Here is a 56,177-nt window from a genome sequence, read left to right on the forward strand (position 1 = left end):
TAGTAATGATATTGACCTCTAAACAAAAAAATATTATGATATGACATTGCTTGATTAGTTGCTTTACTTTTTTATTAAAAGTTTGTGGGGACAACCAATTCATGACATCGAATAATTATAAATCAAGTTATAGAGGAATTTAGGAGGGGAAAATTATAAGGGGTAAGAAGAAATTTCTTTATTATTAAGTGGCTATTATTATTACACAATAATACTTTAATTTTTCTATTACTTCGTCCATTTCAATTCTCATATACACCAAACACTATAACTGAAATTCATAATAATTATATTATTGGTTACCAAACAATAGAATTTAAATTATATTTTATTTTCACCTCATTATTTTTTTAGAAATTACAATTCATATACTTCCTACTTGCAACCAAATGGCCGGTAAAGGGGTGATCCAGAGGGTGTAACATTACTCTGGTATCTAATGATTGCAAGTCAATCAAATTCATTATTTGAACAAGATGTCAGATTAAGTTTTCAAGTTTTCATACAGGAGAAGGTTCAAACCAGGTTATAATGAAATTTACTCACTAATTACAAATTTTTTCTTTATATATTAAAAAGAATAATTTCCCCACCCCATTTGAGTGATTTGACCGGCAACCACTCCATAAACTAAAAATCAAAGTCTACCACTTCTCTATCATACCAAACCAAATCAAAAATAGACCGTTCATCTTCCTTCCTCAATATAATACCAGGATAGATTATCCAGGCAGAAAAAGCCTCATCTTCCATATCCATTCTTGATTATTCCTCTGTTTCATCATATCATCTCATATCTAATCGCAGCAATGGACAAGGAACAAGACGAGATTCAGTTTCTAGGCTTCTTCAGCATATTCAAAGAATCATTCAGCCTGGTTTCCACATGGAAGAATATTTTCTCCCAGATTACCGCCGCCATGATCGTCCCTCTCTCCTTCATCTACCTCGCGCACATCGAGATCTCCGACATCCTCTTCACCGACATCCTCCGCGACGAGTACATCCTCGACAGGATCCAGCGGGGCACGCAAACGTACGACAAGATCTCCGACGTTCTCTCCTCGGAATGGACCGCCTTCTGGCTCTTCAAGATCGCCTACTTCATCTTCTTCCTCGTCCTCGCCCTCCTCTCCACCGCCGCCGTCGTCTACACCATCGCCAGCATCTACACCGCCAAGGAGATCGCCTTCCGGCGGGTCATGTCGGTGGTCCCAAAAGTCTGGAAGCGCCTCATGGTCACTTTCCTCTGGAGCTTCGCGATTCTCTTCGCCTACAATATCCTCACCTTCTCCATCCTCATCCTCTGGGTTATGGTGGTGGGGCCCAGGGGGCTAGGGTTGCTCGTGGCGGCGGCGATAATTGTGGGGTACATGGTAGGGTTCGTGTACATCACCGTAATATATCACCTCGCCACCGTGGTGTCCGTACTGGAAGACGTGAAAGGCCTGAACGCCCTACTTAAAAGCAGGCGTCTGATCAGGGGCAAAATGGGGATTTCCGCGGTCATCTTCCTGCTTTTGAACCTGGTTTTCTTTGGGGTTCAGACCGGGTTCGAGTACTTCGTGGTGCTCGGCTATGGCGGCGGGGTTGCAGGGAGGGTAGGGTATGGGATTCTGTGCGTGGGGTTGCTGGCGATTCTCATACTCTTTGGACTCACCACCCAAACCATCATTTACTTCATCTGCAAGTCATATCACCATGAGAATATCGACAAGTCTACGTTGTCGGATCATCTGGAAGATTACCTCGGAGAATATGTTCCCTTGAAGTCTAAGGATGTACAGCTCGAGTCATTCCACGTTTAATGTGCATTATATTTTTTTTTTCTTGGTTTTTGTCAAAGAATTGTTGATGATGTTCTTTGATATGTATACGAGGATATATCATATATATGAATGTTTTTGCAGAAATCTTTGATTAATGGAGAGTAGTCCGTAGTTCATTGTATAATCTAACCTGAACTCTGTTCAGAGAGAATGTATATGTGGAGTGCTTGATTTTCTCTGTTATATGGTTCTTGGTATAATTGGAATCCATAACACCTGATTCTATTGGTATGGTTTATTTCGTTTGTATTTTTGTTTGATAATAACTGATTTTCATTGTTATCCTTAAAATATACTATTAGCTCTGTTATAATCTTTCTCAGCCTATTAAATACAAAAAGTCAATGTTCTAGGGATTTGAACTTATGACTTTCTATTTGAATAACCACAGTTATACTACTTGATCACAAAATTTTTGACATGATAGCCAAGCTTAGTTCCCCTAATAGAGTGTTTTTACTAAATGATCAGTTTGTTTAACTTTCTATGATTATTTGTCGGCTAAAGTCATATGATGAACTTCGCCTAGAGCGCACATTCATGAGCGTTTAGGTTTTTTTTTTTTTTTTTTTTTTAATTATAAAATATTTGTAAATCAAATGAAATATAAGGGGAGTGTTAGCTTGTTTGGCAAATGACTGATAGCTAATAGCTAATTGGGTTAGCTAATTTGATTAGCGGGTTGTAAACAAATGTTTAGTAAATTAGTTATTTACTTATAGTTGATTGTATGTAAACTGACATGTAAGGGCATAGACATATTGACCATGTTTGGTAAAAAGTTAGCTTGTCAGATAATTTTAACTTATTTGATCGATATTAGCTGTTTGACTGAGTTAAATAATCAATATTAGTGTTTGATTAATTAGCTTTTTTTTAACAACTTATTGCTCCAAAATGTTAAAATTTTAAAAGATGCTCAAAGTAGTTTTTTTGATCAACTTTTTGAGAAAATCATTTTGCATGTAATCAGCTATCAGCTAATTTACCAAACATTTTTTTACAATCAGCTAATGCTATCAACTAGTCAAACCTAGTAACCCAATCAGCTAATATATATTTACCAAACACCCTATTATGCTAATTTATTAGCTCTTAAATTACTTTTACAAGCCAAACACCTTGTGCTCAGATGACATATAATGATTATTCTATATGAGAGGTCATGAGATCAAGCCTAGCTCAATGGAGGTGTTGTAGTATTTGGTATCTGGGTTGGACTTCCAAATGGAAGGTTGTGAGTTTGAGCCTTAGTGGTGGTGTTATTGGCTTTTTGTGTTTTAGTAGGTTGCGGAAGTATATGAGCAGATATTACATTGTATCAAACATCTAACTAAAAATGCTATTCTTCTTAGCTTTTTAAAATTTTGACTTATTGTCTAAGTAAAGTAATATAATAAACCATTTTATCAAATACTTAAATGACAGATTGACCAGTTAAAGGAACCAAAATTGAATTATACCAAACAAGGCAAAATTGACTTTTTAAGCAAATAGGTATGCCTGTTGGACCAATTATAAGGAGGAATGTTTTAGTAATTGTGTTTTTTTATTTTGTTTTGTTGTGTGTTTTAATTAACACTTTTTAATTTCTTCATTGTACTCCATTCTCATTTGTGATTTGACTAGCATAGGACAACCAATTTTAATATTCTTTAATTAAAATCGATATTTATTTGCGTTGTAAGTGAATCACGTGTACAACCCACTAGATAATTAAAGGACCAAATTCGTTAATCTTATACTTAATTGATTAACTTTTAACATGCAAAATATTTAAATGACCAAAATGCAAATTTCCCTTATATTGTGTTATTTTTGTATGAAAAAAAAATATGCATAGCAAAATCACAATGCAACTAAAAAAAAAAAAAAAAGGACTGACATTGGGGTAGTGGGCCTTCAAATTTTAAATGGATTTAAAGCATGGAGAAAATCGGAATAAACATTTTTACTAAGTTTGTACAAATATAAACTAATCTAAAAAGAGTATGTATTTTAAAAATATTTTATAAAGACAATCCCGTTACATGTATAGAACAAATCTCATCCGTTGACAAAAGCTATATATAAGAGTGAATGAGACAAACCAAAGGCACTTTAACTTATTTATAATCAATTGATTGGAACGTGACTCAACAGTGATGCCATCACACATGCCCTCAAGGTATTTAGCTAAATGTTTATTTAGTTGCTAATAAAAATACTTTTAAAAAAATATACTATGCACAATTATACAAATACAATCTTAAAAATATATACAAATGGCAGACTATATTGTCATTTGTGTGCTCAACAAATTAGAGACAAAAATGGTATTGCTGCATGGCCTGAAGCATGAAATTGAATACAGAGGTAGAAACAATGATATATAGTTTCATTGGAGTTGTTGCTAAATGGAATACAGTGATATAGATATCAAAGGCCTGGATTAAACAAATTAGAGATGTTGCACATAGAATATCAAAGTACACATCATTGGAGTTGTTGCTAAATGGAAGACAGTGATATAGATATCAAGGCCTATATTAAACAAGTTAGAGATGTTGCATATAGGACATCAAAGTACATATCAATAGCATGATGCAGTTAGCACTCTTATCATTATCGTATTTTGTTACAAACAAGTCTTAAATACCAAGTCATATTTACGAGATAGCAAATTACGATTCTATTGGAATAGTCCGTATGGGCAACTCAACTAGTCATAGAGGTAAGAATTGAAAAGAATAACCAAGGATAGCATACAGTGAAAAGAGTAAAATAAAAAAGGTAACTATGATTAATATATATATATATATATATATATATATATATATATATTTGGTAGGGGTAACTATGATTAATATTGATTACTAATTAAAATATATTATAAAGTAAAAAAGCAAGACCTACAAAGATGCTATTTTTTAATCGAATTAATGAAATTAATAAATATTTTAATCAAATATGCAACACGGACAACATCACTAAGTCTACACAAAAAAAAAAAAAAAAAAAAAAAAAAAATCAAACATAAACTAGTAAGTACCTTTTTAATTGATTTTAGTAAAGTCTTAAACCAATTAAATCGTTTGAAACAGAAAAAATAACAAAAGAAAAATGTAAATGGATAAAAATATCCTTACTAAAAATAGAAAAAGTCATAAAAAGGTCTAAAAGTGCCTAAAAAATAAAAGTCTTGGACGTCAAATGACAAAAATGATAGTCTAGGACTAAATTTGGAATTGTCATAAAAAACAAGGAACCTCTGGTAGAATTAACTCTATAATAAATATTAATCTAATCCTTAGAATCGCACTCAGGTGCGAATGCTTCGCCCAGGCGCGAAATATGAATCGATTCTGTTCGTCCACGTGTCCAGATCTAATGGATGAGAAACACCGATTATGCTTCGCCCAGGCGCGAAATATGAATGGATTCTGTTCGTCCACGTGTCCATATCTAATGGATGAGAAACACTGATTTAAAAAAAAACGCGGTGACATTTTCGTAAATAATTGAACATCGAAGTGCAAGTAAAATGTATTACAAGTGCATGTAAAATGTATTATAGGTGCAAGTAAAAATTTACACTGAGTGCACCAATAGTTCTAAATAGTTGCACATATAGTTCTAAGTAGTTGCACAAATAGTTCTAAGTAGTTGCACATATAGTTCTAAGTAGTTGCACCTAGGTGCATGAATGTTTACGGGTGGTTTTCATGGGTATTACTACGCGCTGAACTCAGATCAATGAATATTAACAAGACAAAATTACATGCACTTATAGGTGAAAATATGTGCACCTATAGTTATAAGTAGTTGCACCTATAGTTATAAATAGTTGCACCTATAGTTATAAATAGGTGCATGAACGTTTGCGGGAAGTGAATGTTAACAAGACAAAATTACACGCACTTATAGGTGAAAGTAAGTGCACTTGTAAGCGATTTTACTTGCACTTCGATGTTCAATTATTTACGAAACTGTCACCGCGTTTTATTTAAGCTATTAGATTTGGACACGTGTCGCGTACGGATTCGTTCGCATATTCCTTCCTGGGCACTTATTTGCACCTGAGTGCATCCCTAATTCAAATTTTCAATGCAAGTAGAGTACAAGTGTGAATAAACCATACCCATTTATTTGAGAGATATAATTGGTAAAAAATAAGAAAAAAATATAAAAAATATGATACTGTTTTCGTAATTAGTATTACAAATTTCGTACGTGTATTACACCATATTTGAGAATGCATAATTAATAGTGTACTCAAATCAATTTGAGTGTAGTTTTACCAATATTGAATGTTTGTTAGTTATCTAATGCATTCACAAGATTTTCTTAATGCATATCCAAAAATGTTAACAACATTTTTTTCTTCATTATTTGCAGCTATTTATTTATTTTATTATTATATATTTATAAAGCTCAAGCCAAAATAACACTTGGGCTGCACATACTCAAAGTTGGTGAAAGTGTGAAACCCTATAAAAAGGAGATTTTATTTTTAGAAGCCCTACCCGCAGGCCGCAGCAAGAAGGCCAAGCCGATCATACGCACGCCCTTGTTTTATTCACCCTTACACTCTTTCACCACTCACCGTTTCTCTCTTTCAACACAGACGGCCGGCACGCCACCGGAGTAGCCCTCTTTAATAGGTACCGCCATAACCACTATTTGCTTGCTTATATTGAGTTATCATAGAACACTGTTTGGCTAAATTGTATTAATTTTTTTATTTTGATTTATAAACAGTGGAATGTATCAAATAATCATTATCCCTTTCGTTGTTGTTTTCCATTTCGCTTAGTTTTTAATGTTTTTATTTCGTTTTCTGTGGCTTTTTAGAAGCAAGCATGTCAAATTCATGGAGTAATAAGCAGAAATGCTTGGTGACTTGAATACTTATATGGTGCATTTTTGTGTGTGCAGGGGTTAGAGATGGCTGGAAAATCGAACAAAGGGAAGAATCGGAAAGGGCAAAATGCCACCAGTGCTACTGAGCATAAAGTGCCATCTGATGCTCCTATGAGTGATTGTGTAAGTTCAGAAGCTAATGGAAATGCAGAATTGAGTGTATCCGCTGATATGAAGACTGAAATGAAAGAGTCTTCGAATGGGGCTCCAGGGGACCAGCCGAAGGAAGGTGGAGTTATTGTTTGCCTCTTCTTTCCTTGCCTCTTGCACTAATAGTCCTGTCTGTAACTTTAGAATTCATAAAATTGTCACTACTGGTAAAGAACTAAGGAACTTATACACCGCTATGTATCCCAGTCCAGGACCTTTAATTTGCTTTTACTGCTTGTTCATTACTTTATGTTTAGATGTATTCTAAACGTTTAGTCTGCAGCTGTCTGTTTCTAGCTTCAAATGGTTTATTTTTGTGTCTACACATATTTTTAATTTGTTTGTGCAAGCTCAGAGATATTATTTTCCCATTTTCCTCTACCAGGCTTACCACAACATTGTTTTTGCTTCAGTTTGATAGAAGTTGATGGATCTTTTACATGGACTATTATTTAGAATATGGATTGAAACATTGTGGGTCAACTTAATGCCTATTTCTCTCCACACATAATTCCTTCCCCTAGGATGACCACAGATGTATAAGCAAATGTGGTTCCATGTTAATATTTGCATACATAATTTATTGTAGGAATGGAAAGCGTAATTGTTACTGGAGGTGAAATATCTTACTTAAAGAAATGAAGAATGACAGTGCCTTGTTGCTATACTACCCTTGTTCTTATGATATTCTTCAACAACTACACTATATCTAATTTGTTTATCTCTGATGATTTAGTTTGTCGTAACCCTCTTTTGAAACTTAAGTGTTTACAACATTAATGAGACATGGCTCACTTTCCCCTTATTATGTCCCCGTTATTTAATTCAGATACATATTATGTTAATCTTCAATTACTTTGGATTGTTTTCGGAAACAATATAATTTATATCTGACAATAGGTCTTCTGTATCAGGTGGTATCCATCTATATCCAGTTACTGTTAAAACTCAAGGGGGTGAAAAACTAGAGCTTCAAGTAAGACAAAGATTACCATTAAATTTGAAATCTGTCATTAGCTTGTTTATATCCTATTTCCTATGCCCATACCCTGCAGCGTGAAATTTTATATGTATTTCTTCCGATCTCTTTGAAATTATTTGTAAATCCTACTTACATAGTGTATATTAAAAGTCACTGAATATACCCTATACCATGAAATGGTTCAATCTTCTATGCTGGTCAGAAAACTGAGTTCCTTTAACAGAATAAGATATAAATTATTTTGTTCAAGTGATTCAACATTGGTGTTTGTGAATGTTTTGATGGTATTATGATTGCAGCTGAGTCCTGGGGATTCTGTTATGGATGTGAAGCAGTTTCTTCTTGATGCTCCAGAGACATGTTTCTTTACTTGTTATGACCTGTTATTGCACACAAAGGATGGATCAAATTATCATCTAGAGGATTATAATGAAATTTCTGAGGTAGCTGATATCACCTCTGGAAGCTGCTCCCTAGAGATGGTTCCTGGTATGTCTGTCTTATGCTTGGCCTGCATTAGTGCTAGAATTTGCAGGCTAAATAACATTGTTGTTATTGCTTGTTTGCTTGCAGCATTATATGATGATCGATCTATTAGGGCTCATGTTCACCGTACTCGAGAATTGTTATCTCTTTCCAGTTTGCATTCCTCTCTCTCAACATCACTTGCACTACAGCATGAATCAGGGCAACCAACAGCTGCCAAATCTGGAGGTTTGTTATTCAAGTCAAGCTTTCCTTCATTCTCCTTTTTAGATTTTCTCCTTTCCTTTTTAGTGGTTTCTTTATTCATCATATTTAAAATGTACTGTATGATTCTGGTAACAATATTTTTTTGGATATTTATCGTATAGAGCCAATCAAAGCTGATATACCAGAACTCGATAATATGGGTTTTGTGGACAATATTTCCAGTTCCCTCTCCAATTTGTTATCAACAATTTTCAAGGAGGTGAAATGTGTGGAGAGTATTGTGTTCTCTTCATTTAATCCTCCTCCCAGCTACAGAAGGTATTATTATTATATTCAAGTAATATGTGTAATCATATCCAATATTTTTCTTGTTGAATGTTATCAATAACATTGTGAGTGCTGTTTTTATTGCATTCAGGCTTGCTGGAGATTTGATTTATTTGGATGTAGTAACCCTTGAGGGAAACAAATATTCTATTACAGGAACAACTAAAAACTTCTATGTTAATTCAAGCACTGCAAATGTGCTTGATCCAAGACCAAGTAAAACTGCCTCCGAAGCAACAACTCTAATTGGACTTTTGCAAAAGATTAGCTCAAAGTTTAAGAAAGGTATCAAATACATGTTTAGAAGTAGTCATTGTTTATTTGGGCTTCTGAATATACTGAAAACCATATGTAATTATAAACCACTCTCTTTTCTTTATTAAAGCCTTTCGAGAAATATTGGAGCAGAAGGCCTCTGCACATCCTTTTGAAAATGTTCAATCTCTACTGTCCCCAAATTCATGGCTTGGCTCCTATCCCATTCCTGGTAAGTGCTTTTCATTAGCTATTATGATGCTAGCTTATAAATTTATTTTTCGTCCACATTTGAAATGGGATGTTCAAGGTCATTGAGACACTTAAGTCTGAATGCTTTGCTTGAGTTTACCAGCCACTAATCATATCTATATTGGTTTTAACTGCTTGCTTCCTTCCCACTTTAAAACATTTTGATCCGTAAAGTTTTATCTGATTAAGATATTAGGTGCTCTTTGTATCCTCGCAGAAACTCTGGTTTTGCTCTATTTGTGGTCCATAATCAATGTTGAATTGTCTATGCCTGTGGCACTTGCTTCTCCAATCCTTCTGATTAATTGTGTTTGATTGATTTATTTTTTTGGTTGCATATGGAAGAAGTGCGCACACTATATTTATCAGTGTGGTATTAACTTGTATTTCTTGCTTCAGATCACACACGTGATGCAGCTAGGGCAGAAAATGCTTTGACACTCTCCTTTGGAAGTGAGCTGATTGGGATGCAAAGAGATTGGAATGAAGAGTTGCAATCCTGTCGGGAATTTCCGCATGGGACACCACAGGAAAGGTGCATGCTACCTCTTTAGCTGCCATTGTAGTTTGTCTCTCTGTGAATGTGAATGTACTCTATTAAGCTTTATTATTATTCTTATTTATTATTATTATTATTATTATTATTATTATTATTATTATTATTATTATTATTATTATTATTATTATTGCTGTTGCCATTATTACGAATGATGGTATTTATGGTGCTTTTAACTTTCTTATATCACTCATAACAATTATTTCCAGGATCTTGCGAGATAGGGCCCTTTACAAAGTCACTTCTGACTTTGTAGATGCTGCAACTAGTGGTGCTATTGGAGTCATCAGCAGATGTATACCACCAATCAACCCAACCGATCCAGAGTGCTTTCATATGTCAGTCACTTTTACACAACTCCATGCAATTGCTGTATTCTATGCATTACAGTGTGCTTTGCCCCTTTATTTAATTATTTTTGATCTTTTATTCCTGATATCAGTATTACAGTGTCAGTGCTCCTGTAAAACCATACCATTAAAATTTTCTTTTGGTGGTTCCTACGTTTGTAGTGTTCATTAGTTTTCCATATCTGTGTGTGCCCTCTAAACCTCAAGCTATACACTCTTGGCCACCCATTATTCATATGCCTAATATGAGGAATAAAGATGACATGTTGTATGTATTTTATGTATATGTCTTTATTTGATTAAACGCCTCCTCACCTTTTTTAAAAATCTAAAATTATTGGCAAGCATCAGTTTGGTAATATAATTGCCTTAAATCTTTGTAAAGTTACATCAACTGTTCCTCATTTGTTTTCATGTTTTCCAGGTATGTCCACAATAACATATTCTTCAGCTTTGCTGTTGATGCGGACCTTGAACAATTGTCCAAGAGGAAGACCTCTGACTCTCTTTCAGAAGTTGAGATCACAAGCCCAATTCAATTATCATCTGAGAAGATCCCCAACAATTTACCACATGGAGCTTCTGAAATTTCAAATGGGGAGAAACCCACTGCTTCTAGTGCTGAACATGTAAATGGCATGTTGGATTCAGCCGTTGGAGGACCTGCTGAGAATCAGTTGGCTGAAAGTGAGCAAGCCACACATGCAAGTGCAAACAATGACCTGAAAGGCACAAAGGCATATCAAGAAGCTGATGTCCCTGGGCTATACAATCTTGCAATGGCCATAATTGATTACAGAGGTCACAGGGTCGTTGCACAGGTGTCTAATAAACTTGTGGTCTATTCTCTTTAAGTGCAATATGCTGATGAATATTAGTGCCTCATTGATAATCAAGTCTTTGGACTTGGAGTTTGTAAGGTCAATTTGTAAGACTAGATTACCTAACTATGAACCTTTCCCACTGCCAACCTGAAAAGATAAAAGCAATGAATTTCTAATTAAATGTCACATTTCAGCCTCCCATGTTGCAAATTTTCAGTTGCTAGAGAAGATTGGTTTTGCATCATCTTTGTTACACACTAAATCTTTGTATTTTCTATTCTCATTAAGTGTATTTACATAATGAGCTCAAAATCTTCAGGAACAACACTAGACACTTATTTGAATTTTAGATTGTTGATTACACTTGTCACTTGTGTGTTTCTTCCATTGTATGTATCGCAGTTGGTACTTTGTGTCATTATAATCATTATTATTCTGTTACTTGCTTACAGAGTGTTTTACCTGGCATCCTTCAAGGTGATAAATCAGACTCCCTTCTGTATGGTTCTGTTGATAATGGGAAGAAAATATGCTGGAATGAAAAATTTCACTCCAAGGTTGGTTTTCTTTGGTGTGATTTCAATTCTTTTTTGGTTGTGACATTTTCTATTTACTAAGAAGCAGCAATGCCCATCCATTGTGAAAAGTGTTTCTTTTATTGTACTGTATGAAAGAAACCTATAATACAATCAATTCTATTTCCTGTAATTTAACATGGTTTATGAAAGAAGATGATTGACACTGTGTATGTCCAGCGGATTTCACTGTTATCGTGCATGCAATCTTCCTATGTAAAAAAATGAATGCTGAAGTGAGTTTGCTTAGCTACTTATATTATGTTATTCTGGTTTTGTAATTTGATAAGCAAGATGGTTTACAAAATGAATTTCTTGATTCCAACTTTCCAAGGCTTCCAGCTTCTTCTGTCTGGTTTTGGATCTATATTGTCAAGTCAAAAAATTATTTTTCTCAGCTTTATTGCGATAATATCTTTAAATTTTGAGATATTGCAATAATGTCTTAAATATTGAGATATTCTTCTCTACTATACAGACTACCTGTTTCTTGGTTCAATCAATATTTTTAATCCTTTGGCTATCAATAGGTAGTTGAAGCTGCAAAGCGTCTCCACTTGAAGTTACATGCTGTCTATGATGGATCTGGAAATATTTTTGAGTTGGCTGCACCAGTGGAGTGCAAGGGTATTGTTGGCAGTGATGACAGGTATGAGATAGTTTGTTTGGGCAACAATAACTTTTTGAGTTTAGACATTAACTTTTCTAACACTGGCAACCAGGCATTATATATTGGACCTGATGAGAGTCACACCTCGTGATGCCAATTATAGCGGTCCAGGTTCCAGATTTTGTATTTTGAGGCCTGAGTTGATAACTGCATTTTGCCAAGTTAGTAGTCCATTTTTCAGCAATTGTTCCTTTTAATTATTTTTGATTTTTTCATTCTTATTCTCTTATTTATTTATTTATTTCTTGATGTATGTATTTATTTGTTATTTTTTTACTTAAACAGGTTGAAGCTACAGATAGGTCAAAATCAAAGTGCAAGGCTGAGGGAGAGGTTCAAGAGACTAGTGATTCTTCAGATGCAAATAATGCTGATGAAATTCCTAGAACTGAGGATAATGTCCCGAGCCAGGTTGACAAAGAGGTAATTTTTTTCCTTCTAAAGTATTTAAGCAAGGATTTTGGACTTGGTGCTGCTGTATATATTACACTGTGTTTACTATAAGCAGAGCATCATTCTTTAATGTGTTTTGAGCTGTTTGTGTGTATGTCTAAATTTGTGATATATCTCTGTATGGATTACATCTTGGGATATGCCTGCACGTACTTTGTGCACTTGTCATAGTTATCAGATAATAATATTGTCTTTGATTTGAAAGTTGGGAAAACAGTTTGAAAAGTTTTCTGCATTTGGGATCCCTTTTAGCTTAACTTGGTGCTGCTTCTTGTGCTCAGTCAGTGATGCTATTCTGGATTTAGCTTCTTTTTTAAATATAAAATGGTGATGTATCAATTTGTTGTTTTTTACCATGCTACAAACATAGGAAGCATTGTACGCCAAGTTTTTTAGTTGTTCTGCTTTGCAACGACATATGCCTTACTTTTGTGTGGCTTTTGCTTGTGCTAATGTTGTATTTGGATCTGATTCTGTACAGGAAAAATTAAGCGAAAGTAATGATGCTAAAGAATGCTGTTCTCAGTCAGGGAGCAAAGATGATATCCCTGAGGAGATACTTTTTAATCCTAATGCTTTCACCGACTTCAAGTTGGCTGGGAATAAAGAGGCATGGATTTTGCATATTTTTATGTCCTTCAGTCAGATAATAATTGTGTGATTCCTAATTCATTGTGCCCTACACTAACTTGACCAGGACATAGCTGCTGATGAAGAACTTGTGAAGAAAGTTAGTTTGTATCTTAAAGATGTTGTGCTTCCAAAGTTTGTACATGACCTCTGCGCACTTGAAGTCTCACCCATGGATGGGCAGACTTTAACTGAAGCACTTCATGCCCATGGGATTAATTTACGTTATCTTGGAAAAGTAAGAAGCTCTTTATGATTTTTTTTTTTTTTTGACAATTTTCTGATTAATAATAATCTCATGTGTTTTTTTTGTTAAGTATGAAGCCCCTGTAATTGATTATTATTATTATTATTATTGTTATTACTGATACAACTATATCACTAATTCACTACCACTAATTTATTCAAGATGTTTTAATCTCCTCCAGGTTGCTGAGGGAACTAGGCATTTCCCTCATTTGTGGGATCTTTGTTCTAATGAAGTTGTTGTTAGGTCAGCTAAACACATTTTCAAGGTGATCTGCATCTGCTAGTGTTTTGACATATCATTGCCATTTTCACGTTTTTTTGATTTCTCGTTTAAATCTCTATTTTGTTAGCCTGCTGTAAGGTTACATTGCAACTTATTTTCATTTTGAACCCTGGAGAACTGTGTTATTCGAATTATTTGTTTAGCGTTTCTAATAAAATATACTAATAGTAGAACTATGGAATGATCTTTTTTTTTTCTTCCTTGCTGTTTGTATATCATCATTTGTTCTTATTTCTTTTGTTCTGTTGGTTCAATATCAGTTATTAACAGATCTGTTGGACTTGCAGGATGTCATGAGAGATTCAGAAGACCATGACCTTGCAAATGCCATCTCACATTTTTTTAACTGTTTCTTTGGAAACATCCAAACTACATCTAACAAAGTTGGCACAAATTCTGTGCATTCTAGAAATCAAAAGAAGGTAAACAATGCGATACTCAGGTCATTTGTCATTTGTGTTATCTAAGACAATGTGATACAATATTATCTTGGGCTGTTTGTCTGATAGGGGGGTATACATTCTATTATGCTTTAATAATATCCCTTTTCTGGTATGTGCAAGTATGGAAATGCTGGAAACCTTTGTGAGTTTTATCTTAATCGGGTTATCAAATCTCTGGTGTAGTGTTTTGCTTTAAGCTGTACTAAGACTAAACATATTCTCCAGGATCATCATTCTTCAGGGAAGTTTTCCAAGGGACAGGCAAAGAAGAAAAGTGCAGTGTCTGCAGTAAAGAAGCAATCTTCATATATGAATGTCACATCTGATAGTTTGTGGTCTGACATCAAAGAATTTTCAAAACAAAAGTATCAGGTATCAAGTAATTAAAAATTTCCACAGGTTCTTGTCTATTACTCTCATTTGTAACCAGATTCTAATTGATAATTTTTCAGTTTGAATTGCCTGACGATGCAAGATTACGGGTAAAGAAAATTCCAGTTTTACGCAATCTTTGCCTGAAGGTACCTCATGATTTCATCTGAATTTTGTTTCTTATTGCTATTCAATGTTGCACTTCTATCAATGGATAAGACAACCGTGGTTAATATTTTATACTGCTTATGCTTCTAATGACTATGGTATTCTTTGACAGGTTGGAGTAACCGTTGCAGCTCGAAAATATGATCTTGATGCTGTCACACCTTTTCAAGCAACTGATATTTTGAATCTTCAACCGGTGGTGAAGCATTCTATCCCAATCAGTTCAGAAGCAAAGGATCTGGTGGAAACAGGAAAGGCTCAATTAGCTGAGGTATAAACAGTTCTAGGCAACATTATGTAGTGTGACTTCCATGTTTGGAAAGGAAATGAAATGCATGTGACTTGTAGGAATGAGTGAAGATTAATAATATTATATTCTTAGGATCTTTGTTATTTATTTTCAGGGTTTGCTTAATGAGGCCTATTTATTGTTTTCTGAAGCATTCACAATACTTCAGCAGGTATAGTTGTTAACTGATTGACTATTGTGATTAAATTCATTATCGATTAGCACAAGTTAGCCTGGTTTCTACACAATGTGCAGGTTACTGGTCCAATGCATAGGGAAGTTGCCAACTGTTGTCGGTAATTGTTATTTGATTTACCAACTCATTTCTCTAGCATTACAAATATTTTTTTTTATTTACCTCAGTTAGTTTGTGTCTTTACAAATTTTTTCTTTATCTTACCCCCAACAATTTTGAATTACAGATATCTAGCTATGGTTCTGTACCACGCCGGTGATATGGCAGGTGCAATAGCGCAACAGCACAAGGAACTTATCATTAATGAACGCTGCCTTGGACTGGATCACCCGGACACTGCTCATAGGCAGGAGCTCTTTTCCTCTGAACTTCTATTTGATTCATGTTACCTGTTGGGACACAATGTGTTGTCCATTAAGATGCTTCCTTTGAAGGCCACAGCATTTATATACCTTGACTGATCATTATGTTACTGTTCTTGACTACAGCTATGGAAATATGGCTCTTTTCTACCATGGGCTCAGCCAAACGGAACTTGCATTGCGGCACATGTCAAGGGCTTTACTTCTACTTGGGTTGTCTTCTGGTCCCGATCATCCTGATGTTGCTGCAACTTTTATAAATGTTGCGATGATGTACCAAGATATTGGAAAGATGGATACTGCTCTTCGATACCTGCAAGAAGCCTTGAAAAAGAATGAGAGACTCCTAGGAGAAGATCATATTCAAACTGCTGTCTGCTATCACGCACTGGCAATCGCCTTTAATTGTATAAGTGGTTATAAGGTGTCCCGCCAGGTATATTTTTGAGTGTTTTAATTTTTCCCCGTATTTCAGAAATACTTGTGGATTATAACGAATCTTGGAAAACAAAAAAATCCATTTTATCAACAGCATGAGCAGAAGACATATGATATTTTAGTGAAACAACTTGGAGAGGACGATCCAAGGACAAAGGATTCTCTGAATTGGTTGAACACATTTAAGATGCGTGAGTTACAGGTATTGCTACCATTCACTTATAAAATACCTTCATTTAGAATTTGTGGGTCTGTTGTCTTCAAACATTTGTTCATCCATGGTGTTAAAATGCATTTTTCACAGTTGAATGCTCAAAAGCAGAGGGGTCAAGCTTTAAATGAGACTTCAGCTCACAAGGCTTATGACATTTTGAAGGTATGTTTCATTTTTATGAAAATGTTTCACGCTTGAGTTTTCCCTATGTTGGTTTAGTCCTCGGTATAATATTGGACTATCTAGTATGATTCTTTCATTTTGTTCATTCTGAATTTTTAGCTCCAAACTTCTGAATTGATTTACAGGCCAATCCTAGTATATTACAAGCTTTTCAAGCTGCCACTGGTGGTGCTGGGTTAGCTGGTGTGAATCAATCTCTAAATGCTGCCATGCTTGGTGAAGCCTTACCCCGAGGAAGAGGAGTCGATGAAAGAGCTGCCCGTGCAGCTGCAGAAGTACGGAAGAAAGCTGCTGCGAAGGGTCTTCTATTACGGCCTAATGCTGGTGCCGTGCAGGGTTTGCCCCCACTTTCTCAGATACTAAACGTATTAAACCCCGGGGTAACACCTGACCCTGTAAATAGGGTTGAAACTGATGGAGCAAATAAAGAAGCAAACGGGGACTCCACAGATACACCTGCCGATGCCCAAGGGGACAACTCCAAACCCGAGCAACCAGATGAGGCACCAGTCGGATTAGGCAGCGGTTTGGCATCACTCAATGCCAAGAAGCAGAAGTCTAAACCCAAGGTCACATCCTGAAACTTACTTCAGAATATTCTAGCAGTAGCTACAATTGATTGGTATCACCACACATGAAACTTAGTATACTTTCCATTCATCCTGCACCCTGGTATTAGAGATGCAGCCCCAATAAGCGGTGCAAAAGTTTGCATCTTGTGCGTTTAACTTGAGGAATTGTATTTTTGAGTCGAAAATATGCACTAGTCAGGTGGTGCAGCTTCTTTCTTTTTGGGGGAAAGTGTTGGTTGGAGGGGATGGGGTGGGTGGGTTGTTTCAATTTCTCTGCATTTTGATGTCTTAAAAATTTTGATGCCCTCCCCTTGGAGTTCAATTTAACTTTGTGGCTTGTTTCTTATTTCCATTCTTTAAATTTTACCTGTAATAAATTTTGCCGCATATTCACTAATTATTTTTAGTGTATATGTAATCTCATGAGTATTCTGTTGCTCAAAAGTCTGTGTACTGGTTTAGCTTAGTGGTTTAGTAAGCAGTATTTGGGAGAAGAAATTGACAGATTTTGAATCTTGGAATTGGCAAAACTAGTTTGGCAAATGCGAGTAGGGGTTTTTCGGTTTTAAAAAAATTAAACCATTTGGTTTAACATTAGTGTTCAGTTTGGATTTAATTCTGTTTGCTGTTTGGTTCGGTTTAATATCCTCAAATTTCTTAATTTTCCGAACATACTACCAAATAATATATATTCACATAATCCATATCTAAAATCTAAACATTATATTACTAGTTCAGTTTTTCTGTATATTTTTAGTTTGGTATCGTTCGGATAAACCGAACTGAATTGCCCACCCCTAAATGTGAGTTCGTCTCACAAAGGTGTCTGTATTGCGTTTTTGAAATGCAAGCCTATATTGTGTTTCTTAAAGGCGTGTGTGTATTGCGTTTTTTAAATGTGAGCCTGTATTGCGTTCCTCAAATGCGTCTGTATCGTGTTTCTCAAATGCGTGTTTGTATCACATTCACATTTCTCAAATGCGTGTTTGTATCACATATTCACATTTCTCAAATGCGTTTGACATGCGATATGCGTATTTGCGATATATATTTCTGACCTATTCAAATGCACTTTCCAAATTAGTTTTATTTTTGTGATTCAAAATCTATCTATTTTCATCCCGTAGGTTTCAATTATACCTATTTCTGGTTATGAGTTTTGGTGTAGATAAGCTTAGACGGGTTGAAGTTTTACTTTGAATTGATTGATATGCCAGCAATGCTTGTGCGGGCATGGATGGATCTTTGTCTTTAGATGGCAATGCAAAGATTCATGGACAAGACCTTATTATGGTAATGGATTGACGTTGTCATTGATGTTGATTAAAGTGGTGACAGGTTCTTGCGTTGCCAGTAATTATTCATATTTAACATTTAGGAGTTGGTTGGTTCACGGAATGTTAAATTACTTAGAGAATGTTAGACTGTTGAGAATATTAAATTCCCGTATTTTGTTAAAATTGATGTATGTAATATAATCTTGTTTGGTTTAGGGTTATTTTTATGCTCCGCCCATCCTCCGTTAAGGAATTTGATATTCATCGGGTTTTCTGCGGGTCACTATTTGCATGTGTGTATTAAATTAATTATAGTACCTTGTAATCTAAGTTGGCAAACTTAGGTTGTTTATAGCTAATCGAATCAAATAAAGAAGGCCAATACGTTGCTCCTATTGGAAGAATTTGTAATCTTGTGGTTATCAAGTCAACAATTGATCAACTTTTTTTTTTTTTTTGGAAAGTAAAGTTGAGCTTGTATTAAAACATATCAGAAATAGAGTCTGGTGGGACGGTGTCCCAGTACAAAATAAGAGCTTGAGTAATGGCTGAGCTAGCTAAAGTGTGAGCTTTAATGCTATTTGATCTAGGAACGAAGTGAATAAAGCGATCAACAAAAGAGACATAGTAGTTCTGCAATCATAACTAAACCAACATATGATAAGACCGATGTCCGTGAAGATAGCAAGCTCTGAAGCTCCGAACAATCAGTGTAAAGGTCTATCGCTGGAAGGCCACGGTCCTTGAGCTATGACATAGCCTCTGCAATGAGAGGTGAGGTACACGACGCCAACGGGCCGCAACAAGCTGCCAAGAAGCTTGATGAAGTCGAGAGCAAGACTGCTCCGAACACTGCCTTCCTAGTCGACTGATGGTAAGAGGCGTTAATGAAACATTTTGGCCTTGCATCTGTTGTAGGCTTGTAGCAGCTGTAAGGGTGTGATAGCTTGTGGTGACGCTGCAATGGGAGCATGCACATGTCGCCATGCATGAAGCGTGACAATAGCTCCAATGGTGCATTTCGGCAGCGGCACATATCTCCTCCAAACAGCAGAATTTCGAGCTCTCCAAACCTGGTACAAAACAGCCACTATCAACCCCAAATCATCCTCATGACACACGTCCATAATATGAGCAAACCAGGCATCAAAAGTGTCGGCAGAGAAGGAATGCAAAGACAAAAAAAGAAGAATTCCACAACAATTTGATCAACTTGACTCTTCAGTTTCGGCGAAATTTTCATCTCAAAATGAGAGGTAAGGCACATGGCAGGCCTTCAAAGCTTGCAGACAAATTATATTGTGCACCTTGAGATTCATCTTATAATATGAACCTTGAGGGATGTTTATTTTTTGTATATTACAAGTTTATTTTTAAAAAGCTTATTATATTTTGACGCATGTTAATTTTTGTGCATTGCAAGTTAAAATAAACATATATTACACTGTAAATGGACATACATCATATTAAAAATAAATTTGTATGAGGAATCCATGTACTCGAAGCCATGGTGATAAACAATCCAAGTGCTTCTTTTAATGGCTTATTTTAAATTATAAAAAAAGAAGAAGTATATATTTGGGATTGAAGCACAAAACTAGAGTCAATGCCTCCATTGAGATTCAAACTTATGACCTCTCATATAGGAATGTCAAAATCATGACGCTTAACCACATGATCTTTAACATTAAAGCTTTTATATGTATATAAAAAAAAATTATAACTTTAATTATTTTTTTAATGAATAATTATGTTATTTCACAAAAATAACATTTCCTCTTTCATTAAAAACTATTATTTCTTCTTGCATTATTTACATTGAAAAATCATCTCAATTGTTTTTTTTTTTTTTTTTTTTTTTTTAATGTTCTCAAATGAAATAACATTGTTTTCTTTTAAAGATCAAAATATGTAAAGCATATTTATAGTTTTTTTTTTTGTTGCTATATATAATGAATAAAACTAAAAGTCATATATAGTAGCTATTTTAAAATGACATATTATCAATTACAAATTATTTTTAAAAAAACTACAAAAATTTATTTATTTATTTTCTCAAAATATAAGATAAGGCATATTCATTCATCAATGCCCATGGGTTGTCAATTTTTTTTTTTTTTTTTTTTTTTTTTGAGTAGTATTGACCCTGTTACATATAATAATAATAATATATCAATATCACCTCAGTTCGAACCCGTGACCTCCCACTTGGGAGAGTCACTTCATGCCACTTGACCACAAGGTCTTTGGCAATTGTCAATATATTCTTTTTAATCGGCAAGATAAGATATTCAGTTGCATTGGGTTTAAGGCGGGGTATCGACCGAAGATCATGGAAGACCAATTCAAAGCCTAGGGCGATATAAACGACAAATTATATCATGCACAGTGGATCTTGGTCCAATACATAAAATTTGACTTCATAATGTACAAAATTTATGTTTATAATACACATACACATAAACACGATATAGTGAATATCTATATAATACACATAATTCATGTTCATTATATAGTGTTTACGTGTATGTGTATTATGAACATGAATTATGTGTATTAGACTAGAGTCCATAATATAACGATTGGATATAAACTTATCTCAAATTGTTTGAAATAAATAAATAAATAAGATCTGATTATGAATCTATGAAGAATAAAGGAATTCATTGTATACGTAAATGATTATACAAATATTTACTATTTATACATGAATAAACTATTAACCTAATGGGCTCATTCCTAAAAGGGCTAGGGTTTCAACACTCTCTCTCAAGCTGGAGAGTATAAATCGGCAAATTATATTATGCACCGCGGTGCATAATCGATTATGCACCGCGCGTCTTTTTTTTTTAAATGAAAATTAACAGTGTTTATTTTCGTCGTTTCGCACCCTTTTGCAAAAAGTAACTCTGTTATTCAGTGTCATTTTGTATACACTGCAGTTTCAGTTGAACACAACTACAGTTTCATTTCGATATAACTATAGTTTCATTCGATATTTATAGACTCAAATATGTGAAAATGTTATTTAATTTTATTTTATATACACTATAGTTTCATTAAAACACAACTACATGATCATTTTGATATAATTACAGCTTCATTGTACAATATACACTCAAATATGTGAAATGTTATTCAGTTTCAGTTTATATACACTGCAGTTTCATTTCACTATAACTACAGTATCATTTTGATATAACTGCAGTGTCGGTTTGGATATACTGTAGTGTCAGTTGGTGTTTAATATACCAAACAAACGGACTCCGTTAACTCTAACGGCGGGCCATTTCTTTACTTAAAGAAACGGCGTCGTTTTTTACCGCGGTGCACATGCACCGCGGTCTATAATATAACGACTGGTATAAATCATATGCTCCAAGGTTGTTAGGAATATACCAAACTCTTAAGAGTTCTGAGAGATTATTTTGTAAGGATATCGGCTAACTGATCTGGTTTTAATACACCCTCCTTGATGAAGTGACAATCAACCTCGGTGTGTTTGGTATTCTCATGATAAAATGAATTTGAGGCGATGTGTAGAGCTGCTTGGTTGCCACATATCAATGTCATTTGAGCAACATTACCACATTGCAACTCTTGTAGTAAGTGTTTAGTCACATGAGCTCACACGTAACAAAGGCCATGACCCGGTATTTAACTTTAGCACTGGACCTGGCAATACTGCTTCTTACTTTTCCAAGATATAAGATTACCACGAATGAGTACACAATAACCTGAAGTAGAGCGCATGTCAAATGAACAACCGGCCCAATCTACATCATAATACCCAACAACGTGACCATATCCTCAATCTTCATATAATAAACCTTGCCCTGGTGCTCTCTTGATATACCTTAGAACCCGAACATTAGCATCCCAATGAGTATCACAAGAGTTCTCAATAAACTGACTCAATAGGCTAACTTCAAAAGAGATACCTAGTTGTGTAATTGTGAGATAATTCAATTTTTCAATTAATCTCCTATATCGTTCTCGATCAAGTAATGACTTCCCTTGTCATGGTATACGTTTAATATTCAGATCCATTAGATTATCCACATATCACCAATTCTGTATATATAGTTCAAATTATGCACAACATAACACCGTTAACGACAATTAAAAATGATTTTTAAAAAAAGTCAAACGTAAAAACGACGTCGTTTTTGCACCACGGTTGCACAGCATAACGCTCCGACAATAATGATTGCCCGGAAGGGGCCTTGATCCAACATGCTCACTTGGGCTGCACTTTCATAGGCCCAATCCATACCCGCTGCAAAAAGGGCCGACCTGAACCCGCGATACACTCTGCCTTGTTTCATTCGAGTATTCACGGTTTCACGGCCTTCCCTTCGACACAGACGGCCGGAACTCCATTTCTACCTTCAACTACTCTCCAGTGTCTGCCCTACACTAAACCTTCGTTCTCTGCCCCACCCCTCTTCAATTTGCGATAACAGGTATCCCAAGCTCGTTCCTTTGCTCTTTGTGCTACCGTGTGAAGTTTGTTTAGTTCACTTCATTTCTTATATATCGGGCTATCATGTTTTGATCTTTCTGCTTGCTTCAATATTGAAAGCTACTGGAAACTTGTAAAAGGGGCGCATGGGTGTTTAGCAAAGTTGGGTTTGTAATTTTCCTTCGGTTAGTTTCATTAGAAATGCAGAAGAAGTGGGATATGTTAAATAAGCAATCTCTGTTTTTTTTTTTTTTTTGTTTTTGTTTCCATTTTGCTTAGTTTTTAATGTTTTGTTTAGCTTTCTGTGGCGTTCTAGCAGCAAGTAAATGCTAGTAGCACATCTTATCCAATGCCTCAATCAGTTCAGAAAGATAAGCAGAAATGCAAGGTGAATTGATTACTTGTGGTGCATTTTTTTATGCAGGGGTTGGAGATGGCTGGAAAATCGAACAAAGGGAAGAATAGGAAAGGACAAAATGCCACCAGTACTACTGAGAATGCAGTGTCATCTGATGCTCCTGTGAGTGATTCTGTAAGTTCAGAGGCAAATGGAAATGCAGAATTGGGGACATCAACTGATATGAAGGCTGAAATCAAAGAGTCTTCGAATGAGGCTCAAGGGAACCAGCCAAAGCAAGGTGAAGTTATCGATTGTGTCTTTTTTTTTCGGTAGTAACAATCCCGTCTCTTATTTTAGAGCTCAAATTGGTGTCACTGCTTCAATGTGTGTTGGTTAAAGAACTAAGGAATTTATACATAACTATATTTCCCAAAAATGAAGTGTCCACCCGAATCTAGTCCAGGACCTTTAATTAAATATTTGCTACTTATTCAGCACTTCATGATTATATTTATTCTAAATGTGTAGTATGCAAGTTTCCAGCTTGAAATGCTTTGTTTTGGTGTGTACACATATTTTTTTTAATGTGCTTGTGCAAGATCAGGGATATTATTTGCACATTCCCCTACTAGACTCACCACAAGTCCACAACAATGCTTTTGCTTCTATTTGATTGAAGTTGATGGATCTGTTAGATGGGCTATTATTTAGCATATGGGTTGCATCATTTGGGTGAAACAATCATTTTATACCTTAGTGCCTATTCATTTCCATATGTAATTCCTTTCCCTAGGATGATGGGTGACCACAAGTGTATTTGGTTCAAATGTGTTTTGATGTTAGTATTTGCGCTAATAATTTCATTTTGTTTCTCCCGCCTCAAAAGGAAAGCTTCATTATTAATGGAGGTTAAATATCTTACTTAAAGAATGACAGTGCATTGTTGCTATACTACCCTTGTTCACATGATATCCTTCAAAAAACTACAGTATAACTATTTTTTATTTATAAATCTTTGGTGATTTAATTTGTCCTAATCTTCATTGGAAATTCATGTGTTTCCAACCTTAATGGGAAATGGTTCACTTTCCCTTATTATTGTCCCCGTTATTTAATTCACAGACATATTATGTTAACCTTGACTTTCTTTGTATTATTCATGGAAACAATATAATTTATATGAATATATCTGACAATAGCTCTTCTATATCAGGTGATATGCATCTATATCCAGTTACTGTTAAAACTCAAGGGGGTGAGAAGCTAGAGCTTCAAGTAAGACAATATTATCATTAATTTGTAATCTGTCATGAGCTTGTTTATTGCCTATTTTACCTTGCAGCTTGAAAATTTTGATGTCTTTCTTTTGAGCCCTTTGAAATTATTTGTAAATCCTATTTACATGGTGTATATTAAAAGTCACTAAATATGTCCTATTACCTTTATTTTCTATGCTGGTTTTCTCATGACCCAAAAAGGAAGAAAACTGGGTTCATTTTACAGCGAAAGCTAGAAATTGTTTTTCTTTTTCTTTTTCTTTTTTTTTTTCAAGTGATTTAACATCAGTGTTTGTCAATGTTTTGATGGGCTTGTGATTGCAGCTGAGTCCTGGGGATTCTGTTATGGATGTGAAGCAGTTTCTTCTTGATGCTCCAGAGACATGTTTCTTTACTTGTTATGACCTGTTATTGCACACAAAGGATGGATCAAATTATCATCTAGAGGATTATAATGAAATTTCTGAGGTAGCTGATATCACCTCTGGAAACTGCTCCCTAGAGATGATTCCTGGTATGTCTGTCTTATGCTTAGCCTGCATTAGTGCTAGAATTTGCAGGCTAAATAACATTGTGGTTATTGCTTGTTTGCTTGCAGCATTATATGATGATCGATCTATTAGGGCTCATGTTCACCGTACTCGAGAATTGTTATCTCTTTCCAGTTTGCATTCCTCACTCTCAACATCACTTGCACTACAACATGAATCAGGGCAACCAACAGCTGCCAAATCTGGAGGTTTGTTATTCAAGTCAAGCTTACCTTCATTCTCCTTTCCTTGTTAGTGGTTTCTTTATTCATCATATTTAAAATCTACTGTATGATTCTGGTAATAATATTTTTTTTGGATGTTTATTGTGTAGAGCCAATCAAAGCTGATATACCAGAACTCGATAATATGGGTTTTGTGGACAATATTTCCAGTTCGCTCTCCAATTTGTTATCAACAATTTTTAAGGAGGTGAAATGTGTGGAGAGTATTGTGTTCTCCTCATTTAATCCTCCTCCCAGCTACAGAAGGTATTATTATTATTATTATTTTCAAGTAATATGTGTAATCATATCCAATATTTTGCTTGTTGAATGTTATCAATAACATTGTGAGTGCTGTTTTTATTGCATTCAGGCTTGCTGGAGATTTGATTTATTTGGATGTAGTAAGCCTTGAGGGAAACAAATATTCTATTACAGGAACAACTAAAAACTTCTATGTTAATTCAAGCACTGCAAATGTTCTTGATCCAAGACCAAGTAAAACTGGCTCCGAAGCAACAACTCTAATTGGACTTCTGCAAAAGATTAGCACAAAGTTTAAGAAAGGTATCAAATACATGGTTAGAAGCAGTTATTGTTTATTTGAGCTTCTGAATCTATGGATTGCTTTATGTAATTATAAATCACTCTCTTTTCTTTATTAAAGCCTTTCGAGAAATATTGGAGCAGAAGGCCTCTGCACATCCTTTTGAAAATGTTCAATCTCTACTGTCCCCAAATTCATGGCTTGGCTCCTACCCCATTCCTGGTAACTGCTTTTCATTAGTTATTATCATGCTAGCAGAACAATTCTTTTATAAGTTTTCTTTTTCATGCTCATATTTGAAATGGGATGCTCATGGCCAGTTGGCCATTGGGACACCGAATGCTTTGCTAGACTTTACCAGGCACTAATAATACGGATGTTGGATTGAACTCCTTGCTTCTTTCTGATTTTAAAAGATTTTGGTCCATAGACTTCATCGGATTAAGATTTTAGGTGCTTTTTGTATCCTCCCAGAAAATCTAATAAGTTCTCTATTTGTTGTCCATAATCAATGCATGTAGCACTTGCTTCTCCAAACACTCTGATTCATTGTCTACTATTGATTTTTTTCTTTCTTTCTTTTTTGGGTTGCATATGGAAGAAGTGCACTATATTTATCAGTTTGGTATTAAGTATTAACTTGTATTTCTGGCATCAGATCACAAACGTGATTCAGCTAGGGCAGAGAATGCTTTAACACTTTCTTTTGGAAGTGAGCTGATTGGGATGCAAAGAGATTGGAATGAAGAATTGCAATCCTGTCGGGAATTTCCGCATGGGTCACCACAGGAAAGGTACATTGGTACCTCTTATGCTGCCAGTATAGATCCTAGTTTTTCTCTATGTGAATTTGATGCTCTCTATTTGTGAATAACGGTGTTCATGCAGTTTTCACTTTCTTATATCACTCGTAACAATTATTTCCAGGATCTTGCGAGATAGGGCCCTTTACAAAGTCACTTCTGACTTTGTAGATGCTGCAACTAGTGGTGCTATTGGAGTCATCAGCAGATGTATACCACCAATCAACCCAACTGATCCAGAGTGCTTTCATATGTCAGTCACTTCAATAGAACTCCAAGCAATTGCTATATTCTACATTACAGTGTGCATTGCCTCTTGTTTTAATTATTTTTGTCATGATATCATTATTACAGTTCCGGTGCTACTGCAAACCATTCCATTAAATTTTTCTCTGAAGTGAATAGCTAGCTCTTTGATTTTCCTTTGTGTGAATTTTTGGTTCCACTTTTATACTGCTCATCAATTTTCAATATCTGTATGTGCCCTCTAAACCTCTAGCTATGCACTCTTGGCCACCCAATATCCGTATGCCCAACATGAGGAATAAAGATGACATGCTGTATTATTTAATTTTATTTTTAAGTCAAATTATTGACAAGCTGTGATTTGGTATTATAAATGCCTCACCTTTGCAAAGTTGCATACAGTGTTCCTCATATTTGTTTTCATGTTTTCTAGGTATGTCCACAACAACATATTCTTCAGCTTTGCTGTTGATGCGGACCTTGAACAATTGTCCAGGAGGAAGACCCCTGATTCTCATTCAGAAGTTGAGAGCACGGGCCCACTTCAGCTGTCATCTGAGAAGGTACCGAACAATTTGCCACACGGTGCTTCTGAGGTTTCAAATGTGGAGAAACCCACTGCTTCTAGCTCAGAACATGTGAATGGCACGTTGGATTCAGCCCTTGGAGGACCTGCTGAGAATCAGTTGGCTGAAAGTGAACAAGCCACATATGCAAGTGCAAACAATGACCTGAAAGGCACAAAGGCATATCAGGAAGCTGATGTCCCTGGGTTATACAATCTTGCAATGGCCATAATTGATTACAGAGGTCACAGAGTTGTAGCACAGGTGCCCAACAAACTTGTGGTGTTCCCTTCACATTTAGTGCAATATAGTGATTAATTAGTGCCTTATTAATACACACGTATTTCGACTTGGGGTTTGCATAGGTCAATTAGCAAGACTAGTTTGCCCAAACATGAACCTCTCCCACTGCTAACCCAAAAGGATAAAAACAACAAATGTCTAATGAAATGTTGCATTGCAGCCTCCTCATGTGCAAAATTTTCAGCTGTTAGTGAGGATCTGTTCTGCATCATATCTGTACACATTAAATCTTTGTATTTCCTATTCCCAATGCCTCATTAAGTGTATTTGTATTAGGAGCTCAAAATCTACATGCCCAACACTATACACTTGTTTAAATTTTAGATTGTGTGTAATGTATTTCTTCTTCCATTGTATGTCAGTTGGTACTTTTAGTCCTTATAATCATCATTATTCTGTTACTTGCTTACAGAGTGTTTTACCTGGCATCCTTCAAGGTGATAAATCAGACTCCCTTTTGTATGGTTCTGTTGATAATGGGAAGAAAATATGCTGGAATAAAGACTTTCATTCCAAGGTAGGTTTCTTTTGATGTAATTTGTGTTCCTTTTTGGTTGTGGGATTTCTATCTGCTAAGAAGCAATGCCCATCCATGGTGAAAATTGTTTCTTTTATTATGATGTATGAAAGAACCCCATAAAGCAATCAGTTTTTGTTCCAGTAATTTCATGCGATCCTTGCAGAGACTGTGTATGTCCAGCGGATTTCACTGTTATTATGCTTTCTATCTTCCTATTTAAGAAGAAGAATACTGAAATGAGGTTTTGCACTTCTTATATTATGTTTGTTTGGTTTTGAAATTTGATAAGCAAGATTGTTTTACAGAATGAATTTCCTGATTCCAATGCTTCCAGCTTCTTCTGTCTGCTTTTGGATCTATAATGTCGAGTCAAAAATTATTTTTTCTCAGCTTTATTTCAATAATATCTTAAATTTTGAGATATTCCTTTTTACTATACAGACTACCTGTTTGTTGGTTCAATTAATATTTTTAATCCTTTTGACTATCAACAGGTAGTTGAAGCTGCAAAGCGTCTGCACTTGAAGTTACATGCTGTCTATGATGGATCTGGGAATATTTTTGAGTTGGCTGCACCGGTGGAGTGCAAGGGTATTGTTGGCAGTGATGACAGGTAACTGGTTTAAGCTGCCTTGTTCTGATAGAAGGGAAAAGGTCTGATCTTTCTTATTATGGAAGTTTATTTTATTATTCAAGGTGAAATATTTTTCTGACTTCTAAAAGTATCTTCAAGATGAAACTGTATTTGGATTTGACTTCTAAAATTTTCAAGCTTGAATTCACATGATTGGGCTGATACAGTTTGTTTAGGCAACAATAACTTTATGAGTTTAGACATTAATTTTTCTTACACTGGCAACCAGGCATTATATATTGGACCTGATGAGAGTCACGCCTCGTGATGCCAATTATAGCGGTCCAGGTTCCAGATTTTGTATTTTGAGACCTGAATTGATAACTGCATTTTGCCAAGTTAGTATTCTTTCAATTGTCAGCACTTGTTCCTTAAATATTTTGAAAATTTCCAATCTTATCCTCTTATTTATTTCTTGATGTCTTTATTTATTTGTTATTTTTTACTTAAACAGGTTGAAGCAGCAGATAGGTCAAAATCAAAGTGCAAGGCTGAGGGAGAGGTTCAAGAGACTGGTGATTCTTCAAATGCAAGTAATACTGATGAACTGCCCAAAACTGAGGATAATGCCATGAGCCAGGTTGACACACAGGTAATTTATTTTTTTCCTTCTAAAGTATTTATCTGGATTTTGGACTTCTGCTGCTGTGGATATTACACTTTACTGTAATTTTTTACTGTTATTATGATAATAATTTTAAAAAATTTATATGCAACATCATTCTTTAATTTGTTTCGAGCTGTTTGTGTATATGCCTAAATTTGTGGTAATCTCTGTATGGGATTGGATCTTGGGGTCTGCCTGTACTTTGTGCACTTGTCATAGTTATCAGATAATAATATTGTCTTTGATTGCAAAGTTGAGACAAAAATTTGAAAGCTGAAGTTTTCTGCATTTGGTATCTGTTTTAGCTTAACCAGGTGCTGCCTCTTGTGCCCAGTTATTTGAACTATTCTTGTTCTGTACAGGAAAAAATAAATGAAAATAATGATGCCAAAGAATGCTGTTCTCAGTCAGAGAGCAAAGATGATATCCGTGAGGAGATACTTTTTAATCCTAATGTCTTCACTGAGTTCAAGTTGGCTGGGAATAAAGAGGCATGGCTTTTGCATACTTTTATCTCCTTCAGTCACATAATTGTGTGATTCGGAATTCATTGTGCAATTCACTAACTTGACCAGGACATAGCTGCTGATGAAGAACATGTGAAGAAAGTGGGTTTGTATCTTAAAGATGTTGTGCTTCCAAAATTTATAAATGACCTCTGCACACTTGAAGTCTCACCCATGGATGGGCAGACATTAACTGAAGCACTTCATGCCCATGGGATTAATTTACGTTATCTTGGAAAAGTAAGAAGCTTTTTATGAATGTTTTTTCTTTTAATTATCTTAGAAAAGTAAGAATCCCCTGATGTTATTAATTTCTTATTATTAGTATTGTTATTATTGCTACCACTAAAGAATAATTACCTCTCTTCCTCCCAAATTTATTCAATATGGTTTATTCTCCTCCAGGTTGCTGAGGGAACTAGGCATTTGCCTCATTTATGGGACCTTTGCTCTAATGAAGTTATTGTTAGGTCAGCAAAACACATTTTCAAGGTGATTTACTAGTTTGAATCTCTTATTTTCATATTGAACTTCAGAGAGAACTGTGTTCTTTGTACTATCCCTTCGTTATTATTTGTTTCATTGTTTTTGGATTCATTATCACTTATTAACAGATCTGTTGAACTTGCAGGACATCATAAGAGATTCAGAAGACCATGACCTTGGAAGTGCCATCTCACATTTTTTGAACTGCTTCTTTGGAAACATCCAATCTGTGTCTAGCAAAGTTGGAACAAATTCTGTGCATTCTAAAAATCAAAAGAAGGTAAAAATGTTATTCTTGGCTCCTTTATGCTTTCTTTTGTTCTGAGCTCAGGTGATTTGGTAATTACAATATTATATTGGGCTGTTTGCCTTATAGAGAGGTATACATTCTATTAAATTTTAATCACATGCCTTTTCTGGTGTGTACAAGCATGGAAATGCTGGAAATTTCAAGAGTTTTATCTAAACATGTTATCATAAGCTGTACTAAAAGACTAAACAAATTCTGCAGGAACATTCTTCAGGAAAATTTTCCAAAGGACTGGCAAAGAAGAAAAGTGCGGCATCTGCAAGAAAGAAGCAATCTTCATATATGAATGTCACATCTGATAGTTTGTGGTCCGACATCAAAGAATTTTCAAAACTCAAATACCAGGTATCAAGTAATTCGAAATTTTCCTCTATTACTTTGTGTATACCATCTTGTATCCCCACCACTTTGAGACTAATCCAGATTCAGCTTGGGTCATGCTCGCAAAGTTTGACTCTTACACTTTGGGGGAAAGCCTAACTACCCTAAGCTGCTGGGCTGTTGTCTATAACTTTAATTTGTAATAGGATTCTAATTGCTTTCTTTCAGTTTGATTTGCCTGATGATGCAAGGATTCGGGTAAAGAAAATTCAAGTTTTACGCAATCTTTGCCTCAAGGTAACTCATGATTATCTCATTAACTGTTCATCTGAATTGTGTTTCTTATTGCTATTTAACGTTGCACTTCTATCAATGGATAAGACAACCGTGGTTAATATTTTGTATCGCTTATGCTTCTATTGACTGCGTATTCTTTGACAGGTTGGAGCAACCATTGCAGCTCGAAAATATGATCTTGATGCTGTCACACCTTTTCAAGCAACTGATGTTTTGAATCTTCAACCGGTGGTGAAGCATTCTATCCCCATCAGTTCAGAAGCCAAGGATCTGGTGGAAACAGGAAAAGCTCAATTAGCTGAGGTATAAACGGTTCTAAGCAACATTATGTAGTGTGATTTTCATGTTTCAAAAGGAAATGAAATACATGAGAGTTGTAGGAAAAATAATTTAGTGGAGATTAATGTATTATATTCTTAAGATCTTTGTTATTTATTTTCAGGGGTTGCTTAATGAAGCCTATGCGTTATTTTTTGAAGCATTCACAATACTTCAGCAGGTAAAGTTGTTAACTGATTGAGTATTCTGTATCTTACATTTTCATTGTGATTAAGTTCTTTATCAATTAGCACCAATTATCCTTGTTTTTTTACAACATGCAGGTTACTGGTCCAATGCATAGGGAAGTTGCCAACTGTTGTCGGTAATTGCTATTTGCTTAACCAACTCATTTTTCTAGCATCACAGTTTTTTTTTTTTTTTTTTTTTTTTTTTTTTTTTTTTTTTTTTTTTTTAAACCTCATTTTGTTCTAAAGATTTTTGTTTTGACTTTGAAACGAATTACCCATATATGCCTGGGAAGGACCTAATTTCCTTAAGGGGAGAGCATTGTTATTCTTGATTCTTAAAATGAATATATCTACATGTTTTTTTTTTTTTCTGGTTTTTCTTTTAATTTTCAATTTACTTATGCATTTTTGTGTGTCCCCCACTCCCCACACCCCACACCCCAACCCCATCATTCTTGCATATCAGGTATCTTGCTATGGTTCTGTATCACGCCGGTGATATGGCAGGAGCAATAGTGCAACAGCATAAGGAACTCATCATTAATGAACGCTGCCTTGGACTGGACCACCCCGACACCGCTCACAGGCAATAGCCCTTTGCCTCTGAACTTCATATTTTCTTGCTGTTTTTTATTCGTGTTACCTATTGAATACAATGCATTATGCATTAAGGGTCTACTTGGAAAGCAGGAAAATGACTTCTGGAAAATGTTTGGTTCCAGAAAACATTTTCTTTTCCCGTGTTTGGTTGCATTTTGGAAAACTTGGTGTGTTTGGTTTATTTTTTGGAAAATGAGTAGAATTGTATAATTAAACATTTTGGCGGACGTCATTTTCCGACAAAATGGCTTTATATTCTCCAGTCAAGTTTCCGTCGACTGGATTTTCCTGTTACATCCAAACACTGAAAGCTCGGAAAACATTTTTCAGAAGTCATTTTCCAGGTTTCCAAACGGACCCTAAGATGCGTTGAAGGCCACAACATTCTGCATATCTGCCTATTAAGATTATGTTATAGCTGTGCTTGATTGTACTCGATATGTTGTGTTGTAGAGGCTATGATTAGATCGGCTTGGGATCCGAGTATAATAGCGTTAATACTTGTCTTGGCTGATCATTTTGTTACTATTTGTGACTGCAGCTATGGAAATATGGCTCTTTTCTACCACGGGCTCAACCAAACAGAACTTGCATTGCGCCACATGTCAAGGGCGTTACTTCTGCTTGGGTTGTCTTCCGGTCCCGATCATCCTGATGTTGCTGCAACTTTTATAAACGTTGCGATGATGTACCAAGATATTGGGAAGATGGATACCGCTCTTCGGTACCTGCAAGAAGCCTTGAAAAAGAATGAGAGACTCCTAGGAGAAGATCATATTCAAACTGCGGTCTGCTATCATGCCCTGGCAATTGCCTTTAATTGCATGGGTGCTTATAAGTTGTCCCACCAGGTACATTTTTGAGTTTGTGATTTTTATCCGTGTTTCAGAAATACTTTAGGATTATAATGAGTTTCGGAAAACAAAAAATCCGTTTCGTGAACAGCATGAAAAGAAGACGTATGATATTTTAGCAAAACAACTTGGAGAGGAGGATTCGAGGACAAAGGACTCTCAGAATTGGATGAACACATTTAAGATGCGCGAGTTGCAGGTATATAGCTTCCGTTCACTTATCAAATATCCTTTGTTAAGAGTCCCACATTGATAAAATAAGAGAGAACATATGGGTTTATAAGGCCATGGGTTAGGTTAGACTAGCTAATTGGTTGGATTCAATCTTTTAGTGTGGATTGGCCCATGTGCATTATAGTCCAGTTGAGTGACCTTGGCCCTCTTCAATTAGAATTTACGGTCCTGTTGTCTTCTAATTGGTTGGATTCAATCTTTTAGTGTGGATTGGCCCATGTGCATTATAGTCCAGTTGAGTGACCTTGGCCCTTCCTCTTCAATTAGAATTTACGGTCTGTTGTCTTTATATGTTTATGCCTTTTTCACCAGATGAATGCTCAAAAGCAGCGGGGTCAAGCTTTGAACACAGCTTCAGCTCACAAGGCTTACGACATTTTGAAGGTATTTTTCATTGAAATGTTTCACACGTGAATTTTCCCTATGCTGTTTAGTCCTCTCTAGGGCGATTTTTCATTTTGTTCCTTGCAAATTTTTAGCCCGAAACTTTTGAATTGATATACAGGCCAATCCTAGTCTATTGCATGCGTTTCAAGCCGCCACTGGTTCTGCTGGGTTTGGTGGTGTGAATCAATCTCTAAACGCTGCCATGGTGGGTGACGCCTTGCCCCGAGGAAGGGGAGTTGACGAAAGAGCTGCCCGAGCAGCTGCAGAAGTACGGAAGAAAGCTGCTGCAAGGGGTCTTCTACTACGGCCTAATGCTGGTCCCGTGCAGGGTCTGCCCCCGCTATCTCAAATACTAAACGTAATAAACTCGGGGATAACACCCGATGCTGTAAACAAAGCTGAAAGTGATGAAGCAAATAAAGAAGCGAGCGGGGACTCAGATGCTCAAGGTGACAAGCCCAAACCCGAGCAGCAGCCAGATGAGGCTCCCGTTGGATTAGGCAGTGGATTGGCATCGCTCAATGCAAAGAAGCAGAAGTCGAAATCCAAGGCCACATCCTGAAACGTGAGTTAAGAAATCTCGAGCAGTAGCTACAAAATTGCTTTGTATTGCGACACATGATGTTTGGGATCCAATCCATCATGCACCCCTGCCTGCGATTGTGTTAGATACATCCCCAATAATAAGTTGCATCAGATTGTGCTTGTAACTTTACAAGTTGTTCTGAGTAGAAATATGCACTAGTCAGGTGGTGGCAGATTTTTTTATTTTTTATTTTTCGGTTTTAATGTTTCTGCATGTTGTCTGTAAAATTTTGATGCCCTCTTTTCAAGAGTGCAATTTAAAGGTGACTTTATTTCTGACTCTCAGTGTTTGCTATTCCTTCAACTTTACATTTTTATTGTTTGGATTTTGTACCGCACAGGTTCCGACTCCAGCGGTCGAGCGGTATGACTGTAGTCCTCCAAATTGGAGGTCACAGGTTTGAACCAAGTGGAGATCGCAAATTATGTTGTGGACTCGTGTTCACAATGCATTATGGACACGAGTCCAAAACGATGCCGTTTTAAGAGAAAATGCGGCCTTTCAGTTAAAAAAAAAAATTAATTTTGTCTCGACGTTATTCGTTTGTGGCATTATGAATGTACAGTTATGGAATTATGAATGTACAGATATGCAATTATGAATGTCAGTTATAGAATTATGAATGTAAGTTATGGAATTATGAACACATAACTCTGATATTAAGAACTTACAATTATGAATTTATAGTGATAAAATTATGAACATAGAGCTCTAAAATTGTGAACATAGTGTTTCGAAAATTTTGAATTTACAGTTATTGAATTATGATTGTACAATTATGCAATTATGAATGTATAGTTATGTAATTATGAACACAGAGCTATGACATTATGAACTTACAATTATGAACATGTAATGATAAAATTATGAACATATACTCCTATAACAAATTGGTCTGAAATTTTTTTTAAAAAAATGGAAGAGAACGGTGCCACTAACGGCACTGTTACCGTGTCCCAGCATGACGATTGAGTGGAGACAATAACTCTTTCATTGTAACCGTCTAACAGAGTTAATAGTATTTAAAAAAAATAAAAGAATTGAACTTATAGCTTTGTAATATGAAGTTTTTTTACATTGTAACTTGGCAATTATATAATTTAAATAATAACGACTCAAATATTATGGGGTCGTTTACTAACTTGGAAAAATGGAGGATTTTTCAGAAAAATAGAGAAATTGAAAATAAAAAAAATAAAAATTGGAGAAATTGTTTACTAAATTTCTTCTTCCAAATGCCTTTTCTATCTCCATTCTTCCTATTCTATATGAGTTTGGAGAAAAGAAATCTCGAGTTCTCCATTTGGAGGATTGGAAAAAACGCGCGTAAATAGTATATATTGAGCTCGAAGTCTAGTGTTCGAATCTTGGCTTGGGCGCATTCTTCTTTGTTTATTTTTATTACTTTTCCTCTTCTTTTATTTTTTTTTTATTCCTCTTCAATTTCTTTTCCTCTTCTTCTTTTTATTCTTCCTCTTCCGTTCCGTTTTAATTCCTCCACTTCTGTTGTTGTTGTTATTATTATTATTATTATTATTATTATTATTATTATTATTATTATTCCTCGTTGGCACTTCCTCTTCAGTTTTTTATTACTTCTATTATTATTATTATTATTATTATTATTATTCTTCCTCGATGGTTTGGCTCTTTCTCTTCAATTTTTATTGCTTTTATTATTATTATTACTAGTAATTCACTCGCGCGATGCACGGAAAAAATGATGTTATTATAAATATAAATAAAAAATAAAAAAATAAAAAATAAAAAAATAAAAAAAATTTAAATTGTTTAATATAATAATATTTTTGAGTTTTCATCGGTCAATTAATATTTTTTGTATGGTTAATATAATCGCTAATTATGTGTATTCAAATAAACTTATAGAGAGAATTTACATAATTACATTGATTTATTCTTAATTGTATTTCATCTATATTATAATTTTCACAATTTGAATAATAACTAAGATAATTATATTTAAAAAATAAATTTTAAATTTTGTATGAGTAAATTTAAAATAAATGTAATCCATTGTTATGAGGGTGAAAAAAATAACTATTTTATTTTTCAAATGTACGTTGTGCCTTTTTTATAGTAAAGGATGTTGTGGCTATTTTACAATAATAATAAGGATAGAGATAATAATTGTAATAATAATTACTCACCAAAATAATAATTGTAACATTAATTACGTCTCAGACCATATATCTTTATTATAGTTAAGATTATTATTATTATTATTATTATTATTATTATTATTATTATTGTTGTTGTTGTTGTTGTTGTTGTTATTGTTGTTGTTGTTATTATTATTATTGTTGTTGTTATTATCATTATTATTAACATTATCATCGCCATCATTATTATTGTCATTATTATCTCTGTTGTAAAAATGTACAAATGCTTATATGTAATGATTGTATTTAATTTAATGAAATTAAAAAATTAGAGAAATAAAAAACTAGAGGGATAGAGAATGAAAATTAGAAAATTGGAGAAATGAAAAATTGGAAGAATGAAGAAGAAAAATTGGAGAGATGGAAAAACAGAGAAATGAAGTAAACGGCCCTATATATTTGGTCTTTGATGGTATATATTGATAACCAATGTCGATTGACAGCACAAACTAAAATGGAAATGGGGAGTTCTATTCCCCACCACACCATTAAAGATTCAGTATGGTCAACATACATTCATACTGGCCCAAGAACTCTCTTCAATGAAAATGTTAAACCTCAAAAGAAGAGCCATGCATGCATGTTACAAAAGACATTGGCTTATAATAAAATGAATGCTTCCACTAGCTAGGAGTAAAGATGATATCAAGACGTGATGCAATAGGGGCGGTTACGAACCGAACATAAATGAAAAGAGGTCGTTTATGTTCGTGTTTGTGTTCGTTTGTTAAGATTTTTGAAAATCATATTCGTGTTCGTTTATTAGTATTGTTAATGTTCACGAACGTATTCATTAACATTAACGAAACACATTCACGAACATGTTTTTTAATATTTACAAACATTTTCATTCACGTTCATAAACATGTTCATGATCACACTTCGTTCGTGAATAAATATAATCTATATCCACGAAAAATAACCTAGAGATTAGTGAGAATCTCCTAATTAATTATCAATACTTTGTTCACGTGGTTTCTTTGTGTCCTCAAAGTTTTCCTTAGCCTCATTAATTATATAATATAATTAAATTCAATCATAAGCATATTGAACTTGTCCAAGACCCTATAGTAGTGACACCGAACAAAAGCTTTAGATTATTAGAATATCATAAATTTGATTCTTAATCATTTCATTTGTACCGTACCACAAAAGAAATCAAATCCACTTGGTCATTTATTTATTTATTTATTTATTAGGCATACCACTCTGATCCTACATGTAGAATTTGATTCTTGGGTTCAAAAATCAATTTTTTTTTTCCTTACGACCCTCACACCTTACAGGTATTGTGGAGTTAAATTATAGTGACTCAACAAGTTATCTCTTGGGTGGAAGGACTAGTGCATGATACATACAAGAAGTCACCCCCATAAGAGGATACAATATAATGAAATTTTTATACGACTGTCAATATTCAATCATGCATCTTTGAGTGCGATCTTTCACCCAAGAATAAAATTCTTTAACATAACACATTATTTACAAGATTTTAAGTTTCTAACATTACAATTACATTATCAGTCTGCTACCAACTACTATAAACTACTAGGTTAATTTGAATGTTTTCCAAAAAGCAAAATCAAAAAACAAAAAACAAAAAACAAAAATTTTTTTAAAAAAAAACACAAAAACAAAACAAAACAAAACAAAAATGAAACAAAATTATTTTAACACCCTTAAAAGAGTCATCCCATCCCGAAACAAGTTTGATCAAAACTCAACTGATTTAGTCTTACCTAACATATGCAATATACATGCACATTAAAATAATTTCTTCTTTAAAAAAAAAAAAAAACAAAATCGTTTGTAAGGTATTATAAAATAAATATTATTTCTCCAAATGAACTAATTGATTGTAAAACCACAATAACTTTTTTAATATGTGTTAAAATCAGCTAATTCAAAACTAATTAATGAATATAAAAAAAATAATATTATGTTTAGAGGTGAACATTAGGAATTACAATCAAAACCAACAAAAAAAATATATTATTTTTCTTGTAAATTTATCAGTCATTTTAATCAAGACAATAAATAAATAAATTTTTATCGTCAAATACGAGACGATCCGTCACGAATGACGCACTAACCTTCCGTTGTACTTAGCTCTTTCATCAATAGATGTTTGAAATTTGTATATAAAAAGAATGTAATATCGACTCCTTTAGAGAGAATAAAAATTTATTGATGCGCCCAAAATAGATGATTGAGTGAATGAAACACACACACACACACACACACACACACACACACACACACACACACACACACACACACACACACACACACACACATATATATATATATATATATATATATATATATATATATATATATCTTTTACTCATCGAACGGATCTACAATGTGGCAGCTTTATTATTTATAATATTGGAGTTTTTTTCATTTTAAATATTAATAGTGAGTAAGTGATTTATAATGTGATTTTTATTTGAACTATTATATCTAATTAATTATGTTTTATATTTTATTTTGAAAATTTTTATCGCATTTTAATGTATTTTTATTTTTATCCATAGTTAACAATATTTATGGTTTGGTCTTTAAGTATTTCGTTTTTTTTTTTTTTTTAATATCTTATTAGTTTTAATCTTTCGCCCAGTAAAGAAAATTTCTGAATCCGCCCCTAATCGCACAAGATTTTCGTGATTTAGCTCTTTTATTTGACTCTTGTGTGAATCAGTCTCACAAAAAATAATAAAATAGGAGGATACATATAGATATTATATATAGATTATATAGAAAGAAAAAAAAAATACACCCACACTTTGAACATGCCCTAAAATGGTGATTGAGTGCGGGTGGAGGTTGTTCTCCCTAACCCCCTCTTGATTACCATTAGGTTTCAAATAAAAATTATATACATAGTCGCTTAGGTAAAAATTTAGATGGTGCTTTATTTGGCTCGACAAAATAATTTAAAAAATTAAAAAAGAGGCAATCATCATAACTATTTCTGTCACCATGCAACGAAAAGGAAGAGGGTACGTGGGGAACAACCATGGTAACTATCTCTTTTGTCACATTTCTAGAGCTTAAACTCGAGACTTCTACTTAAACGGGAAGAGATTCACGTTATTTCATTCACACTTTAAGTACCAAAAAAACTCTCCAAACATTTATATATATATATATATATATATATATATATATATATATATATATATATATATATATATGTGTGTGTGTGTGTGTGTGTGTGTGTGTGTGTGTGTGTGTGTGGCAGATGCAAGTGGGATATTATATTTAATACAAGCTGACTCTATGTTCACACTAGAATCTCATATTATATGGTCAAGCTGATTTTGTGGTCATTAGAAACTTTAGGGTTCAAGAAATCTTTTTTCAAAGGTTCTTTTCTCATTATGCTTATTTTATTATATTCCCTTCCCTTTCACCTTCAAGATTTTTTTTGGAAACTTCACCTTCAAGATTATGTATTCGATTTGTTTTTTTTTTTTTTTGTTTTTGTTTTTGTTTTTTTATTACTTTTTTGATATATTTGATTAAATACATGGTGGTAAATTTTGAATTTAAGCTCGACAATTATATTAAATTAAAATAAGTGTAATTTATTATTGAGTTACATTCAAAACACTATATAGTACTCCGTAATAATTAAAAGTGCCAAAATCATTGAAAGTAAATATGTGTGCACCAACCACACTCCATGTGTATCATAGAAAACAGTTTTCCTATTATTAAGTTTTCAATCCAAATTCTTCATCCCCATCTCCCTTCTGATAAAATCCAATCGCACATTACAGCTATCAACAAGTGGACTATTAAATTTACTTTAGATTAATTGACCAGCTAAAGTGTTATCGGGTAGGCTATCTAGCCAGGAAGAGTTTGCTCGGCCTAATGATACATGGGAAGTAGGGAACATAGAAAGGGCAGCTGGTTTTGCTTAATCATATTGTATAGTAGGTTTAGAGCCACTGGTTTCACTGGGATGGAATTTCACGGGGCCTTTCATCAAAACCTCCCCAACATTTAGGGACCATTAAGTACACACTTTCGCACTTTAATCACAAAACTCACACACCTTAAGCACAAAACCCACGCACATTAAGCACAAAACTCATGCACTTTAAAGTTTTAACAACAACTCATACAACAACTCACATTAAGTAGACACGCAATTTAAGCACAAAACTCACGCACCATAGGCACAAGACTCACACACCTTAAGTACAAAACTCATGTACATTAACATTATACACTCACGCACATTAAGTACAAATCGCAGGCACATTAAGTACAAAACTCACGCACATTAATCAATCACACATTAATCATTAGTGATTTATTGTGTGTTTTAGTTATTTATTTACATTTTTTTTGAAACGAACCTACATTTTTAAGATAGTACATTTGCTAGTTTAAATGATTAGTTTTGAAATTGACAAAAATTAATATTGATTATTTAATTCGTCTTGGTGTGGATAGTGGATATAATCTCCAGTCATAATTGATCTTTCATATATATATATATATATATATATATATATATATATATATATGCACAGAATTTAAAGCTAATCCAAATGCTTTAAACTACCCGAAAGGGCCCAAATTTATATATAATCCCTTAAATTTTAAACTCAAATTAAATGAGCCTATAATTTAAAACAACTCCTTATGTCATAAATAAACCAAATAGGCTCAAATTAATTTATGTGAATAGACCTTAATTTATATGTCATTCCCTTATAACATATAATACATGATTAATAGTGACAAATCATATATTATACAAATCATGTAATAACAAGCAATATGGAGAGCCATATTAATTCAAAGAAGGTATAGTACGTACATATACAACCATATATACTTTACTCATCCCATAACAAATAATATGGTTGTTTGTCACAAGAATATATATATATATATATATATATATATATATATATATGGGAATAGATCAGGTGCATTTGTTGCTTCCCGTGCAGTTGTGCGGTGGATTAATGTGCGTGAGGTTTATACTTAATGTGGGTGAGTGTTATGCTTAATATGCCTGAGATTTGTACTTAATGTGCGTCATGTTAATATGCGTGAGTTTTGTACTTAATGCCTGAGTATAGTGCTTAATATGCGTGAAATTTATGCTTAATATGCGTGAGTAATTCAGAATTACAGAATGGGGCAGAACAGAAAATTTTCACAATCTCTTTCTTTTTCACAATCTTTAAAGCTTTCATTGAGTAGCTTAGTTCCATCCTTGCTGAAAGTGCTTGAGAACTTCTCAGCAACAATTTTAAATAACTCCAAGTCCCCGATACGAACAACATTTGTTAACTCAAAGTACGGCCTTAATGCTTTCTCCATTCCTTTCTGCATAAACAGAGTCCTTTCAGGTATCTCTCCAAGTAATAAGCGAACAATAACAGCCCACTTATTGCATTGGACTCGGACCCCAAGCGCAGCAACTGGAGCCTTTCGGGAAGCTTGAAGGAGAGACTCTTTAGCATCTGTATACTCCAACTGAATGTACTCACGCACATTAACATTATACATTCACACAAATTAAGTATAAATCCCAGACACATTAAACACAATACTCACACACATTGAGTACAAATGTTACGCACATTAATAACCGCACAACCGCACGGGAAGCATTCAACCGCACAGGAACCTTTCACTATATATATATATATATATATATATATATATATACACGTATATTCATTGTACATTTACATACAAACCAACAGCGTATATATGCATGATGAACAGTATGCAGTACGAACAAGAATGATTCCAATAAGCCCGTATAAGTAGTTCAACTGGTTATAGAGGTGAAATTTTGGAAGAATAATTAAGGATCGACTCTCACCAGCGACAGTGAGGGAGGCTTCTTGTGCGCAGTGAGCACCGGTCTAGTCTCCATGATTCATGTTCCTGAAATACTACTCTGTCGGGCCGAGGATGGGGTTCTTCCTTTTGGAAGAAGAATGATTCCAACAAATATGCAAACCAATTTATGCATACAGTAAACCAAATTAATTGTAGTTTAACATCCAACTTAATCCGTGCTGTGGGCATATATGAAATCAATTAATTTCAACACAGTACGGACTCCCATCATCAACATTGATAATTCATAATGATGAATAAAACCTTATAATTAAAAAATCTCCAAATATCATGAACCCTAATTATATTTTAGTGATTAATCAATTTACAAGCAGATTCTGATACCAAATGTTAAATAATTCTTTATGCGCTATAACTTGAATGCGGAAGCACAATTAACAATGATCGCATGTAGATCAAATCAATCAACTAAACAATGTTCATGATCATGGATTTTTAATTAAATAGAAAAGATAGAACTTACTTGGTTCCATTATTGAAGATGTAATCTTTAAATTGAATGAATCAAGAATATAATCCTTCATGCATCTCTCTGATCCGTATACCTTAATCACCTCCTGATGATACGGGGACTAGAAAACTTAGAGATTTGAAACCGTTAAGATCCCTAGAGTTTTCCTGGATATTTATAGATGCGAGAAAACAATGTCACCAATCAAAGAGGTGAAAATTATGGATTTCCGACCACCTGAAAGTGATGTTAAATCAAGTCGAAAGTAAAAAGTGGTTATAAATAACAACAAAGTGGTCATAAATAACAACAAAGAATTTTCTGAATACCAAAAGTGGTCGGAACAAGACTTTCGACTTGATTTAAGATCACTTTTAAGTAGTCGAAAATTTTATAATTTCCAACAGTGATTTTACTTATCTGGCCGGGTTAGCTATATCCCACGTCTGCATGCAAGTCAATTTTTGCACACATCATACTTGAGTTATTTCAAGATTTTCCAACATGTTGCATGTCATAAATCTCTTCGTTATCACTTAGATTTGATTATAACACTTACGTCTATCCCACCATGCATTTCAAGTTAAATTTATTATCACTTGGAATTATTTCTGATAAAATGTTATTAATTTTAAATTGTTAGAAAAGTCTATCACCATTTTAGACTTCCCACCAACCAATTAAGACCAACATTAAGCACTTTCTAAATTTAATTAACTAAAAAACTACTCAAACACATTCCAAATAATTCGATATAATGATACCTATATCCGTCTCATATCCGGTTAACACTACTCACATGTATCCAAACTTGTCCCAACATTATATTGTTTAATATATTATTTTAAAAAGATAGATTTAAATACTTATGTCTGTCTACCAGGACTATATGGTCTAATGGTACCCGGGTTGGACTTCCATTTGGAAGGTTGTGAGTTCAAGCCTCAGTGGAGGCGTTATTAGCTTTTTGTGTTTGTATATGAACAGATACTACAATGTAATAGAGCTAGTAGCATTCAAAAAAAAAAAAAACTTCTGTCTTACATACATAATAGATTATATAAATTTGTTCAATGCAAAACAATTTTTCATAAAAAGTCTATAAAGCAATACAATAAACTAATCATATATATAAACTGATCAGACGAGATATCAAATTCACCATTATCAACATTGATTCATATCTATATTGTTAGAGAAATTAGATTGATAATGTGAAATTAAAAAAATATTGTGTCGTGAAATAATCTCTGCTATAAAAATAAATTCGCTGCTACCAGTGCAGACTTACAATAATGGCTCTTGGCCAAACTGACCTTTGTCCAAAATGTATTCACAACAGTCCTATTAGGATTCTCATGACTATATTGCAAAATGACCTCCTGCCTGGGGAGAGATCGATTTCGCCATTTGAACCACTTTAATTTGTTGCCTATGGAATTTACTTTTGAAGTCTCCCCTAAAAGTTAACACAAAAATCCCTATCTCCGTGCATTTAGAGTAAGGATTGAAACATACCCGACTTTTCAAAGTAGAAAATATGACAAAGAAAACATCAGACAATGTTTGTCTACATATCTTAACTCTATAATATCTCATTTAAATAGTAGAGGTCAAATGATTATGATCATATACTACTTAACAAATCTTGACCACTTACCAATTTGTGATGAAGACTAAATCACCAAAATATCTTAGAATCACATCAAATTTTACATTGACTTGTAATTTCAATAGTCTGGACATCAAATTTCAGTCTACAGTATGACATTTTTTCATTGTTATGGCATAATTCGCAGCTTGGAGTTCTATGATGTTAAAACACAGTGCATGTGACTATATATTAGCGGTTCAGAGATTTCTTGGTTCAGATCTAATTTTTTGTTCCTTTTGAACGCTATCGAGGTTTGTTCTTCAGAGCTTTATGTGGATTTTTCTAAACTAATTAACTATACTTTTTTTCATGAACAGATCTAGTACGTAACTAAAAGAAGCCATCGATCCTTACTACGATGACTAAAATCTAGCGTTTGTAAAGGTTTATTCTCAACTACCTAATAACGCCGATACTGTATCTCGGTTTATTCTCAACTACCTAAAATCTGGCGTTTGTAAAGGTTAACATTGGAATACTAACATTTTTCTGCACATAATTTAGATTTCAAGAGCTTACATAGAAAACATGATTTGTTTGGGTAATAATTATAATAATCTCATTATTGAGGCTTACTTTTACCTTTATGGCAGCATGTACATGTATAAACTGGAACTAACTTCATTTAGTTATAGTGATATATCTAATTTCATGTTGTACTCCAATTCTTAATTATGTGCCCATCAGTATGTGTTACATAAATTAGGACAATTCAACATTTCATGTTGTACTACAATTCTTAACTATTTTTATTGATCAAATATTTACACTAAAGGCAACACAGAATAGTTCCCAAGTTTACTTGGACTATCTACTGCAATTAATTGTATACACTTGCTGGCTGTTGATCTATTGGTCAAGCTGCTCATAGGTAATTTGCTTGGACTTTGAAAGTTTAATCCAAAAGTGGAACTTAACACTTTACCAATTTTCTTCAAACCTGAAAAAAAAAAAAAAAAAAAAAAAGGGTTTAGAGTACATGCATGTACTCTAATATATTACTCGAATTGGTTTCGATTGATTAGCCCTACTCATCATGTTACTACGTTTAATAGTATTATTTAAGATAATTAGCAAGGTTGAGAATAATTTACAATTATACAATAAAGTAAATATAATATCTAAGTTATCGAACAACTAATTAATTATGCATACATATTTTTATTTCTATTAAAACTTTATAAATATCGACTTCTATATCATTTTTATTCAAATTGTTGGTACGTATCACTTAGTACTAACACAAGAAATACAATATAATAATTTTTTTTTTTTTGATATAATTGATTAAACATAAAATTCAGCAGGTATTGACAGATAACAAAATTTTAAAAATATTTTAAAACATTAAAAATCCACAACCATTATCATAAATGATCTTATTCATCATATCATAATACACAACAACTAATTTAAGCACAGAACATCAGAAACCATACATAGCATCAGAATGCACGTACAATACTTTGGATAGCATCAGAACACCAGAAACCATGCAGGTTTAATTTTTCAATAAATCAAAGTCATATTTATATATAAGTTTTGAAATAAGCTAAGTTGTGCTCATTTTTTAATTTATACCTAGCTTCAATGAGGCCGGCCAGGGTTACGTTCATCCCCCGATCTTTGAGCTCAGCTCAGATTGGAAGTGGAGGTTGAATCACTATCAGTAGCATTGGGCAAATCTTCCATTAAACCCTTCTCCTGATCAGAAACATTGGGCAAACGCTTCATTAAACCCTTCCCCCCGACTTTCAGCTGGTTGGAGGTTGAGGTTGAAACACCAGAAACATTGGGCAAACGATTCATTGTTAAACCCTTCCCCCTCACTTTCAGGGGGGAAGTTGAGGTTGGAACACCAGAAGCGTTGGGCAATCGCTTCATTATTAAACCCTTCCCCCTCACTTTCAGGGGGGAAGTTGAGGTTGAAACACCAGAAGCGTTGGGCAATCGCTTCATTATTAAACCCTTCCCCCTCACTTTCAGGTTAGAAGTACGGGTTGAAGCACCAGAACCATTGGGTAAATCCTCCATTAAGCCCTTCCCTCGATTTTTCAGTTGAGAAGTGGAGGTAGAAGCACCCGAAGCATTGGGCAAATCCTTCATTATTAAACCCTTCCCGCGAACTTTCTGGTTGGAAGTGGAGTTATACGCACTAGCAGAAGCATTGGGCAAATGCTTCATTAAACCCTTCCCCCGCTCTTTCAGTTGGAAAGTGGGGGGAGAAGCACCAGAAACATTAGGCAACCGAGTAGATGGGAGCAAAGGCTGTTTGGCACGGGACGGATTGTTGGCTGGAGCTGCCATGAACTCTGTATCTAACACATACAGACCGCCATTTGATTTTGTTCCTCGCCAAAGTATCCGTTCATCATGATCGCGAAAGATACAGTAGTTATGATAGAATGTAACAGAGCTACAATGAGTGAGGGTAATTTTACTAACCGACAGTATATTATCAGAAGAGCCACTAAGGTAAAAAACTTCTGGTAAATGCAGGGATATTGAGGCTAGATCAACGCTGCCTCTAAATTGCGGTTCCCTTGTCGACCCATTAGCGAGATGAAATCTTGTGTGATTAACGCCGGCCACAGGATTGGATAATATATCTTTGCAACCGGTGATATGCTCACCGGCGCCTGAATCGATCACCCATCGATCTTTATAGGATGAAGAAGAAGAAGATGCCTGCGATTTCACACCGTCCAAAATCATAACCTTTATTTCTTTATCGACGCCGCATTTCACCACTGTACTTTCCCCAAAACCACCACCCATTTCAACACCACAAATCTCTGCTGCTTCTTCTTCTTCCAAAGTCCTTGAGACTTGGTCCGGAACCTGCGATTTGGTGATGCTTTGGGTTTCGTCTAAACTTGGTACGAGGACCTTGAACAAATCATCTATGATTCGTTTAATGGCGGCTGCAGCTTCTCGGACATGCCTAACCCAGATCTTGATTTCTTTATCTTCAATGGTATCAGCAACTCCAAGGAATTCCATCAGTCCTTCGACTCCATCTTTGATATATTTAATTTCTTGCTTGATGTCGGGAAGTAGAACCCGGATGACATCCAACAAGAAGGCTATCTCACCAAGTAAATATACCAAGATAAGCTCGGCCATGGAGATTCAGAACTCGATGCAGAGTGGCCTGCAAATCTGCGCCGATATACTCATCATATATACAGCCCGGCCACTTATTCTAGATAAAAGATTACTCATTCGAGCTTTTGTCAGAGTGGAAGGACGCTTGTGGCAAAGAACTGAATGAGAGACAAACTCGCGACCCTACCTTTGTGGAATAATTTCCAATTACGGAGCGAAGGATTTTTGTTTTTAAAAAATAAGTGCTCCTTTACTTTATACGTTTATGGGTTTTGGTGTCGCGTATCACGTTGCTTTTTTCAGTTTGTAGGTTTTGCTATCGCTTATCATATTACTTTTCTCGAGTCGTTAATCGTTTGCAACCGCTCTGCATTGGTGCACACGGTTACAAAAACGACGTTGTTTTGACGTCCGACACTTAAAAAAATAAATTCAGTTTCGATTGCCGTTAACGACGTTATGTTGTGTATAATTTAAATTATACATTCATAACTTCATAATTATACATTCAAAATTGCATAATTACACATCCATAACTTCATAACTATATATTCAAAATTGTATGCATAACGTAATTGCACATCCATAACTTCATAACTATACATTCAGAATGTGAAATTATAAAATTATGAACATATATTTACGTAACTAACGGCAATTAAAAATATATTTTTTTATTTAAGTAAAACGACGTCGTTTTTGCAACCATGTATGGTACACACAGTTGCAAGGCATAATTTGCACTTTTGTCACACTTGGCTGACCTCAACACACTAATACTGGAACCTTCTTCGCTAATACTTTACTCATTTATTTTTTTTAAAATTATCATTTTCTTATATTTTGTTTTACAATTACTGTACGAATTTTTATAGTATATAGCCAATTTTTTATTATTTTCTTTTATTTTGTTTTACAATTCCATTCTGACCTTTCATTTGCAAATCCATTATGCATGTTTCACTATTTTTTTTAATATTATAAATTTATAAATAAAATAGATTAAGAAATAATTAAAATATAATGAGTAAAATGGTAAGTCCACAAAAACTAAGAAAATTTTAAAATTAATGAAAAGAAAGATTTTTATAATTGAGTGAGATAGTGGAGGATGAGGTGAATGTTGGGGCTCATAAAAAAAAAATCCCAAATTGACATTGATACTCATAAAATGACGTGAACTGAATTGGAATACGGTGTACCTATTATCAAATATTCAAATGATGAGCTGTCTTGTGGACTAAGGCTGTCCTTATCCCTGCAAACATTTCCCACTCTCAAAAATGGATCCCACTTCCACATCATCCCATTTGCAAATCATCTACTATTCACACTACAACCCAACAAATCTAATCAACCTTCAAAAGTGGACCCAACATATTAAAATAACATTATTAATAATATTAAAATACTAAAAAGTACAAAAATCAAATAAAATTTAAAAAATATATATACAAAAGCTGCCGCGGCAGCTTTTTCAGGGTTTGCACTATTTACAAACCCATTTCAATAAAAAAAAAAAAAAATGTATATGTGGCTTTGCCACATCAGCTTCCAATGCCAATATTTTCCCAGCCTAAAAGGAGCTGACTTCAGTGGAATCTGACGACAGAGTTCTGTTATTTTTTTCCTTTTTTGAAAGCAACACGGATCTTTGTTATGATGAAAAAGCGGACAATTTCGACCGCCAAACCTAGTACCGACCCCACTCCAGATTTGTCCAGAAAAAATATTATTCCGTATTATTTTCATTCTCATATTTAAATTTTAGATATAAACACTTTTGTCAAGTATTTAAAAATGAAACAAATAAACTAAACACACCAAGTTTTTCAAAATGTAACCAAACACTGGAAAAGAAAATATTTTCTGAAAAATGACTTATAAAATATTTTTCAGAAGTCATTTTCTTGGTTTCCAAACTGACCCAATATTAAAAACTATCAATAAAATATCACTGATGTTGAAGCTTAATGCAAACTTAAAATTTTTTATTCTAGTATATATTTTATGAATTTGATGATTGAGTTTTTGTTGTTACTCTAATATATAAAATTTTATGCTATTTAAATTTAAATTCTTATTACATTTTATCTTAATTTATTATAAAATTTGAAAAAAAATTAAATTAGACATTTCGAATTTGAATATTCAAATCGAATCGAATATATATTTGAATAAATTGATCGAATCGAATACTAAATAAATTTAAGATTCGAATAATACAAATATTCATCAACATAGTTGAATTCGAATCGAATAATAAGATATTTGTCTCGATTCGATTCGTTTGCATCCTATTTAAACTCTTACCTAGAGTGCTTATATTGCATATAGTTTAAAAATAATATAATAATACCTTCAATACAAATGCATAATTCAATAAAAAAAAAAAAATTAATGTTTAATTTCTTTCTTTGAAGAATAAGATTTGAGTTATATCCATATATACAAGTCGTAGATGATCAAATGCCACACTATCTTAGAAGCAAAGTAATTCTACGTGCTATGGTAAGGTAGAAATCGGTTATTGAACTATTTGGAAATAATAATTAAATCATTGAACTCGAATAAGTTTTAAATTTATTCATGAACTTGAAAAAAAGTACAATTAGTATTTTTTGCAGATTAATAACAAATTTAAACTATCATAATTTTTAATCCAAATTTTCATAATATTAAGTTTAGTATTAGTATACAAAATTTATATATTTAGAAACTACACAAAAAGTACTTTTAAATACAACAAATCAAATTTAAAAATAAATAAAGAATACTAAAGAAAATAAATAAAGAAAAAAGAATTAGTTTAACTAATGAATAATAAGTAGGACATAAAATAGGACAGAGGGAATATTATATTTTATTATGTTTATTATCTTAAAAATATTACAGAATACTAGAATATTCCAAACATGTAATCCGTGAACAATGAAACGCGTTTAAAAAAGTTGCTACGTCATGCTATATTGGTCCCCTGCATAAAGGGAGTACGGCGCGATAAAAAATTAAAAATTATTAAAAAAAAGGCAAACCTAACCCCACTACTAGATGTTTTCCTCTGCAGAATAAATTATTATAATATGTGGTGGGGTCAGACTGTGTATTAAGAAGGAAATTTTACATTAATTTGGTACCATCTCCGGTTTCAGACGGAATGAAAATTTTACATTAATTTGGGACTATCCCTAACTTCAGGATGATCAAGATCTACAAATTAAAATGTCACCTCAATCGACCGGATCAAAAGTAATGAGTTTGATAGATCAGGAAACTGGCTTGTGGGAAGCATATTTTGAACACAGCATAATTTGCACGATATAACAATTGAGAAAATAATCTGTAAGAGAAATGATTTGTCAGAGAAAATAATGTGTTGAAAACATAGAAGGGATGCATTAATGACAATAATAAACTGCATTCAACAACAACAAAAAAAAAAACAATATATATATATATATATATATATATATATATATATATATATATAAGTAAAATCATCCTACATCATTTTCCCGTCCAAACTCTTTTACTCAATTACTTAAATATTTTAATTATTGATCAAATAATTAATAAATTTTATTTAGCAACCAAATATTTAATAAAAATTAATTAAAATATATTAATATATTAATATATTAATTGGTAATAATATTGCATATTTATAGTATTGCATATGTGAATACTATGCAATACCATAATTATGAAATGCCATAATTAAGACAGTGTATATATATAGAATCAGCATCCGTTTATTATTTTTCTATTATATATTTAATTAATTTTAATTTTAATTATAAAAATATTTAGAGTATTAATTTCATGTATGGTCAAGAATGGTGGATTGCCGTCATCGTTCCCGGCTCCCGCACAAGAGAGTGTCACGATCCTGGTCGGCATTAACATTTCCTTTCGTATGTATTCTCTCTCGGTTTTCTTTTCAATTTCTGAGTTTTCCACCTGTATGTGTATGTTTATCAACACGTCTTCCGTGTGCAGACATTTCAAAAATGAATAGAAATTGTGTCATAACGTTGGACAAAGCTTTAGTATCCAACTTGGGTGATGAAGTTTCAAACAACAATATTTTTGTAAATTCTCTCCGATGTATTTTTTTAATTCTTATTTCAAATTTATTCATACACATAGATAATCTGGTTGTGTGCATGCAGGAATTGTTTTCATATATTGGTTCTTTGAATTCGTCCACACTCCAGTATGAATATGTACGTGTAGTTTTGGTAGGGAATTGCAGAAGTGATTTTTTTTTATAGCCATCCACTCAGATGCTATGGGAGTCGAAAGTACCAGAAACTAGCATTGGATGGGAGACTAATGAAGATTAAAGTTGTAGAAGTTTAATTTTCAATTTCTCAGTTTAAGATGACTTTTTGTATCAATATTTGGAAGGAATGTTAAATGTTAAATATATATATATATATATATATATATATATATACAATTTTTCGCTCCTTATAATAAAATAATTCAATAAAGGTTTATATATAAGTAAATAATCTGTAATTTTTTTTTTTGAATACTATTAACTCTATTACACTGTAGTATATATTCATAGCTATTTTCTCAACCTACTGAAGCACGCAAAGTTAATACAAATAATTCGTAATATTTACCTTAAGTATAATTTATCAAATTAATCATATTTTATTTTATAAAGATTATTTTCTAACCAAACAATATATGGTACCTACCGTCAAAATATTGCATAATGTAACAGAATATAGAATAATTAATTGTGGTAATATTATTATGGTACCTCACGGTCAAAATATTGCGTAATATAGTAAAATATAGACTAATTAATTATGGAAATATTATTATGGTAATATTACAAAAAAAATAAATTTGTAATAAAAAAGAATTGAAATTAGGTTAATTGGAAAAGAAAATAAATATTAATAATTGACTGAAAATAAAAAATTGTCCATAATTGACTAAAATGAAAAATGAAATGGTCAGATCATTGCATTTAAAAAAGTCAATTATAAAATCTTTTGTACTGTGAATAAATTATTTTTTATTATTTTGATTTAATAATATTATATCTTATTTATAAAAATTAAAAGTAATACTTTTAGTACTGACTAATAATTAACTTAATTATTAAGGCAGTTAATATGTATTTAACTTTAAAATATTTTTAAATATATGAATTATAGTAGCATGGAATCAATTAGTGGGACAATTATATTAGGCAATCTAATTAATAATTGACTTTTTAAATTATATTTCCTTTTTAATAATGAATATTTTCCTAAAGTATTTACATGCACAAATTATGCTTATCAAATATAGAATTAGAAGTGTGTGTGTGTGTGAGAGAGAACATAATTTTCCCTGATCGAGTATTATGTATCTTACATGTTGATTCAAAATAGCTTGTCAAATTCTGTGCAAAAAGGGATTACCAAATCCAAATAGGAATCAAGACTCCTACTCCTATTTTAGTAAGGATTAACATTAATCATTCTCATTATCATCATATGACTCTTGACACTATAAAAGCAGCTACTCATCAAGACATTACTTCAAGCTTTCAAGATCTAATATTGTGATGTACGAGAGTCATTGAGAAGAGAAACCCAAATCCCCTAGAAAGTAATACATGTGTTTAGGTCTCAATAGTCCGATAGGAAAGATCATTCTATTGTGTAATCTCAGGTTCCAAACAGTGTACTTTAAATATTAAGCTTTTAGTGGATTTAGGAAAATTCTCAAATTGAGAAGTGCCTCGCAGATTAGGGTTGTTTGCCCGAACTGCGTTACAAATTGTTTGTGTTACAACGTCAATTTTAAGATTACTGTGTGATGCGCTTATATATATTTCACTTGGTATCAGAGCCAAACTGCTTAAGTTACTAGCAGGATTCTAATGGAATTTCGAAGAGAAGGATTATCAAACAACAGGCCACCAGCCCTGATTGACACAAATTTTTCCTACTGGAAAGCCAGAATGCAAATATACATCTTGGCACAAGGAGGAGGTGTCTGGAATGCTATAGAAAACGAATGGAAAACTCCAGTTGATGATAAAGGAAATAGAAAACCTAAAATTGACTGGAGTGAAGAAGAAAGAACAGAATATGACTTCAACTCGAAGGCAATGAATGCAATCTATGGAGCTATGAGCGAAGATACCTTCAAACTGATTGCCACCACTCGCATAGCCAAAACTGCGTGGAGTATATTATGTGATCATCAAGAAGGGAAGACGTCTGTAAGACAATCCAAATTCCAGATGATACAGACAGAGTTTGAAAACTTGAAAATGGGAGAAGAAGAAAATATCACACAATTTAGTGCAGAGTTTTAAGCATCTCTGGAGATGCATTCAATCTAAGCGAACCTATACCTGAATATAGGATCGTCAAAAAGGTACTACGTTCCCTACTTGGAATATTCCTGATAAGGTACTAAAAGGAACTACGTCACCTTTGGAGATGGAGGAAAAGGTAAGATTATTGCAAGTGGGATCTTGAATGTACATGGGCTACCTAGATTGCCAAAAGTCTTCCTGGTACAAGGACTAAAAGCAAACCTAATTAGTATAAGCCAGCTATGTGAAGATGAACTTAAAGTGGAGTTTTCAAAAGATAGTTGCAATGTTCTCAACCAAAATCACGAATGCGTTATGATAGGGAAAAAGTCTACAAATAAATGCTACACATGGGACAGTGATTTAACCTGCCTACAAACAACCGTCAATCAAACACAATTATGGCACCAAAGGATGAGACACATAAACTTCCATGACATGAAAAATGGATTAAAGAAAGGAGCCTACCGAGGAGTTCCAACACTTGACATAGATGAAAATAAAAAATGTGATGCATGCCTTGAAAACAAAATCACACGAACAGCTCACAAGAAGACCTTGGGAATACACACCTCCAGAATTCTAGAACTACTCCACATGGATCTATTTGGACCCACTCAAACAGAAAGCATAAGAGGAAAAAGGTACGTCTATGTGACTGTTGATGATTACTCACGATTCACATGGGTAAACTTCCTTAGAGAAAAGTCTGAAGCATTCACAACCTTCAAAACTCTCATCATCAAAATCCAAAACGAAAAGGATGGAAAATTAGGAAAAATCATCCATTTAAGAAGTGATCATGGTAGAGAATTCGAGAACTCAAAATTCAAAGACTATTGCATAGAAAATGGGATCCAACATGAATTCTCCGCTCCAAAAACACCCCAACATAATGGAGTGGTCGAGAGGAAAAATCGAACTATCCAAGAGATGGCAAGAGTTCTCTTAAATCACAAAAGATTATCACCAAGGTTCTGGGCTGAAGCAGTAAACACTGCATGTTACTTAATCAATCGAGTTTTCATACGAAAAGAAACCAACATGACACCCTATCAAATCTGGAAAGGAAAGACACCAAATCTGAAACATACTTATGTGTTTGGCAGCAAATGTTATTTATTAAAAGATAGAGAACCATTGGAAAGTTTGACATCAAAGGAGATGAAAGAATATTCCTAGGATATTCCTCAAATAGCAGGGCCTATCGAGTGTTCAACCTCAGAACAGACAGTGTCATGGAATCTATAAATGTAGTCATCAATGGCACATCATCAGAAGATCTCACCACTGATGAAGAAGGACCAAGTGTTGTTGAAACAACAGTTTCAACACCACTGGAACAGAAATCTGAAACAGAAACAACAGAGAAAGAGGAAACAAAACTCATTGAGGAAATTGAGGAAAGTCACACTACTGATAACACAAGGACACGGAAAAATCATCCATTAGAAAATATTATAGGAGGACTCAATGAAGGGATCAAAACTATAGGAAAGAAACGAGATTATCAGAAAATGGAGGAAGGAGACTATTGCTACACCTCCAAAATAGAGCCCAAAAACATTTCTGAAGCCTTAAAAGATGAGTTTTGGGTGGAAGCCATGCAAGAAGAGCTACAACAATTTGAAAGAAACAACGTCTGGGAACTAGTTCCTAAACCAGAAAAAGCTAACATCATCGGAATAAAATGGATCTACAAGAACAAAACAGATGAACAAGGAAACATAACAAGAAACAAAGCCCGACTAGTAGCACAAGGATACACACAAATTGAAGGGACAGATTTTGAGGAAACATTTGCCCCTGTAGCCAGAATTGAATCAATTCGGCTCCTCATATTCGTAGCTTGCATACTCAAGATAAAACTCTATCAAATGGACGTAAAAACAAC

At 33.9% G+C, this 56,177-nt stretch overlaps 3 protein-coding genes across 4 annotated transcripts; all 3 read left to right on the forward strand.

The window, feature by feature from the left end:
• The first annotated feature begins 809 nt into the window (after positions 1-809).
• LOC109186345 lies at positions 810-1,808 on the forward strand. Its single transcript, XM_019336296.1, has one exon. The coding sequence runs from the start codon at positions 810-812 to the stop codon at positions 1,806-1,808; it is 999 nt and encodes a 332-aa protein (XP_019191841.1).
• A 4,505-nt stretch (positions 1,809-6,313) lies between these two features.
• Positions 6,314-17,617, forward strand: LOC109181499 (clustered mitochondria protein-like). 2 transcript variants are annotated; one of them, XM_019331297.1, is made up of 29 exons: positions 6,314-6,472; positions 6,747-6,960; positions 7,796-7,857; positions 8,163-8,352; positions 8,437-8,577; positions 8,718-8,874; positions 8,975-9,168; positions 9,269-9,370; positions 9,790-9,925; positions 10,156-10,284; positions 10,721-11,117; positions 11,573-11,677; positions 12,226-12,344; positions 12,418-12,526; positions 12,651-12,788; positions 13,300-13,428; positions 13,516-13,686; positions 13,877-13,963; positions 14,268-14,402; positions 14,649-14,795; positions 14,876-14,944; positions 15,076-15,234; positions 15,368-15,424; positions 15,508-15,548; positions 15,675-15,794; positions 15,937-16,246; positions 16,343-16,450; positions 16,553-16,624; positions 16,771-17,617. In XM_019331297.1, exons 2-29 carry the CDS (start codon positions 6,756-6,758, stop codon positions 17,224-17,226), a joined length of 4,245 nt encoding a protein of 1,414 aa, XP_019186842.1. In that variant the 5' UTR covers positions 6,314-6,472; positions 6,747-6,755; the 3' UTR covers positions 17,227-17,617. The 2 variants fall into 2 exon arrangements, with proteins under 2 accessions (XP_019186842.1, XP_019186851.1); XM_019331306.1 differs by lacking the exon at positions 9,269-9,370 and having other exon boundaries at positions 8,975-9,099.
• A 5,184-nt stretch (positions 17,618-22,801) lies between these two features.
• Positions 22,802-34,936, forward strand: LOC109181510 (clustered mitochondria protein-like). Its single transcript, XM_019331316.1, has 29 exons — positions 22,802-22,960; positions 23,384-23,597; positions 24,513-24,574; positions 24,901-25,090; positions 25,175-25,315; positions 25,441-25,597; positions 25,704-25,897; positions 25,998-26,099; positions 26,536-26,671; positions 26,805-26,933; positions 27,360-27,756; positions 28,208-28,312; positions 28,810-28,928; positions 29,179-29,287; positions 29,404-29,541; positions 29,919-30,047; positions 30,132-30,302; positions 30,468-30,554; positions 30,694-30,828; positions 31,060-31,203; positions 31,408-31,476; positions 31,621-31,779; positions 31,919-31,975; positions 32,079-32,119; positions 32,452-32,571; positions 33,127-33,436; positions 33,531-33,638; positions 33,986-34,057; positions 34,179-34,936. The coding sequence occupies exons 2-29, from the start codon at positions 23,393-23,395 to the stop codon at positions 34,620-34,622; spliced, it is 4,230 nt and encodes a 1,409-aa protein (XP_019186861.1). The 5' UTR covers positions 22,802-22,960; positions 23,384-23,392; the 3' UTR covers positions 34,623-34,936.
• The last annotated feature ends 21,241 nt before the right edge of the window (positions 34,937-56,177 follow it).

This window comes from Ipomoea nil, unplaced genomic scaffold, assembly GCF_001879475.1.
Source record: "Ipomoea nil cultivar Tokyo-kokei standard unplaced genomic scaffold, Asagao_1.1 scaffold0188, whole genome shotgun sequence".
Classification (NCBI taxonomy): domain Eukaryota; kingdom Viridiplantae; phylum Streptophyta; class Magnoliopsida; order Solanales; family Convolvulaceae; genus Ipomoea; species Ipomoea nil.

What these genes read in the sequence shown, in the direction of transcription:
- LOC109186345 (XM_019336296.1), top strand. Translation starts at nt 810, where the DNA reads ATGGACAAGGAACAAGACGAGATTCAGTTTCTAGGCTTCTTCAGCATA.
- LOC109181499 (XM_019331297.1), top strand. Translation starts at nt 6,756, where the DNA reads ATGGCTGGAAAATCGAACAAAGGGAAGAATCGGAAAGGGCAAAATGCC. An exon ending in CATTCACAATACTTCAGCAG is followed by an intron (nt 15,425 to 15,507) that starts GTATAGTTGTTA and finishes CACAATGTGCAG; the next exon opens with GTTACTGGTCCAATGCATAG. An exon ending in TTAAGATGCGTGAGTTACAG is followed by an intron (nt 16,451 to 16,552) that starts GTATTGCTACCA and finishes CATTTTTCACAG; the next exon opens with TTGAATGCTCAAAAGCAGAG.
- LOC109181510 (XM_019331316.1), top strand. Translation starts at nt 23,393, where the DNA reads ATGGCTGGAAAATCGAACAAAGGGAAGAATAGGAAAGGACAAAATGCC. An exon ending in AGGGAACCAGCCAAAGCAAG is followed by an intron (nt 23,598 to 24,512) that starts GTGAAGTTATCG and finishes CTTCTATATCAG; the next exon opens with GTGATATGCATCTATATCCA. An exon ending in CATTCACAATACTTCAGCAG is followed by an intron (nt 31,976 to 32,078) that starts GTAAAGTTGTTA and finishes TACAACATGCAG; the next exon opens with GTTACTGGTCCAATGCATAG.